The 72,089-nt window shown below is 39.7% G+C and overlaps 5 protein-coding genes across 7 annotated transcripts in view; 3 read left to right on the top strand and 2 right to left on the bottom strand.

Moving 5' to 3' along the window:
• Positions 1–2,521: 2,521 nt before the first annotated feature.
• Positions 2,522–2,896, bottom strand: LOC135470625 (histone H2B, gonadal-like). The gene has a single exon (XM_064749660.1). It carries the CDS (start codon positions 2,894–2,896, stop codon positions 2,522–2,524), a length of 375 nt encoding a protein of 124 aa, XP_064605730.1.
• Positions 2,897–14,759: 11,863 nt separating this feature from the next.
• On the bottom strand, positions 14,760–16,516 carry LOC135470624 (somatostatin receptor type 4-like). The gene is made up of 3 exons (XM_064749659.1): positions 16,398–16,516; positions 15,138–15,855; positions 14,760–15,101 (listed from the first exon to the last, which is right to left on the bottom strand). The coding sequence occupies exons 1-3, from the start codon at positions 16,514–16,516 to the stop codon at positions 14,760–14,762; spliced, it is 1,179 nt and encodes a 392-aa protein (XP_064605729.1).
• An 11,102-nt stretch (positions 16,517–27,618) lies between these two features.
• On the top strand, positions 27,619–41,560 carry LOC135470598 (dolichyl pyrophosphate Man9GlcNAc2 alpha-1,3-glucosyltransferase-like). 3 transcript variants are annotated; one of them, XM_064749633.1, is made up of 14 exons: positions 27,619–27,776; positions 30,785–30,869; positions 31,660–31,749; positions 32,771–32,859; positions 33,192–33,271; positions 33,862–33,926; positions 35,347–35,529; positions 35,990–36,125; positions 36,722–36,807; positions 37,890–37,974; positions 38,628–38,698; positions 39,123–39,191; positions 40,191–40,341; positions 41,027–41,560. In XM_064749633.1, the coding sequence occupies exons 1-14, from the start codon at positions 27,692–27,694 to the stop codon at positions 41,132–41,134; spliced, it is 1,383 nt and encodes a 460-aa protein (XP_064605703.1). In that variant the 5' UTR covers positions 27,619–27,691; the 3' UTR covers positions 41,135–41,560. The 3 variants fall into 3 exon arrangements, with proteins under 3 accessions (XP_064605703.1, XP_064605704.1, XP_064605705.1); XM_064749634.1 differs by lacking the exon at positions 27,619–27,776 and adding an exon at positions 29,176–29,276; XM_064749635.1 differs by lacking the exon at positions 27,619–27,776 and having other exon boundaries at positions 30,829–30,907.
• Positions 41,561–48,948: 7,388 nt separating this feature from the next.
• Positions 48,949–50,748, top strand: LOC135470623 (vitelline envelope sperm lysin receptor-like). The gene is made up of 5 exons (XM_064749658.1): positions 48,949–49,203; positions 49,307–49,461; positions 49,629–49,780; positions 50,403–50,478; positions 50,586–50,748. The coding sequence occupies exons 1-5, from the start codon at positions 48,949–48,951 to the stop codon at positions 50,746–50,748; spliced, it is 801 nt and encodes a 266-aa protein (XP_064605728.1).
• Positions 50,749–58,940: 8,192 nt separating this feature from the next.
• Positions 58,941–72,089, top strand: part of LOC135470174 (uncharacterized) — a 16,743-nt gene continuing 3,594 nt past the window's right edge. The window contains exon 1 of the mRNA XM_064748970.1: positions 58,941–60,163. Within this exon, the coding sequence (XP_064605040.1) occupies positions 59,921–60,163 (243 nt within the window). The 5' untranslated portion in view covers positions 58,941–59,920. The remainder of the gene's footprint in view (positions 60,164–72,089) is intronic.

Here is a 72,089-nt window from a genome sequence, read left to right as displayed (position 1 = left end):
TCTGTGAATGGTGAAATATGTTAGGCATCATTTGTTGGCATGAATTTACTGATCTGTCAGTCTTTTTCCAGACGCACAAACGACACCGCTTTCCTTTCTCAGTCTTCTGTCCTTCCTACACTCTAAATTATTATTATTTTTTTTATGACACTTCTTAGAGACCTCCATGTTATAGTGAATGTGATGAAAATAGTTACACAACATTTGACAGGTCACATGATACGGTTGGATTTTTCTACCTTCAACGGTTGAAAAATTCGAATTATAAACTCCCCATTCTAGAATAACGCCACGGTCAGGACGTGATGTCGGGGAAAAAAAAAACACGTCCAAATATTTATTTCCAAATATCAAACTAATATGGTCGCAGCATAGACAGCGACGCATGTGGTGTAAGGAGCGGCTTTGCAAACCTGGACCTGACCAAGTTTTGTTGAAGTCTCGCAAAAACCTTGTCTGTCTCGCGCTACTTGGCGTCGGTAAAATGCACTAAATCATTAAGTGTCAAACAGTGGTTAAATTTTGCCACGGATCATCTCCATGTTGTATTCAAATCCATTTCACTGCTTCATTACCAGAGGTTAATTGTTCTAAAGTGTTATGTAACCCAAGTCAAGTTTTAGATTTAATACTAGCATCATACAAAATATACAAAACGAAAAACAATTTTGAACAATGAAACTGGTCACAACATGGTCAGAAAAGACCAGACTCCAAAGTTGCCAATGCATTTTTACCAAGTTGACAATTCCAAAAGAAAGAAAAACTTTTTGTACATGGTATTTAATGGCCAGTCATGCACATTAGACGTTAGCGCTTTCTTTCCCTTTAATGCGGATTAGGGATAATACCGGGCCTATGTTCAAATGCACCTTTGACATTGCTCTAAATGTAGCTGGGATAATTCCTGGACGCTCTAATGCGTCAAAGAAAGATTACGACTTAACGCTACTTTGGCAATATTGAAATCTGGTGACCCGGGATCAAACCCAGATGGAGTCCTTTTATACTTCATAAATGATTTTTGTTGCCGACTCGCTTGGTAATCAGCACCAAGACGTTAGAGCACTGACTGGCTGGCCTAGTGTCTGTATAATGTGATTGGGTGGGGCGTCATGTCCGGTGTCTTTGACAAGGTACTTCAGTAGTTGCAATTTAACGGTATGTAACCGCTCTGCCACATGACAATATATGTATACATTCATTTAATATGACGATTTTGGTTAGATTTAGTGAGGAGGGGGAGGAATCACCTTCAAATTCGGTAAACCACAAGCGGGCTTGTCACCGTTTCAAAACCCCGCTCCTCGCATGAATTATACACTTCAAAATCATCAACTTGCGTTGTGTAGAGTACATCTAACAGGATATTTAATAGTCACTTACTGTAATACCATAGAATGGTCCTACACCGTGGAATGATCTTCACCGTCTACAAAGAAATTCTTTGAACCAAATCTACAGTATTACAATTGGCTCGTTATACTTAAGATCCCGCCCCCCCTCCAGATTGCACGGTAGATTTGACCAAAGTTGTTTCTTTAACAAACTGTAGAATTTATAATTTGTACATCTACCGATAATTCAATGTTTCAGTGTGCTTTAACCGAAACCTTTGTTCAGCAAATAAAACCGTCAATATTACTCTGGATACCATGCCACATTTCCGGTGATCTTTGTCGGGACGCGGAGTGAAAAATTTAAGCAGTGAAGAATTACACAGGACTTTAAAATACAATTTGAATAAAAAAAAATATATGGGTTTTATTATTTTGCTTGCCGACAATAAACGCAATACATCGAATGCAAATTCAGAAGAAAATAAAAAGGAAGCTGTAAAGTCCTGTTGCAATGAATTTTTTTCTCCCTTCAAATCTCGGATACAACAAAATGGTCTCGCAAAGAAAACTCCACTGTGTACGACTATATCAAGGTACTTTAGTATTATCTTTATTCTACGAATTTAAAAAAAAAAAACAAAAAAAAAAACAAAAAAACACAAAGATAAGGAGTCCATCATGCATCATGAAGGTTTCAAGTATTATCCCCAAATTTCTATGACGCCATGCATTTATTTTATTGAAGTACTAAATTAAAGATATCTAGAATTGATAAGCCTGACTACTGGAATCTGGGTTGGCTTGAAAAAAGGGAGAGTACTCTCGCACGCCTTTGTACTGCCACTGTTCTGTATGGAAGCATACCTTCTTTAGTATGCTAGTCGTAAAAATGCTCGCAACAATTTACAAAAAACATTGCCCAGGAGAGAAAAAAAATGGAGCCACTGAATCCTAAATTGGCTAGCAGAACCCACACGTCGGAATAGTCATTTTTTTATCTCAAATTAATCCGAGATCTAGTCTTTTGTAGCACTGTGCCCACTGCATCATGCAGACAATTTCGTGCCGTGCACACAAGATATATTTAAAGCAGTGCCATAGAAAGGACCCTTCCAGGAGGTATAGGTTGGCCCTAGAAAGGGCCGTGAAAAAAAAAGTAAAGATTAGCCGTCAGGAGTATTCTACTTGCTGCTTGTGTACTTTGTAACGGCCTTTGTACCTTCGCTGACTGCATGTTTGGCCAGTTCACCAGGCAGGAGAAGACGGACGGCAGTCTGGATTTCACGACTGGTGATGGTGGAACGTTTGTTGTAGTGCGCCAGACGAGAAGCCTCGGCGGCGATTCGCTCAAAGATGTCGTTTACGAAACTGTTCATGATGGACATGGCCTTAGAAGATACGCCAGTGTCCGGGTGAACTTGCTTCAGGACCTTGTAGATGTAGATACCGTAGCTTTCTTTCCGCTTGCTCTTTCTTTTCTTCTCGCCCGTTTTAGGTATGGCTTTTTTCATAAGCTTTTTGGAGCCCTTCGAAGCAGTTGGGGACTTTGGTGGCATGATGGGATTCTTTTGCGCTGCTTTTTAAAGCTCATAAGAACTGACGCTTGTGCTGCTCCCCTATGCCTTATATAGACACAGACATAGCCGCACCACTCGCTTGATATGCAAAATAAGACTCATCAGTGCATTTGGTTGGATAAATAGAGCCACGATAAGGCCCTGGCACATGAGGTTGTATTCCATGTGTGGAAATTTATTCAGCGACCAAGACGGGCACTTATTCTGCACAGGAACACCAGAATTATTGTCATTTAAATAAGCTCTTTCAACAAGTCAGATTACTCAAGAGCTACAGTTTAGAGTGTACGACGAAGTTAATTCGCTTCGTCTTACATGACGGATACATGTGCATCTCTATGTTTAGATTTATACGTCGCTACAAAGTGGCTGAAATCAGCGTAAATATAGCAGCGAAAATGTGTCACACTCGTATCTTGCTGGTGTTTTGTCAGAACACTCAAATTCCTTGTGCCATATGTTATTTCATGTTTTCTTACATGACATCTACGCAAGCAGACTACCTATATATGCACTGTTCCTTTCAAAATTGGCAGTTGGGAATGAATTGTTTAGAGGTTTCCATTAAAGCACAATATTGGCCTTACTCAGTTCACACAGTTCATGTATTAGCAAATTCCTGCTTCTCAAGTGAATTCTTTCGAATTAACGCGTTAACATGACTCTGATATCTGATATCTGATAGCATGGAAGCGTGATTTCACCTTACCGTAATTTTAGCGTATGCTGAACAATAATGAATCCATTACTGAATTCTGCTTTTGTTGTAATGTCCTTGAAACTATGTCTTTAAACTCGATTCTATGCAATTTATAGATTTCAACTGAAACAAATTGTTGTGGCCATTGTTGTTTATCTATCAGAATGTAATGGCATTTTGGGTGAGAGTCACACCTAAATGTTATATTTACTAAGCTTCAAAGGTCATAAACTGTTCACTGACAAAACTGAGCATATTGAACCTTAGATACAGTACTGTGGCTATCTTGCTGATGATATGCTTTAACATGGAAAGTGAAAGCTTACGTCATTGGGCGGGTAAGGTTGCCCTTTATACACGGATCCATGGCTAAACATCACAGAGAAACTGTTCCGCCCAATAACAACGGTTGTTTTAATACAATCCATCCTTTGAGCTGCATTCAAGGTATAATTAGTTATCCATCGCCGCTTACATATGCTGCTAATATTTATACTCCACGCGTAGTACCCCCACAGGAACAAAAATACAACCACATTGTCTCATTATGGATTTTGTCTGCCCCTAAACCCGCCAAATGTTGCCAGCCCTATTATGTAGGCTCTTGTCCATAGGCTTAACAGTGAAGGCGGAGAGTACAGAACTGCATCTAAGTGAACCTGAGACTAAGGTTTTTTTCTCGTTGCTGAACATCGCCTCTAGTCAGCTTATATCTGAACAGAAGCTCGTATACATAATATGTATCTAATATAGATATTGAAGCCATAATATGTATTCAATATAGAAAGCAAAGCCAGAGCAGCAACAACACAATTATTGTTGGCAAATGGTCACACCTTACTCTTGAAATACGGGCTGTTGTCAGTTTACCTCACTTAGGGTTTTATACTGTGACTTGAAGAAGCAATGTAAACTAAACATCCCAGATCATATACACTCAAAAAACTAATTTGTTTTAATGTTTAGTGAAGCTATAATGTCATTATAAAATAATATTGTGTCAAACTCAGTGTAATATCCTGTTAGCCAAATATGTTCTTTATGTTGAATTAATAGAATATGTGTGCTATATTTAACAGAATAATCTGCTGCAAAACAAAGTACATTCTAGCATTACTCAGACAACAGACATTCTGATAAATTTTTTGAGAGTCTGCTATTTGAATCCAGTTGTGTGTTGTAACGCCTTACTCATGTACAAGTGAATTTGCCACTTACATGACGGGAGTATGTTTACTTGTGGACATAACACCACCGCCCTTCATCATTTACGTCAATCCTGACAAAACGACGAGCGATATCGATTTTGACTTTAATCCCACATGATCCCAGCATACGAGGATAAGCGGTTTTACAGCCGGATTCCGGATCAAATGTTCAATGCAAATCTGAAATTATATTCTTCGAGCGGATGTCATGTCATCTGAGCGGAGACACCGTTCAATGTATGCAACCTCAGTGCACGTAGGCTTCATCCATGGGCGTCCTATGTCTTCTCATGTCACTCAGAATAGACCCCGTCTATATCTATGTCTCTGAACAATGGTTTAGCAAGTTTCAATGTTAATAAATAGACCTCCAGGCAGCTCTTGTTTCTACCTGCATGTAGCCCGGGTAAGATTTGCAATGGATTAAACTTTTCTGGCTTGGCATGTAGGGGTTTCGTGGTATTGGTACTGCGTGTACTCAAGGTGACAAAAACATCAAGCATAAGATTAGGAATAACAATCTAATTATTACAGACAAAAGTTCTTCTTTCCAGATTGGAATGTCACAGCATCCTTTACAAACCAAACTCCTGTGTGCCATATGTTTTACTTATGCATACCATATCTGTGACTTGTATTTCCACACAAAGAAATCTTTGTAGCGGATATGTTTTAATAATAATTTTTTTTTACATATTTAGTAAGATAAATATCAGGTGACTCACACCCGGAAACTTCCATAATTGCTGACGTCAATGTTATAGGTCAGTGACCAGCACTAGAATTAATACCTGGGAATTATTTGGAAACAGTCTGCCTCATTCACCCCCCCCCCCCAAAAGAAATATAATAATAATAATCCCTGTAAATAAACTGATATTCATCTTTATAGGTATCTTTCCACAGTAGTGAGGGTCTAATATTGGAAGACAAATTCCCGTTTAAAAGAAACAGCTAAACATTGCCTGGGTTTGGTGGTGTCATTTGGTGTGCTAAGCTACAAACCGACAAGATGAAAAATATCAGACCTTAAAGGCGAATCCCTTTGATGTGTTCACCCTTTCTTCTCGTTTAATCGGTCATGGTAACCTCAGCTTATGAAAAAGACATATAAGTCTGAGAAGTTGGTGTTAATAACAAACGAATATTCGCAGGTCTCTGCCAGACCGGGAAGGTTCCTAAGTTTACAGCGTTTAAAATGCTACCCAGCATCCAGCTGTGGAGTATTCTGAACGTTGGTGTTGGGACAGCTTAGAGGAGGTGTTTGGGAAAGGGTGATAAAGGATGAAAAGTGTACGGAATTCCAAAGAGCTGATAACATAAAACACTTCCAATACAATAACGTGAGGTCAAATATCATAAAAAAAAGGAACTGCGCGTGAAATTTAAACAGTCAGTTAAGCAATTCTCGGTATGTAGCTAAAAGATGAAAAGACACGAGTTTTCAAAACAATTATGTCGGAATCATGTAGTATACACCAACAATTTTCAGAAAAAATCCACAGATATTAGCGTGTTACGAAATATTCGTTTTTGAGACGAAATATCAGGGGGTAGAGCCCTATACCCAGGATACAGGGTGGTATAACTAATTTGTTACAATGAAGAGCATTACGGACAACTTTTCATGAATGAACACCAGTCTTGTAACCAACGCATGTTGTGCGGCCGAAAGCGACGTCACGGCCCAAAGCTGGTACCACGTTTAACAAAACAGACACGTGTAGAACGGATGGGTAGACAACCAAGCGGACGAACGGCGTGATATTTAGCTTTCCTGTGGTCTATATGTTTCCAAAGATTTTGTGCTATTTCTGAAACTAGTCACACACTCATTTATATATCTGATTTGGCTTTAATGCAGTGCTCAATTAAGAATGTTCTTCTGATTTATATGACGGCTGCCCGGTTTATTAATTCGAGAATAATTGGAGAAGGTCACTGCTCCCTCAGAAATTTGACTAAAGCTTATGACTGAAACCCCAGGGCGAATTACCCGGAGTTGGACGCGAGGACGCAATGGCTGTGGTTTTACAGGGCGGATCCACATCATTCTTTCAAAGAGAATCAATGTCTCCCTCCGTGTAAATTTTTCTTCAGTGTGATTGTATAGAAAACAGTCATGCCTTGGTCGATATATGATAGGTGAACTACACACTGCTTCGCGGGCTTAGTAACTCTATAAAGCCTGAAATGTTTACGAGGCCATGGAATACCACATATTAGCAAAACCAGAGCACGATGAGAAAGGGAAAAGGGAAAACAACTGTTGGTGAGACTTCAGCGGATACACGATGTCGCGTGAATCGCACCCCACACTCATATGGCTAAAAGGGAAAACAATGGTTCGCGTGACTTTAGTGGAAACACGATGTCGCGTCACTAGTACCCCACGCTCATACGACTAAAAGGGAAAACAAGGGTTCGTGCGATTTAGCGGAAACACTGTGTGGCGTCACTCGTACCTCCCACTCATATGGCTAAAAGGGAAAACAAAGGTTTGTGTGTCTTCAGTGGAAACACTTTGTCGCGTCACTCGTACCTCACACTCATAACACTAAAAGGGAAAACAAGGGTTCGTGTGACTTCAGCGGAAACACGATGTCGCGTCACTAGTACCTCACACTCATAACACTAAAAGGGAAAACAAGGGTTTGTGTGACTTCAGCGGAAACACGATGTCGCGTCACTCGTACCTCACACTCATATGGTTAAAAGGGAAAACAAGGGTTCGTGTGACTTCAGCGGAAACACTTTGTCGCGTCACTCGTACCTCACATTCATAACACTAAAAGGGAAAACAAGGGTTTGTGTGACTTCATCGGAAACACGATGTCGCGTCACTCGTACCTCACACTCATATAGCTAAAAGGGAAAACAAGGGTTTGTGTGACTTCAGCGGAAACACTTTGTCGCGTCACTCGTACCTCACACTCATAACACTAAAAGGGAAAACAAGGGTTTGTGTGACTTCATCGGAAACACGATGTCGAGTCACTCGTACCTCACACTCATATCGTTAAAAGGGGAAACAAGGGTTTGTGTGACTTCAGCGGAAACACTTTGTCGCGTCACTCGCACCTCACACTCATATGGCTAAAAGGGAAAACAAGGGTTTGTGTGACTTCACCGGAAACACTTTGTCGCGTCACTCACGCTTATATGGCTTAAAGGGGAAACAATAGCTTGCTTGAAAATGAAAACTGCCGTGTTCTCGGGTTATGAAAATAACTTGCACTTGTGCTTTCGGTTATCTTTTCGATTATTTTTGTTTACTTTGAAATGGGATATCTCAATGATGCAACATCACAAAAACAAACTGCTACATTTCGCTTACTTTGAAGTGCGATATCTCGGTTATGCAACATCATAAAAAGAAAAAGGTAAGTGTTTGCACTGTATGTGGGATTTACCTAACTATATTCATTATGGTCTTGTGTTGTGCCTTCTTTTAATGATCACTAAATAGTGCGCCTTTGTCCAGCAAAGGCGCACACGGTGCAGACGGTGGCAAATTACCTGAGTGATCACAACTGATTGTTTTGTTCTTGATGAACTGTACAGGTATATTACACGTGTTCTGGAAATCAGTTCAGCAAATGATTTCTGTATCTTGCTGCCAGGAACGTTAGTCCTCCGCTTCGTGATCTCTTTTGCTTGATCTCATATGTGAAAGTTATTTATTTATTTGTTTATTTATTTATTTATTTTATCAATATTTTAGGCTGTACCCAAGAATATTTCACTTATACGATTGTGACCAGCCTTATGATGAAAGGAAACCGGGCAGAGCCCGAGGGATACGCACGACCAACCGCAGGTTGATGGTAGATCTTCCCACGTGCGAAGAGGATGTCAGCAGGAGTTGGACCATATGTGAAAGAGTTCAGAATCCTACTGTTTCGACAGCCAATGATATTGCGGCTCGCATACTTCCTCCAGGCAAATTTTCAGCTCGTTCCTGACGCGACGGGGAGTGCTTTTTGAAAGAAATGTATGTAGATTCCTTCTTTGACGAAATATTATAAAACCACAATTATGATATGTTTTTATCGTACCTGTGATAGTAAAAAGACCTCATTCAGCCCGTGTTGTGAGTTTCCATTCTAATTTCAACACGCCTAATTTTCATCACTTTGTTTAAATACCCCACCCTGCTCCAAAAAAAAAAATCCTTTTTAGCAAGGCTATGCGCAGGGAATATTTTTTTCCCACTACCATTCCTTACACTATACTGGGAATTGAATGTCTTTCATACATACATGCTTACCACTAACACAATGCTGATTCTTGTGTCAATGACACCAGTGTCTTTGTAAAATGGAACCTGACTGAACCGTGAATCATTCCTATTTATGAAGGAAAGCTCTTGATCAACAATTTGACGCTTTGAAGAGTTAATATGGATAAGTAATTCCACGTATAACGGAAGCGAACTTTATTATATGAAAATGGATCTTGTGACATCAGTAAATCATCACCTCCTTCCTTTTTGAAGATTCCATTTCAAGACAAATGTTTTTCCGATGTGTTATTAGGAATAAATAGGGCACATCCAAGGCCATTTTCTCGTTTAAAGACAAAGCACAGCGGAAGGGTTTTCAATTCAAAAAATTTATTTTTCAGGATCTTTCAAGAGAAACGCCTAAATTTAATGGAATGAAGTAAAGCTTTTCCCTTGGCAGATTGAAAGAACCTCATTCCCATTATTTACATTGCAATCCTTTGATTAGCACCTGTAATTAACACCCATGAGGCGTGGGTATACAGTACAAAGAGTAATCAGTAATGAGTTCAGCTGTTCTGTGTTTAGGTGGCCTATCACTGCTGTAAAGAAATTGTCCAGCGCTTTGTTCAACATCAAACATCCAATCAGTTATTCATCATTCTGGTTTTCACAGTGAAAAACAATTCACAAAGGGGTCTCCAAAGGAGAGACGAGCGTTCCCGATTTGCCGTGTCCATTTTATCTGGAATAGTTCGTGTGCTGTCGCGCATACTTGTCTTTTAGTATTCTCTTCTTCTATTCATACCCCTTTGAGTAGAGAGTGGATCTGAAGCGAGTACGGGCCGGTTAGATTTTCTATTATGTTTCCACAGTGCAGACATTCAGAATAAAACCTCTGAGGTGGCGAAAGGCCGCTGGAGTGCTCCGAACTTCATCATATAAACAAAACCTCAATTTGCGTTGAGAAAAATCTGCTAAATTTATATATCATTTTAGAGACGCTTTCTGCTTCTTTTGTAATGATACTTTTCTGTCTTTTTTTAAATCATAGCAGGCGCCTGACTTCCTGTGATAGTTTGAAGTTCCAAGATGATGCCATATCATTTTCGATTCATCATCAACAGCGGTGTAATTAACGCTTGTCTAATGTATCAATGTTAAAACATAAAAAAAAAACATTAAAGCCGTTACCTTCCTTACAGCGATCCTTGATCGAGTTCGGCTTGGCGATCACCACACCTGGTTAAGTATATACATTTCAGTTTGCTCGATACATCGTGTGCCATCAGTTTTGAGAGCGGGCGAGGATAGAGTAGATGTCTGGAGAAATGTCAGGAGACCGTAAGGATATGAAATTTTGGTCAAAATAGTGAGAAGGAATAACGGTGTTACGTGTTGTTTTGTTTAAAAATGATCCCCAGTCCAAAGCTATGACGTACAGCTTCGTAGTTACTTTTGTATGCGGCATCATAAAGCCTGTCTGGAGGTCTGGACCTGAAAAGAAACTGGAAACCTTGATATTTCTTTAATGGTTCAATTTGGCCTAAGAAGATAATAAGAATATGTTTTGGGCTCTTCATGACTCATGGTACAAGTGTGGATAGACATTTTTCGTATTTTTCGTATTTTCGTCATGGTTTTGGACAAATATTCCTGATAGCACCGGGGTATAGGGGAATGCCGTCGGGATTGTTGAGAATTCCCCATGATGCATTGCGAACAGGGCTGGCTTTACGTGGGAACATCGAATAATTGTCCGTCGATGATTATGGAAAGAAGTGGGGTGGGGGGAGGAGTGGTTCATTTCTCGGTTTGAGTGACAGGCGGCCGACCTTTGTGACAGGTTACCTGCGGCACACATACATTAATACACAGTCACCTCCAAAGTCTATGTTGAATGCGCAGGCTTACATTTCTGTTTCTGAAGAAGGGTGGTGCCATTTAAATATTTCTGGAGAGAAAATTATACATTGTAATCCAAATCCGTTGGCAGGCGCCAGAAACTACATGCTTTGAGATATAGTTTGGTGGCAGTCTCAGATTTGTAGCTTTCGTAGTTCTCGAATTACAGACCGTTGAAATTACGTGACTGAAAAAGTTTTTTGACCATATCTCGAAAAGTTACTAAGATAGGCAAAAAAGGCAGATTCGGAATCAGTGTTGCCAAACACACCAGAATAGATAAAAACATTATCAAACTTACAGACTTTGTATGGCGTCATAAGTTCGACCAATGGCGAGCTTCCAAAGTTTTCAATGTACAATTTTTTCAAACTGGGATTACTTTACAAGTAGATCAAATTTCAAAAAATCGGTTCGTTGGTTCGTGAGAAGAAGATTTTTAAGGGTTGTAACTAAAATCCTAGATAGCCGACATGTCACGTGACCAAAGTTACTCAAAAACAGTCAAAATTTGCCTTATAACCTTGTTCCCAAAATCACCAAATTTCAACAACATCTAACAAAAATTTTTTGGCAGCTCTTAAAGCTTTCAAAAAGCTTCCAAGAAAAACGGAAGAAAAAAAAAAAAATCCGAACGATTTCAATGGGTGTCCCAGCACAGAGTGCTTGGCCACCTAAAAATAATGAAACACAAACAATTTCTTTAGAGCAACATCCATTCGGTTATATTGTTCCATTGCATATATTTACAACACTAAATCAAAAGTTGGGACTCGCAATGAATTTTCAAGGAATAAAGCGTCTGTTTGGTTTCTTCCCCCTGAGGCGCACATACCAACTCAATTTTATGTTTAATATCTTACTTTATTTTTTTTTTTTCACCTTGAGAACACGACTCAAGTCTTAGGTGTATAACATGTTCTCATAATCGCACAATGATCACAGGGTTGCCTCAAAAGCTAATCATCTGGTTGGTCTTTTACAGAGCATTCCTCATTTCCGTTGATTCTACTGGTGGACACACTTATATCATCTTACCAGATTGAACAGATGTCAACAAAAACGCAATCAGTCGGTCATAAACACCTTTAAACGCACGTATTTACTTCTTACTAGCATTCTACTTAAGTTGATACTATGTGCTATCTCGTTCCGTGATACTTCCCCTAAGATATGCCTTCAATTGGATGATATGTTACCCCTTCGCGGTTTTATTGAAGTTATTGTGAAAATGCCACTTAATGCTCTTAGTAAGCCTAGGAAAGAGATACGAGCATCAACTAGTCAGATAGTATGTCGATACCTTCATCTGTATACCATTCCAATACTTGCATACATTTATTTACTTTTCTCTGTCCACTGTCATGTGATTGTACACTCTGCAAGGCGTCTTGTAGCTACTGATTAAGAACCGTATTCTTTTATAGCAGCACATTTGGTTCTTTTCCCTTACCCTCATTGCAACTGTAAACATCTATTTCAAGATATACACTTATCTGAAAAGCGTTCTCATCTTATTTGGTCTGAAATCGCATATTATGCACGAAAATAAATGGATTTCCGATAGTATTACTATTCAAAACAATTTAAATAGCTATTAGCGGAAGTAATTTAGTGTATTCAGCCAAACAGAAGAGAGTTCAGATCAAAGTGGAGGTCATCACCTTTTCCAAAACGGGTCTGTGCGAGGACACCTTGTATTACATTCCACTCAATCTTGAAATACACACAAATACACACAATCACCCAGATTTACATCATTATTTGTGAAAATAAAAAAACTATTTTACATAAATCTTCACGGGTGGGGGGGGGGGGGGGGGCAATAACCAGCTTTCTACACGTTTGTATTCTGCATCAGAAAAATCAAACCATACACATTTCATTTTACATCAAAAGGGAACGACATCAAACAGTTCACTTTTTAACAAGATGTTAACACTACATACAACGGTATTGTTGATATTTTGGACATATTTGTTCATACGTAGAAAGTTTTTCACTGCACAATACGATGTATAACAGTTTGACTGGTGTATCCGTCTTTATGACGACATACGTGTGGAGCTCTTTTCATACTAAAACACTGGTTTATTACACGTGTGAATTTCACGGTTATGTTTAATGGTGGCTAACGACATAAAGCCTGCTAGACGGTTGATCTTGGCGTAGGGTGAATGAACAACGTTTTGCGTAGAGCCTATCTGATGACTGTGGTAAAGAAAATCGCACACAACAAGGTCCCTGTGGAATGGGATTAATATCTAGTCAAAAGATTCATTACGCAAAGGTAATTGAGTAGGTGACACAGTGGTTTAGATGTTTGCCTGTCAATCTTTAGGTCTCACGAGACGAGGGCTCTGTGTGAATTTCAAGGTTCCTGTGCTTTTTGGGATCTTGGTGGCAATAAGCGATCAAGGGTGCTCCCTCGTGTAGTTTCGTCGTAGTTTCGTCTGAAATTCACGTGAGACTACTCGCCTTTCGCCAGACTTACATGTGAAAGAAGTTGCCAGTATAACATACTTAATTTCGGTGGATTACCAAGGGCACTGCGGTTTCTTCCATACAAATATACCGGTGGCCATCGTATAAGTCAAATATTCTGAGTACGGCGTTAATCACTAATAAAGCAGCACTGCTTATTTATCTTATTGTTGTTTAACGCCACATTCAAGAATATTTGACTATTACGTTGGTAGTAAGTTTTATAGGTAGAGGAAACGGGGGCGTCAGCCTTTGCGTAACCACCAACCTTTGACAAGTTTACCGGCGAAATTTTCCACATGTGACGCACAGACTTTGGGACCAGTGGAAGACAAGCTCTCTTCAGCGTTATCAGTCCCACGAACGTTTATTTTTGCCCGTGGTCCAGAGACAATGAGAATGGGGTTCCTCCTCTGGGAAGTCCATGGTAAATATATGCTGGTAAAACAGATTCTGGGGATAAGTGTGCCAAAATGTTGAGAGGATGTAATAAGCAACTTTACTCAGTTTGAAAAGAACCACAGGTGCTCATATGAGAAGAAAGCATAAAAATGATTTCAAAATCAGACGAATGGGCATAAAAACTTACTTTTTCAATTTTTTCATTCAAGAGCAAAAGGTACTTGAAAATATTTTTTGTGTGATGGATATTTTGGACCATCTCATAGTATATATCGTTTTTGCATAATAATTTTCTAAATATGGATGTGATGCATGTCTAAAAAATTTATTTATATGGAAATTTGATGCTTAAATTCAAATACATACGTTTAATCTGAATTATGATGATATTCATGAATATATTAAAATATAAATATAATCGAAATCCAAAATGATGTAAAAGACCAATTTCTAGGGATATATATTTATTAAACGTGTTACATCTTCATTTATAAACTTATTACACAAAGACAATACACAACAAGATGTGGACCAAAATACCCAAAATACAAAAATTTTTTTAAAGTGTCTTCTTTCTCTTTAAAGGACTTCATATCATTTTTATGTTTTCTCCACCTTTGGGTTTGTAGTACTTTGCTCTACGGCTTCGCATTGGGCATGACTTCTTGATTTTATTGATATGAATAACATTCAAAAAATGCTTCGTGTCAGATACTTAATATTCGCCCTGTATTTGCAGGATGGTATATTTGAAGAAACAGACAATCTTTGATCTGTGAGTTGTGATTTGATTTCATAATACCACATGTGGCAGTCGTCAATCAAATGTCTGAAGCTGTAAAACAAAAAGGCTAAAACAAGACTTTACAATAGGGAATATTACCATGGCAATCAAATGGCTGGCTGACCTGCCGTTTCTTAAGAAACTCTTGATATACTAGATGAGGCATGTGTATCGACTGTGTAAACCTCCGATGTCTTGCTGAGATTCTTCTTTGGAAAGCTCTTGCAGAAGCAGCAGAAGAGTTTTCGATACGTTGCTGAGAAAGTTTTGCTTAAGGCCATGTATACGATGAAGTTGACAGAGGAATTGACAACTTCGCACAGAAGGGCTATCCCACTGAGCATCATAAACAGGTTGTGGTAGGTGTTCATGAACTGAAAGTGCACGTTGAGGGTGGATCCGAGGAGTATGGCGCAGCCGGGGATAAGACAGACCAGAAAGATTAAGGAGATGACGAGCAACATCCGGGTAACCCGCTGTGGATCGTCACCGGAAGTCGATTTCGTTGATGCGCCTTCGCTCATCTTCAGGCGCAGCTCGGATGTTCTTTTGATAGTGACGACAATTGTAGTGTTCAGGACGAGGATGACGACGGCGGGAATGTAGCGGAATGTGATGGTTAGGAAAGAGCGAGAGTAAGCTAACATAAAGCCGTGGTTGGCAATGTAGAGAGCCGAGCGAGCCAAGTACGGCTTAGTCGCATTCAGATTAGAGTCGTACACTTCGGCAACCTCGTAATACAAAGAGGTAGGAAGTATTACCAGGATACAACTAACGTAAATTCCCGCGACAGCCCAGAGCATTCGATGACGTGTACACCAGGATTTGGCTTTCAGAGGGAACACAACGGCGATAAACCGGTTTAGCGTGATCAAGATGGTGAGGAGGGTACTGACTCGGCTGAAGACCAGATTAAGGTAAAACATCGAGTTGAAGAGACGCGCGTTGTACCATTCGGCAGCCAGGTAGTCGAATTTGGCGATGATACTTCTGGCTCGACGGATCATCGTGGTGACTAGGAAGAGGGAGTCTGAGACGGCCAATGACGCAAGACAGACGTCGACGGCGCCGCGCATGTTGTGGTGAAGGAGTACCGCGAGACTCATCAGGTTACCCGTTACCCCCCAGACGGTGAGAAGAGGACAGAGGATGCAGTCGATGACGAAGAGAACGTCATCTCTCGTCTCGGCGCTCACCACATTCTTTGGGTTGTTCCAGGGTAAGAAGTTCCTGTTGGATTATATGACACAATTATATATGTGCATGTTTGGAGAATGAATCTGGGCGTCTAATTGTCAGCCAAAATGAACATTTCGTTTCAGTAATCGCAAGGCCAGTTTGCTTCACAACTTACAACATAAATCATAAGACATAAGAACTAACAAAGCATTTAAAGTCAGAAATTAGGACGGATTGTAAAGAGTTTTTTTTATTGATGTCGGAAATAGTTTTCAACGATTGCGTAAAGACGCATACATCCAGTGCTGTTAATAGGTGAATTAAATCAGCCGAGACAAACCTTGAGATTAATGTTTATTTTGTTGAGCAGGGCAGGGTAGATGGTTCGTGGTGCAACTATGTAGTTTGGACATGAAAGTTGCAAACAGGAATTTTTTTTCAGTTCTCAAATTTTCAAAACAATTTTTACCAATGATACTCTGTTGCCTTGAATATTGCCAAAATCAGTACGTCTGAGCGCAGAAGATGCAGGATGAGACATGTGGCTCCGAATACATGTTAAGCTATCGTAATTCGGTTATGGTTTCGAGTACCTGTTCACACGCCTTTCCCTATCAGTGGATACAATCATTGAGAAGGTGGATGTTCCTTCAGTCAAGAAAAAGATGGTTTCCGTGTCGTTTCCCAGACTCAGCCCAGAAACGTTGGACATAACTACCTCCATCTGCAAGAAAATATTCAAGAGTGATCAGGATAAATATGATATTGATTCGGTCATAAAAGAGGTACACTTCTTCTTACAAAGTCTTTTATTCTGTGCCAATGGCTATTTTTTTTTAACTGTGTGGGAGACTGAGAATCACATCAAAAACGGAAATTTACTGTTTCTCTGAGCTTCGTTGTTAGATTATTAGGGGTCCGCGGACGAATTCACCGAATTCGGAACATACTGTATTCATGTGCACCAGGCCACCGTCGTGGCCTTGTGTATTTCATAAATACTGCACTTAACACGAAATACATAAGTGAATAAATGTAAGTTTAAACAGAGTCACCTGAGTAATAATTATGTTACTATCTCCTAAAGTCTACGTGATATGAAATTCCTCGTGAAGCCATGTCAGAGGACATAATCGTGCGAAAAGGTGTGGTCAAAAAGATCCGTGCAGATCGGTACTTAGACCTGCTACGGGTGGAACGGCCTCAAAAGTGCCTAACAGTGTTGCTTAACCAACATACCATGCAGAAGACGCCAGAAATGACACCCCATCTATTAATTGGCCCACATATTGTTGAAAGAGGAAGTGTTACTTAACCAAAGTAGGTCTAGTTATGCAGTCAACTCCAGACATGGCAATCCACCAATAGTGTTGTTGAACCAAAACAGACCGAGTTATACAGTCAACTCCAGCCATGGCAATCAAACACTAAAATTGTTAATTGTCACCTTTTGCAAATAGCTAGAAACTGCAATTCACCTCTCGGTTAACATGATCGCTTTAAAGTATGAAAGTCGATAGCGGCCTTGCGTGCTTTTGTATTTCCTACTGATTATTTAGACCAGAAATTAATGCGAAAGCCCGAAACAACGAAAGGACGATGCAAAACAGCGGCAAACTACAAAAGAACAAAACAAAAGTACGAAAGGCCGAAACAAAAGTGCGAAAGTGCGAAGTCAAACAACGAGGTTTTGACGAGATTTTAAATCGTTGTGGGCATGATGAGCGAGAAGGCAAAAGATCTATAGAGCGAGACTATGAAACCTCGCACTTTCGTACTTTTCCTTTCCTGTTTGGCACACAAGCCGGGTAGCAAAAGTAGGAAAGAGACGAAGTTTGGTGGGATCTCATCCTTTCTTTCTCGTGGTTTGTCTCTTTCGTATGTTTTATATGAATGAAAACTTGGACGAAACAAAACCCAACAAAAACAAAAACAAAAAAATAATAAATGGACGAAACAAAAAAGGGCGAGGTAGCAAAAACTCGTTTTGCTTCCCACTTTCGCACTATTGTTTCGTCATTTCGTACTTTTGTTTTGTCATTTTGTAGTTTTGCCAGAAACTTTTGCCTAGTCCTTTCGTTGTTTCGTCCTTTGGCATTTTTTTTCTGGATAAAACAATCAGCAGAATGAAAGAAATAACGCATGGCCGCTATCGGCTTCCATACTAAAGTTTGGAATAAAAATAGTTTGGAGCACAGATCGACCAAAGTTTCTTTCTTAGGGGATTAGCACGCCAGCGCGGCGCATTGACCCAGGAGCCTCTCACCAATGCGGTCGCTGTGAGTCCAGCTCATGGTGGCTTCCTCTTCGGCCGGACGTGGGAAGCTCTTGTAGTAACCCGCGGATGGTCGTGGGTTTCCCCCGGACTCCGCTTTCCACCCACCATAATGTTGGCCGCTGTCGTATAAGTGAAACATTCTCGAGTATGGCGTAAAACACGAAGGAAATAAATACGTGTACCAACTTATACTGTTTGTTTAAAAGGCAGCTATGCGGTTTTGTCACGTATCCGGTGATGGCCGATGGTTTAACCTGTCTGGTCTTGGTATCTTCCAATCATAAACCTGGCCGCTGTCACACAGGGCAAATATTCGGTCTACGCACGGCGTAAAATTGCATTAAACACAACTAAAATAAGATTATTTTTTTAATTTATTTATTTTTTAATTTATTTGATTAGTGTTTTACGTCGTGGCCTACTCAAGAATATTTCACTCATATACGACGGCGGCCAGCAGTATGGTGAGATAGTCCCCTGGGGAAGCGGGTGACCACCCGCAGGCTGCTGCAGACAACTAAACTGAAAGGTAATAGTAAAGGTGTTTTGACAAATAAGTGCTTTTATTCTCTCGTACGATGGCACAAAACAACAACAAAAATAAGAAGAAAGAACAAACACCAAGGAAAAGAACACATCGATTTAGCTATATATCAGGTCTTACCTGTTGGGTTGGTGTATCAGTGTTGATATCTTCCTTTCTCAGCAACGGTGAGTCTTTTCAAGAAGTGAAATTTGTACCTGAACTCTCTCAGATACTTGTTTACCGGTTTTGTGTTTACCAAAGCACCCGAGGAAAGGACACATTTTCCTCCTTTTATAAGGAAGTGTTGTTTCTCATCTGGATCCGTTTTAATGGATGCCTGGCAACCAATGAATTCAAGCCAGTGGATTGGCTTGGACACATTTATCGATGTCTTGGTGCGCATTTAATGAAGACACCATTATCTGGATCACACGCGCAGCTAATGTAGTATTGAAGCTCTCAGACAGCCTTATCTGTATCCTTTGAAGATCAGCGACAACTTCTGCATTGTTTCGGACACATACCAAAGTTCTATCACCTGTAAGTAACCGAAAAGGCTTCATCGCGATGAAACAGACCGGATTTTGCGTATGAGATAAATCGAGAATATACTATATTGGAATAATTCTTCCAGCCATGGATTCACGTCAATATATCTGATCGTTAACTTCGTTAAAAGAGAGATAATTGAATTAAGGTACTTAAGACTTTGCTGTCAAAAGAAATATTAATTAACTTTTGACTCGGTGCATATCCGTTCATATTCCTAAAGTAATGTGAAAGTAATGGCGCCATCGTATCAAAGGTTGCTGATCATTACGCGCGCCCTCTTTATACCCACATGGCTTACCATCTTGTTTAGAAATCAGTATTAGAGTTGTGGTTATCAGCAAGGCAAACACACAGATTACGCAATAGAGCAGGACCATGTTTCATAAGTTTTATCACAATTTCTTGTATGCAGTAGTGCACGTACGCACAACGTGTCATAAGTTAGATAAATGTGTCCAGCTCCTGACAATTGGCGTTTTTATTAGCTTTTGGGTAGGTGAGGCCTAAATATGCAATTTCGCTGTAAATGTGTTCAGCTAGTAACAATTACTGTGTGTGTTAGCTTATGGTTAGGTGAGGCCTAAATATGCGGCATCGCTGTAAATGTGTCCAGCTGGTGACAATTACTGTGTGTATTAGCTGGTAGCTAGGTGAGGTCTAAATATCCTGCATCCAGCTAGTGGCAATGGCCGTGAGCATTAGCTGGTAGCTAGGTGAGGTCTAAATATCCTGCATCCAGCTAGTGGCAATGGCCGTGAACATTAGCTGGTAGCTAGGTGAGGTCTAAATATCCTGCATCCAGCTAGTGGCAATAGCCGTGAGCATTAGCTGGTAGCTAGGTGAGGCCTAAGTATATAAATGAGACTATAAATGTGACCAGCTGGTGACAGTTGGCACGTGCAGTTACTTGTGGCTAGGTGAGGCCTAAATATCCGGCATCGCGGTAAATGTGTCCCGTGAGCATTAGCCTGTGGCGAGATGAGGTCTAAATATCGGCATCACTGTGAATTTTCACAATCTTGTGGCTATATAAAGTCTAGATACCAAGTGACTTTAGGATGTCGTTCCCGCAAGTCGGCAGCAAGAAGCTACACCTACAAATGCTAAGTGTCTTTCGAGTTGTATTCACAATGTGTTGTAATTTCTCGGTTGGTAGAAACTCCATTGGTGCAAAAATGGATTTTCCACTTCGAAGCCACTGAAACAAGCTGATCGTGGGAAGTTTTTTTTCTATGGTTTCCTCCCATTTACTTGTATTTGTATATTTATTTTGAGGGCAAAAAACCATCAGAATCTAGGTCATGTAATACCGTTTAAGGAAAACACTGTTCGAATATAAATTAAAAAAATTAATTGAAGCATATATCGTTTGTTTGAGCTCTTTAGCGTGACAAAAATATTTCACTTCACATTTAAAATCTTATGTGTACATACAGATATGCCATTTATTGCCCAGCTATAAATCATAACACGCTTTAAATAAAACTGTGAGAAAAAAATGATGCAATCAAGAGCCATTTTTCGAGAGCTAGCGACAGCGTGTAAATGTGTATATATATATATATAGACCTGCGCACTACAGAGCAATGAGTCCTATAAATTGTATAGACTTACATTATACAATTTTTTTACATAGAGATTGCGTATTAGCACCTTTGTGAACAATGGTACAGAATATTAATTACTACATGTACCTTCTGTAAATCCCACACTTTTGTTATCTGAACGCTTATTGCATAAAGAGGTTTATATGTTGAAGGAAGGTAGATTAAAACATTACTTCACCTCTATGTAGACATCTGTAAAATCGTCGTTGTTAACACATGCCGCGGTGTGATGTACGTACCAGGCGTTGGGGTTCAATTACGATTGATGTCACAGGGCTATGTACTATTTTATAGACAAAAAGGGAAGGGATATTCTAGTTGTTGTTGATATTTTCAGAAAACACACTTAATATCGCACAGGCGTTTCTCATGTACGTGATTCTTATTGAGTTGGATTTTAAAATTTGTATTTAATCAGTTTAAATACAACTGAATATTAATATTTCTTATATCGCTTTTCTTCATCAGTTGCCTAAGTGTTCTTGATAAACTGTTTACCTTATTTATAGATATTGGATATCAATTAATAGCTTATATGGAATATTCAGCACTTTTTAAAAAAATGTATATAGAATTATAACTTGGTTATCCTGGTGTCTAGATTTTTTTCTGATTGCAATGGATGTTGACATAGTGTTCCGGTGAGACCGCACTATGAATGGATATTGGTGTCTTCAGCATAGTGTTCCGGTGAGGCCGCACTATGAATGGATATTGGTGTCTTCAGCATAGTGTCCAGATGAGACATCACAATGAATGGATATTGGTGTCTTCGGGTTAGTTTTCCGGTGAGACAGCACTATGAATGGGTATTGGTGTCTTCAGGATAGTGTTCCGATGAGACAGCACTATGAATGGATATTGGTGTCTTCAGCATAGTGTTCCGGTGAGGCCGCACTATGAATGGATATTGGTGTCTTCAGCATAGTGTCCAAATGAGACATCACAATGAATGGATATTGGTGACTTCGGGTTAGTGTTCCGGTGAGGCCGCACTATGAATGGATATTGGTGTCTTCAGGATAGTGTTCCGATGAGACAGCACTATGAATGGATATTGGTGTCTTCAGCATAGTGTCCAGGTTAGACATCACAATGAATGGATATTGGTGTCTTCAGGATAGTGTTCCCGTGAGACAGCACTATGAATGGATATTGGTGTCTTCAGGATAGTGTTCCGGTGAGACAACACTATGACTTTGTAATCATTCCATTAGTATTCAACGCGATGCATAGCCTAACAAGCATGCATAATGTCTTTTTATCATGATTGCCGTGTTATTTATTCAGTAGCTAACCATGAAATAGTTTTGGTGGTTCTAAAGCTTTTCCATCACCCATACATTATAGGTAATACATTTAATACCCAACCAATGGCTGAAAGATCATTCTCTCTGGCCGTACGTGGAAAGGTTAGCCAGCATCCTGCGCATGTTCGTGTGATCCCCCCAGGCTTTGTCCGAATAGATCAATCTAAGATAAACTCAAAGTCATTGGCATGGCAGCAAAACCGCCATGAGTTGGGTATCTTGCGTTCTTCTTTCTATTCATCTCTGTCAAATTTTCGTGCCTGTAACCACGTACATTTCAATTTGGAAAAGCGCAATGTTTGCTTAGTATCTACATGGCACACCAGATGATTGACTGATGAATGCTCAGATGAATGGTAAAAGAATGATTGATTATTTTCTCTTTGCTATGTTTATAACTGTTGTAGAATTTTTAAAACACTTTTTTTCTGGAAAACTCCTTTGGAAATTCATTTATGGTGGCTGATTTCTTTCTGTCTTATTTTATCGTCAACCTTTTGTATCGTTCATAATGTTTGTATTTTCCTTCCATCCATGTAAAGTTTCCGGATCCTACAAGGAATAAACGACTATACCCATATATAAGACATGTACAGGATTTACCTCATCCAGCCCTTTGTTCTTCTTTCGCTGTATTTACCGAAGAATGGGAGGTATGAAATTCCACCTCTTAAATCGCCAGCTTTAACGGTATCCATTAGCTTTGAAGAGCCGCTAATAATTGTATTCTGGGACGTTTCATATTTAAGTGGCGCCATGTGCCTAGAAAGCAGTACCTACATATAACGGTTGCTATGATGGTTTGACGTCATGTGACTGGGCCTAAGTATATCAAAGAAACGCGTGCAGCCGTGTTGAAAGTTTGACTTCGGTCCAGGCTTAAAGCGGATTGAAAGCTCACGTGTATGCCAGGCGCGTTTTACATGATAACGGGAAATGCGTCACTGAAGCTTAAAAGCACACAAAATACTAAATTGAAGAATATATCAGACGGAAGACCATTAAACACTTTCCGTGAAAACTGATTCACGACGCAGATGTAGGCCTACTCTTATTTTTCATGTATCTGTTATCCAAAACAACAGCAAAACTGGGTCGTCCTTTAGAAAAACATAGACCATGATTGTCTTCGCTGATTTGTTTTTACATTTTATGCTGTATAAGTCTTTTCTTATAATATGTAAGGCAACGACGATATATCTAATATACTGACAATAGTAGTATTTTGGTCGCCTATAGCAAAGTACGAGTGCACAAACTTTTAGCTTAACCTTCTCGGTTCTACGTTCTCTGCGTGATTTTCAGTGTTTAATTGTGTTTAAGATTGTAAACGCATGCACGAAAATTAAAGACACTGCTGCGCGACTACCGGAATTATATAACACTTATTTAGTTATTTAATGGACTGGCGTTTAAATTTGTACTCAGGAATATTTCACTTATAAGACTACTGCATTATGGTGGGAGGAAACCGGGCTCTAAAACCCACGACCATCCGCAGGTTGCCGACAGAACTTCTTACACTCGACCGGAGAGGAAGTTAGCATGAGCTAGACATGAACTCACAGCGATCACATTGGACTGACGAAATTAAAGGCTTATCTAATGTACATGTAGGTCTACATACAAATGTACAGATGTACAGATGATATAATGTGCATACAAAATGGAGCTTTTGTCAAAATACTTCATCAATATCTAAATTAAAAAATAAGACAAAAAGAATTCCAAATTCCATACTGGGTGTCTTTAAAAAGATTTCCACTACCTTTATCAATAGGTGTTTGACTATAATAGCAAGCTGGTGATATAGTTGACAAAAAGCTTTTTTTTATAACGCACCAGATCAGATGTATAACTGATCTCAGTTTATGTGAATCATATCAAAGCATATGTGGCTCCTAATCATGAATATATTAAAGGATAAATATATGATTTTTTTCTGACAATAGACTTGAAAGCCTCAAAGCCTGTAAATTTATCACAAATTTGCAGATTTGCGAAATGATTCGAGGTGAATATGTAAAAAGATTTCCACTACCTTTATACATGTAGAAGATTCCGGAGAATAGAACCAATTAATATGAACAACTTTCGGCACTGACTTGTTTATTCCTCGTTATTTACATTTTCCTGATAAAATGTTGATTAACAAAAATGACTTTCCACTTTCTTAAAACGGAAATTTCATATAAAAATTATATATATATAATTATGAAAATTCATAACTTGAATGGTGTTAAATCTGTAACATTTTTGATGTCAACATTTTCTAAATTTATAAAACTTTAACAAAATGCGTATGAGTGGTGTCTGTGTACTTTGGCCGTGAGAAAAAAATGACTTGATGTTGTTGTAGTTTTACAGCACCTTGCTAACGTAGCTACAGAATTAGTTTTAAATCTGCAGTCAGAAGAGAGCTGTTCATTACAGAAAAATACTCTGTAGCACAAACTATTCCATGCTGCAAACTTAAATGTAAAAATACACGTTTTATGACAGTGTACATGTATGAATGTCAGCTTAACGCTCAGATTCCGTGCTATGTAAGAGGCCTGTGTCCCATTAATCAAAGGGCTATACAAGTAAGCTTGAAGCAGAAAAAAGTGTAGCTCCTGACAATCTGTAGGATTTGTGAAAATGTTAAAGGTGAAATGTACTCTTCTCTCAATATCAGTATGTAAGTTAGGCTGAAAAGAATATAACATTAAAATACCCGGTAAACACCCTCAGTAAATTGGTAGTTTCTCGCGAGCCATCTTACATGTTCGTGTATAGTGCAGTGCATTGAGAAATATCGGGACACGTATACTAACACGATGCATTTACATCGGCTAATCTACAATTGTATATGTGATTTGACTAATTTTAGTCTACACACGCAAATAGAAAGTAATCAACTAATGTAATTACTCCACTGTTAGAAATTATTATTTTTTTTATCTGAAAAACATATTTCCGCCTGCATATGCACATGGACGTCATGAGGATAAGAATTAGCGGAGCAGATTTCGATGACACAGGGGAAAAGATAAGCTATCGATTTTAAAGATAGTGTTATGTAAAAACATTAATTCCAAGTATGTAATATGAAATTTAGATATTCCATATAAACCTCTTAATTGACTTGATCGATATACAAAAGACATTAAGCTCTATATAACGGTAGATATTCTTGAAATTCTGTAGTTTTCAGTGATTCTGTGTGATACATTTCAATATATACAATCAGGTACTTAAATCCCCCCAAAGTTAAATGTGTATATAGCCACACTCTAAAAATTAATCTGTTAATTTTAACAGAAAGTCTGATATCTGAGTGATGCTAGAATTTAACATGTTGAAAATTTTGCAAAAAAAAACAATGTCTAAACGGGAGAAAGTAAAAACCTTCAGTCCTTGACACTTGGCTTGTACTAGTGAAATAAAAGGTCGTGTATGCTATCCGCCACATCAGTACTTGTGCTCACGTGAACGCCAAGCAAGTTCCGATGGATCTTACCGTGCGAAAGGCACTTGATGACCGTCAAGTCATCAAGTGCTTGCATCCACTCTCTTGACGAAGGCAATACAGTAGTACAGTCAGTTTGGAATATGTACTGCTGTGCAATTACAAAAAATTCAGGCGTCAGCTGTATGTGGATACTTGAAAACTCTAAACGTCTCACTGAAGAACTATACGCTCAAACACACTTACCGTATCTTCTTGAGATTTCTCCACTCTCTATACCTCTATTCCTCACATGGAATTGATAGAGAGAATTTCATAATCAATTGTTTCGGTGTTTAACAAAGCCAGTCACCCTTATATTAACGTCAAAAGCAACAAAGCCTTCTTCCGTTCCACTACATACATGAGTTACCATTCATGGGATGTTTCCATGGCCATTGAGTTGTTTGAATTACTCATTAGCAACATCTGTGTGAAATTCGAGAAAACATATATCAACTGTGTATAGATAGGTAGTCCGATGTGTACAAAATGTGCCACCTTTCTGGTCGACCTATATAATGCTCTCATATGAATTCAACTATATGCAGAAACCAAATATAAGAAGGCGTAATCCTCACCAGGCCCGATCATCCCCATCCACTAAACGGTATATTGATGATCTGCTAGCTTTAAACAATCCATACACAGCAAAGGCTGTGAAAGATATTTACCCACCTTCCCTGGATTTAAAGGAAATCACAGGCTCTCCAGATGCTACATCTTCTCTGGTTCTACATTTGTACAAAGGCCAAAACGGTTTCCTCTCTTGTAGAATTTACGAGAGGGATAGTTTCAGTTTTGGCATTTAAAGTTATCCTTACTTGGACAGCAATATCCCAAAGGGTTCTACATATGGCGTGTACATATCTCGCCTTGTATCATTTGTTAGAGTCTGACAATTTCAATGAACGTCACAATTTATAACAGCAAAAACTAGTGTGTCAAGGCTATTCCATCAAACGCCTTCACTCCAAGTTTTTTTTTTAAGTTTTACAATAAGTATAAATCTCTTGTAAGTAAATATGGACACAGCGTCCAAAATCTCCGGCACTCTCCTTCGGGATTGTGCCTAATTCCGCTTAACTCGGGCCTAGGGGCAGTATCGTGTTGAATTAGATCGCCACGTTGGATATATGGATAGTTGCAATCAAAGCGCAACTGAGATACATATTTTGTTATGGACAACTGATATTCTTGCATGGTACACAATTGGAATACTGATTTCACTCAGTCGCCTAGGACATGCGCCTTTCCAACATCAGTGAAACCTGTTGACTGCTTCTCTTTGCATGATTCCACCCTGTTTTCATACTTTTTATACTTTCTTAGTTCTTTGTGCTTTGTGTTATATATGTACGTATCTTTAGGGATTGGGCTTGCGATTATTGACCTAGAACGTCCTTATTGGTTGACGGCTGGATGATGGCTGGTAAACAAATGTCTTTGTGTTTCATAGTATGTACATGTGTATGGCATCAAACACACCGTGAATGACTGGGTAAACTTTGGTCAGGTTCGGTAAAAGTTCTACACTGTCTAATTTAAATTATTTGCTGGCGACTGGACTATACTGACCGATCATATAATTCCGCATATTTATACGCCGGTACACGTGCCGTTTCCTAGATTGTTGGCCCTATATTTTCAAAATATGAATTTGGGTTTCCAGTTCTACTGAGTATCTAACGTTTGATTATTTTAGCTGCTTTTATCAATGTCCCTTTACTTTGTTTGATTTTGGATACTCTCATTATCGCAACGAAAACCATTGACTGTCTCTTGGTTAAAACATGTTCTCGCCACGATATGGTTGTAACGTTGCCACTGCTGCGAATGAATCATTCGTTCATTCATTCTGGTCTATGGAATCCAAATTATCATCTAATTATTCCATGACAATGCAGTTGTGAAGAACTGTCTGTTAGGCCTATTTGTTCCCACTGATCAAAATGGTACGGTAGATAAATTTTTGACGTCATCGCATCGGTCACGTTACAGAGAGTTAGGGCCCCTGATATGTCTCTTGTCATTGAAGGTAGAGAGTAGTGGCCGGTGTATCTCACAAACGTGGATTCCACTCCGGCAATTCCTGGATGATTCCTGTGAAAGTAACAAGTGACAATGGCTGACTCTACAGTTTCTTTCATCCTCATCACACTCTCAGCAATCCTCCTTCGCTGGTGCATTTCTCTAAATCCGTATTCAGGTATGGCTGATTTGCTGTGTTCCTTTATGGAGATTCCAGTTTTCGTCACCAGAAAATCCTTGGCCTATGAGATTCTCAAATAAATATGCTCAGCACCACTCAACACAAAAGGCTAGAACCTCCGTTCCATTTCACCCCCTCAACAAAATCCCAAGAAGTTAAGGGAGGTGAGAGAAGGAAAATAACTAAACGATGGGTAATACTATAGGGCCTACATGTAGGCCTTGCAAAGTTCCTTTTTTAAAAATCTTCTGGCACCCAAAGTTGCTCCAAAATTAAGAAGCTGAAACTGGCCCAGTGACATAGCATTAAGCTCCTACCAAGGTCTGAAACTGTTTCAGTGGCTTAGTGGTTAGATTTAGAGCATCCTGCATCAAAGTCGTTAGTTGCGGAATATAACTCAATGCATTGATCAGCCAAGAGTGTTTTGGTGAGCTACGGGAAATAACTTCTTGTCATATGTTGGATCGATAGTAAACCACGTTTACCTCTTCTTCATATGCGCATTAAATATTCCCTAGTGTAAATCAGTGTCTGCCAAGTACTCTCCATAATCAACTAACCTGTTCTGAGTCTCACTGAACCAAAAACGATCCATGACAACCGCACAAATTCTCAAAATAAATACATTTTCAGGCACTACACCCTGATAGTCATACATACAAGTCACCCGATTGATATGAGTGCCGGAAAAAAAAGGTCGTTCAAGGGAGATAATACCTATGGAAATAGTTATAGTAACACTAGGCAAGTCTATAGTCGTCAATTTGTCTAGTTCACTCCCCCTGTCATCAGATGCCGCTGATTGCTTTAGTCTTGTTTGCCCTTGCAAGTGACAAAGATAGTGACAGACGGCTTACGGCCACAGTGGGTGTAGCGTATGAAAATGTATTTATGTGAAATTTCTGCAGTTGTCATGGATCCGTTTTGGTTCGACTAGGTTCAAAACAGGTTAGTTGATTATTCGGACAACTTGGTTAACATCAGTTAAGGGAAGATTTGATGTGTGTGTGAAGATGTGATAAATGTGGCTTACCATTGATCTGATATATAAGAAGCAGTTTCTCCCTGTAACTCGCCCAACACTTTGTGTTGCTAGATGCAGAGAGTTACATTCCGAACCTACAAAGTCGTTAGACATAAGACCTGGTCGGATCGTGCAAAAAATTTTTAATAATGGTACTTGGGTGGCATGCAGAACAGAAATTAGAGCAAGGAAACTGGACCTATTAACCCTGTTAGTATAATGTGACTGGGTGGGGTGGCAGCAGCACCCTTGCAGCATGGACTTGACTGCTACAAGAAGACAGTGCATATACACAAACACTGAATGACTCGTCGTCGTCACATGACTGAAAGATTGCTAAGTACGACGTAAAACCCGAAGCAGACATATATACATGTATTCGAGACCTGAGAGTGGCCTGTTGTCCAGTGATAATAGAGGCGCTTGCGTTTCAATGCCTCAAACACAGGAGGAGGTGGGATAAAACCTGTCAGGTAAAGGGAATTTGTAGACTGCTCTGCCCTCACTGTTGGTGTGTCCTTTGTGACACTAAGTTGTTCACGATGCTTGCGTGGCCATTTGCACTGTCTAATGTTCCATCAGCATGGTTGGGACATGTGAATATCACATCTGGCAGAGTAAGTCATTAACCAGTTAACTTGTCATTTGCCAAAGGTCATTGGTTTAAACCGTAAACTGACAACCATTGTATAACTGAAAAAAATCTTGAGTATGGCGTTCAGCAACAGTGATATACTAGATAACAGAAATGTCTGCCCTGTACTGGTACCTGTACATATGAATTGTGTATGTGAGGAAAACCTGATATAGACTTTAGATTTTGTTATGTTGAAAGTATTTTCACCTCCACGCCTTAACATGTAGCATGTAGGCACAAGAAAAATTGCATACATCTGGATTTCCCTGTCTGAAATAGATATGGTGACTGGGCTTGATACAAGGGTGCATCACTCAGATGTAGAAGTAATGCTTAATGTGGACTTAATACTGCGTAAACATTAAGAATCACTTTTTGCGGTGTCTTTTCTTTTTCTCTTAATACACAGCTATCCTTGCTTATCTAGTATAAATACAGTGCTGTAGCCCTCTTATACTGATAATCTGATGTACAGAGAGCTACAGACTAAGAGATAGGGAAATGGGGCAGTCAAAATCCCCGTCAGGCAGTATGGTGGTCTTCAGTTGGAGTGAGGACTACATCGTATGGAGTTTGTGTTAGCAGAATAAGTTAGTGATGATGGATACCTAGACCTTGAAAGGTAGCCAAAGATGCAGCTTTTTTGTATTCACGCCTAGTTATTGGTTGATAAGCCCTTTATTCTTTTCTGAAATCTTTTGCATAGGGGCCATGTCTAAACAGCTATGTTACTTGCCCAATTTCAGTAGCTATCACTCTAGCTCTGGGTCAGTCAGCTTACCAGTAGGAGAGTTGAGATCAATCAAAGTTCCCCTAGTGTTTTCTGCCATACATAATCACTGAAAAATACTAAAACATGGCGTTTTTTTTGTTTTCTTTTTTTGTTGTTATAGTATTCCATTGATTGGTCAACCACTGATGTAGTTTAACTAACTATACCCTTAACAACCAACTTACTGCCTAAGAACCACATCATGTGTAGAATCTTAAGTCAAGAGTAATCAGTTAACCATACAGAATAGCTGCAGCATTTGGCTACCTGCAAATATTTATTCATTAGAGAGTTATGTTGATCAGATATTTTCTAGACCTTCAATCTTTATGCCAAAACATTGGTCAGAAGGAAAAAATCACCATCTGTCTTATTTTGAAATTACTGAAAAAAATCGAAGCGCGTGAGAGAGTTTTGATTGTTTTCACCCAGCTTTAAGAAAATCATTCATTTTACAAAGCTGCAGATCAAGGGTAGACAACTCGTTGGGCTCATACCGTATGTACAGTTATTTCCCTTCATTCAGATAAGTTATCTTTCAGACTGTCTCATTGAATGCGCTTTTATTGCAGGTGCTGGAAAGGCTCCAATGTTTGGTGACTATGAAGCTCAAAGGCACTGGATGGAAATAACATATAATCTACCTGTGAAGGACTGGTACGAACAAAAATGATTTTTGAGGCTCATCTTTAGCTGTACGTGTAGTTGTGTGGAAATTATATATTGACAACTGTGGGCTATTGATTTATTTATTTCTTTGAGTGGTGTTTTACACCGTACTCAAGAATATTTCCCTTAGAGGAAGGCTGCCAGCATTATATCTGAAGGAGGAAGGGTGGGAAAAAACATCTGTGGGTTGCTGGTAGACCTTCCCATGTATGATTGGAGAGGAAGCCAGCATGAGCTGGTGATGTAGACTATTGAGGTGCTCCAGTCAAATACCTAGCAGCTTTCAAACAAGTAGAATGTGCCTATGTATTGTATAACCAATGCAATTAATATGATCAAGTGAGAGCATAAAAGCCGTCAACATGTCAGGATCCAGTTTTTCAGAATTGTATTAAAAGTTGTCTGAATCTTAAAATCTTCACAAGGGCTAGATCAGTTTTAAGGTGAATGAATAATTAGTGCTTATTTTTGAGACAGGAAATGAGACATACTTCTGTGAAAAAACAGGAGAAAACAACATCCAAAACTACCTGGAGGCTCTGCTTTATTTATTGTTTTTTTTTTTTTGTTTTTTTTTGTGAACAGAAAAAAAAGGGTGCAGTCATGCTTTTTACCTTGTTTTAGCTCTCTAGTCTTAATGCAACATTGGAATGTATTGCAGTTGGCATATATCAGACTCTTAGTGTCATTATAGTACATATTCTAATATTCTGAAATCTATCAATTTTCCACATTCCTATTATGTTTTCATATACATTGCATCTTATTACATTGGCAGGTATGAGAACACCACTCAGAATGATCTGTTGTACTGGGGTTTGGATTACCCCCCTTTGACAGCCTATCACAGCTACCTCTGTGGTATGGTGTAAGTTACCATACTTGTTTTTCTATGGTAGATGTGAATATAGGTATGAACAAACTGCGATGGGATGGATTGGTTCAGGTGCGAAAACACGTCGTGCCCAGAATAATAAATATCATCGTTTTGACACTGCCTTATTTGTAGTTCAGTAGAAGTTGAAGTGCAACATATTGGTTTACCGGTGTCTGTATTTTGTGACTGTGTAATGTGTTCTGCCTATTGTACATATTTAAAATGTTATTTTAGTGAATCAGCTTTGGAGATGTTTTAGCATTGTCATTAAATGATCAAAATGACGTGGATTTCAGACAGAGTCAAGCAGAATGAAATGATGAAATTGTTCTCACAGTTTCTAAAATTTCCATTCGCTAAATGAATGAATGGGAAAGAGAATGGATGCTGATTGGCTAACAGTGTAAATAGGATTTCCTGGGTTAAACCCTACAGCTTGAATAAATATACCATACCGGTACCTAAAATTCAGCTTGGGCTAGACGTAGTCTGGACTTGCCAGTCTCAGACCAGCCAATCAGAAATAATTCTGTATCCCTTTTAGTTATTTTTCCACACTAATCAGTGCTTAATTCTTTCACCGCGTAACTTTTTCACCACTTAACTCTTTCACCGCATATCAGGCTTGCATTGGCTCCTCTTCTTTCATTATTTATCCCTTCCAAATAGACTCCAGTGTGGAAACCACTGGTTGCTTGTACTGGTAAGTTCCCACATCAGTTGTTTAGCTCTATCTGAAATGTAATATATATTTCATTTCCCACATCGCTTTTGCTGGCTCATGTGTAAAACAGCTTGCTCTTGTAACAGACAACAAACCCTTGACCAGTGAGGTCGGGTGTTTGAATATAGCTCTGACTTGGTCACTTGCAGCTTTTCCTAACAAAGTTTTTCAAGTTCTGGGTAAATCCTTCAACCTCAGAGCTGAATGCATTTGTATAAATGAAATATCCTTGGGTATGTCTTAAAACCTCAATCAAATAAATCAGTGAAATCAATCGCTCTGTTCCAGATCTAACTGGCTTAATCCGGAGTGGGTGGCATTGAACAGGTCTCGTGGATATGAAAGCTATCAGCACAAGCTTTTCATGAGATACTCAGGTGAAGAGGTGTACAATGTTGGTCACCACTACATGTATGAGAGCGAATTTTAAAATGCTGAATGGTTTTCTACAGGATTTCATCTGCCGAGTTCCATTCATCCGTAGCCCTTATCGCCATTGTGTTAATGAAACAGTTGTGAGTACAGTGAAAAATACCAGTGTTAAAGGCATGAAAATAATATCAGAATAGTATGAAGATGGAGTGAAGATAAGTGAAGGTGTATATTTCTCCTAAATGACTGAATGCGTGTTAATCGGGGGTTCTTTCTCCGCCTAATAAATTATGCACTCTGACACTGTCATACAAGCCACATTTCATTCATTTTACAGTGTTACTGGCAGACATTTTGATATATTTCCCTGCTCTTCTAATGTTCTTCACGGCTAACAAGACGGCCAGTGGGAATGCAGTAAGTTTAACATAAATGTATGTTTGTAATTTTCTATAAACATTTGCTCTGTTTACATGGGAAGTTCTGACAGTAACGTGCAGATGGTCATGGGTTTCCCCCCCAGGTTCTGCCTGATTTCCTTAATGCTGGTTGCCGTTGTAGCAGTGAAATATCCTAGATTACGGCGTAAAATACAAATAAAATAAATAAATGAAATAACATTTGGATCTCGTGACTCTCTGGGTTGTATTTTGTATTTGGATGCTACTAGTGTACTGTAATATAGATAAAAACAGTACATGATCTTTTGACGTCTACCCAACGGCTTAATAACTTACTTTTACCAAAGTTCTTGAAAACAGAGCACTCTCTTAGAGAGTTCGGTGCTTTTCATGATATGTACATGTAAATGTTTCATGTTAACAGCACATTTTATAAAGATCTGCTTGGCTTACATGTAGCAGTTTAAAATTGGACAGTGTTATGTAGTATGATCACCAAATCTGATGGCATTAACTGTTATTCTAACTGTTATTCATTCTGTCATGATGGGTATATCTGCAATGGTGTGTTTATTTTCTTCAGTGTGTCTCCTGTTGCTTTTCCAGGCCTTCGCTGTGCTGTGTGCTCTCATCTACCCTGGACTAGCGCTGATAGACTATGGACATTTCCAGTATCTTTTATCTTAGAAAAACAAACCATCAAGGGAAAACTGTTGAATTTGCCGATCTTACTGAATTCAGTATTGTCCATTGCTTTTTATTTATGTGCTTTGATCTGTGTTAATTGTCTGACTCACATTTTACAAACTCTAGTAGAGTAAATCACCTATAATTTCATGATATTTTTCACCTACTATTATAAATCACCCTTCTGTATGGACTGTTTTACAAAAAGCTGATTAATACGTGGTGAAAAATCTAGAATTTCATGCAGTAATACGGCTTCCAGGCGGTGTCTGCACATAGTTTTTAGTGTCTGCTTCAGAACAAATCTGTTTTCAAACTCCTCCAATGACTGACCATTTGAATCTGTCGATTCTATGCCCTGTTGAAAGACGCAAGGTTTTCTTACATGAGTGAAAAGTGTCCTAGTCCGTGTTAGACAATGAACTCACTGTTCGAACCAAATTCCTTTGTATATGAGTGCAAATTTTCGTTTGTCGTAATTGAGTTGTGTCTTCATTTAATAATAACTTACACGGAGGCTGTGTTCTGACTACTATGTTTCTGATTTCCAACAAATAAAGGGTACTTCAGCCATGCCTGGCATCAAGATTGCTCACAAGTGAACCATAAATATTCTCCATACTCAAACCCCATCTCTATCAAAAAAATTTTTAATAGAAAATTTAGCCCGTATTTACCTTCCTGTGTGATTCAGTCACAGTAAGTTTTCAACAACAACATGTACCAGCTTACGGGCGTTTCCATTTTTCAGTCCGGGTTATGTTAAGTGTCTATGTATATCAGATTATTGAGCTCTTTCAGCAGAGATAGTAGGTGAAAGACAACGTGCCTCTGCATATAAAGTTTCAGACAGTGTAATAGTCATTATTAAAGCAGTACAGTGCCTTTGGTATGTAAAAAACAATTTTAGCCAAAACAATAGACTTTCAGCTTGGAAGCCTAATAATCTAAGTGAGAACAATAGGCTTCCTGCTTTCAGTGTAGAAGTTTAATTATACTTTCAGAATGAAAACTGAAAGCCTATTGCTATTGGTTATATTTTTTCTCCTCTGAAAACTGCTCTTTTGCCATTTTGCAAGTGTGAAGCAGATTTGTCTCAGACTGCTTGGAATCTATATAACTGCATGCAGCTCTAGGTTATACGTTGATGCCCCTTGATGTTTAAACTGTTCAGAATCAGTGTGAAATTACATATGTACATGTATTAAAAATATCTAAGTGCAGTTCATATATCCACATGTAAAACATTTGTTGTCATGGTAGTGAAGTGCTTACTTAGCGAAGTGCGTATCATGTGACTGGGGCCTGTATTTCAGCTAGTTTTGGTGTAGGTGTTATCTTTTCAGCCTACTTTCACACCTATACAATAATCCGATACTTAAAGTTTCCCTTAACCCCAGCCAGATATAACAGTGTAAGCCTGGGCCTGACTGTATGGGCAGTGATGTCTCTGTCCAAGGGTCATGACCTCCTGGGCTCTATCGCCTTTTGTTTGGCTCTCAACTACAAACAGATGGAGCTCTACCATGCCATGCCATTCTTCTGTTATCTGCTGGGCTCCACGCTGCGTAACAAGGACGAAATTAGGTAAATTTTGTTATTTATCTTTAAGGCTTTTAGTTTAATTTGTACCCTATTGGTACCAGGTGTCACCTTAAAATGGCGGTTTACATCTCATCTGTCAGGGTTTTCAGTGATCCAGAAACTTTAGTGGTTGAACACTGCTTCTTTGAGTGTTGAACTCAAAATAACATTTTTCTGAAAGATTGCGACTGAATTATTTACTTGCACCATGGAGTAAAGAAATTCTACCTATTTATACCTCCATTCATGTAATCTTGCACTTTATACAAAAACACCTATCATATAAATAAATCTTTCACTTTATGTACAGATTTTGAAATCTGTATATATTTAAACATGAAGCTTGGGTTTCATTTGTGATCATTGCATGAAAAATGTAATTTATACTCATTATGTGCGACGTACATTTATAAATGAAACTGTATATTTAAAAGGGCTCTTAGCTTATTATTGTGTTTTGCAGAATTTTTAAACTGGCTAAAATTGGAGTTGTGGTCCTTGGTACATTTGCCATTTGCTGGTTGCCATTTCTGAATAATAAGGAATCTGCTCTACAAGTGCTACAGAGGTTATTTCCCTTTGGCAGAGGGCTGTATGAGGTGAGAGGCATGGGATATCTGCTTTGTGTTGTATTATTCTCTGCATGCAGGACCTTGCTGTCTGTCTACTTGTCTGTATTAAACACTTTAACCTGTAGCAAACATGTACATGCACAATTTAAAGATTGCACTGCACTGGCCAAGGTGTTTATAGAGAAACAACATTCTCTTTCAGAGTCTAAGGCTTCAGAATTGGCAATTTTGATATTTTTCTGGCTTAGTGCTCAGCAGGAGAGGAGGATCATGGGCCCCATGCCCGATGTCTTTGACATGGCATTTTAGCGAGACAATAAATATGCCAGAAATGGCACAGGCCTGTTCTAGGAATATGTTATGATATGGCTAAAATAATGCTGCATGTGGCATTTAACTCCAAGCAAACAAATGTGTATCATTTGTATGCATGCAACTGAGTGACAGTAGAGACTAGATACAGGTAGACAGAATTCCCTTCATTCAATGTAATAGTTCAACAAAAAACAGTTTTCATCCTTGATGAGGGAACAAGAAGTGTTTGAAAACTAAATGAATACATTGTTTCATACCTAACATATCATTCATGGAATTTATCCTCTAGTTTTTGCTTTTCTTTACAGGATAAAGTGGCAAACGTATGGTGTAGTGTTACAGTATTAGTGAAATTAAAACAGATTTTGACTGTGGATTCCTTAATAAAATTATGGTAAGTATTTCATCGTAAAAATCAAATGGTTTTGTAATTAAGGAAATAGAAGGTGAAGACAGGCCATATTTATAGCAAATACTTTTACATAACTATTGTAGTCATTAAAACTGTAGTACGTGTAAACACCCATCCCATATGCAGGTACTGGTCCAGATAACTTATTTCGTAGAGTGTCCACTTTGGTGGTGGTAGATCCAGGGTCAGTCCTGGATTGGGTCACACCAAAGACCTTAAAAGAGGAAGTTGTAACTTGCTTGGCGTTCAGCATGAAGGGGATAGTGCTACGACTGGTTCACCCGTATCAGTATAATCGCTCGGGCGAAGCAGCTTACTTACCAAAGGTAAGTCATCTCAGTGAAGCAGTACCAGATAAATGAGCGGTGGAAATCCGTCCTGCATCAAGGAGGCACAAAACATGCACTTAGGAATCGTCTAAATACGAATGTTGGGCAGTTGTACAGACTTGGTTTGTCCTTTTGTTAGTCAGTGAGCCCCTTACAAGATGCTTATTGTCGAAAGCTGCTTCATCAATGAGCCGACGTCTTTTTGCCATGTGATAGCAACCTCAGCTTTAAAATTCTCCAATTGGTGGTGCATTGTGGGCCAATGATCGTGGGAAGGTCTGCTAGCAACCTGCAGATGGTTGTGGGTTTCCCCCGCGCTCTGTCCTGTCTCCATCCACCATAATGCTGGCCGCCGTCGTATAAGTGAAATATTCTTGAGTAGGGCATAAAACACCAATCAAATAAATAAATAAATAAATATTCCGAGCTGGGGTCCTCTGTGGCTCAGGTGGTTAGCGAGCTAGCGCAGCATAATGACCCATGAGCCTCTCACAAATGCGGTCGCTGTGAGTTCAAGTCCAGCTCATGCTGGCTTCCTCTTTGGCCGTACATGGAAAGGTCTGGCAACAACCTGTGGATGGTCATGGGTTTCAACCGGGTGCTGCCCAGTTCCCTCCCACCATAATGCTGGAACCTGTCATATAAGTGTAATATTCTTGAGTATGACGTAAAACACCAATCAAATAAATAAATAAATAAATAAACATACTCACAGCTGTATTGTGTTTGTTTCAGTTTCTGCAGTACACTTGTGGGATTAATACCATCATCTATCAACCTGCTATTTATCCCCTCAATTCAGCGATTTAAATTAGCCTTGGTAAGTGTCATGCTAGTTTGGCAGGTGCACTGTTTTTCAGAATTCAGTTTTTAAATATTTCCTGCACGTGGTAGACAAAATGAAGAAAATGTAAGTATTATATTATATTATTATACTAATATAGCTTTATTAGGCAGACTAGGTGGGAGGCGAAATCTTTATCTCAGTCTATTAATTTTTCATTTCCCTATTGCTGGTGGCTAAGAAGATTGTATTCATCGCCTTATTTCATAGGTGTTTAAGGCTTTTCATTGAAACTATGTATCTGATACCTATATTGCCACAGAGTCAGATAGAGTTTTAATGATGATTTTTGAATTTTTGATCAAGTTGGCAAATTAAGGTTATGAATTTTAGTCCAGTTATACTGTAATAAAAACCATGGTATTTCACCATTAATGTTCTTCGTTTAGATATAACAATTTGCGTATATACTTTAATTTAGGTTTGAGATATTCTGCAGTAAGATGAATTCTATCATGTGGAATGTTACGTATGTTCCTATTAACCCATGGGATCCGATGGGTGATTTCAAGACATCTATTGAACAGAGACACTTTCAGAATTCTTGTTTCAAGGAATTGTCTCTTCATTTAATTAATGTCGTGAAATGCTACAAAATGTTATAAACCAGTACCTTCTCTCTTTTTCAGATCAATTCAGCTTTGGTGTTTTTCCTGTTTTCTTTTCAAGTTCATGAGAAGTCCATATTGATAGCTGCATTGTGAGTGACATTACATTAGCTATGCTATTTAATTTTTGTGTATGGACTTGCTACTTTTCTTAAACCTCTGTTTTTATACTTTTTACTACATTTTATTCTATGAAAAGTAGATGGCCACTTTCCAGGGAAGGTTTGTACTCAACCAAACCTAACTAAATACCCGAACCATCATATGCCTTTGTGTGGAAATTCACATAACCTTTATCATTGATCAAAATCATTCAATCTGTAGAAGTTTATTCAGAATTTTGGAAGAACATCTGGAAAGGTCTGTCGTCAACCTACAGATGCTCATGGGTTTCCCCTGGGCTCTGCCCAGGTTCGTCTCACCATAATGCTGGCAGCCGTCATATAAGTGAGTACAGCGTGAAACATGAATCAAATAAATAAATAACTTATACTATGCCTTTTTTTGCCTGTTCAGGCCAGTGTGTTTGTCATTACCAGAACATCCTCTCGCAAGTATCTGGTTTCTTCTCATTTCTGTCAGTAGGTAAGTTTCTTTTTTTTCAAATCCATTTGTCTTTTTTTATCTTGACTTTGGACATGTTTTTCTTATCAGCTGTTAGTTAGAAATTACCTGTACTACATTTAGTACCAATGTCTTCTTGATTAGAGCATGTACTTTACCCTCAGGTTTCCTCCTTACACTCAGGTTTCCTCCTGACACTCAAGTTTCCTCCTTACACTCAGGTTTTCTGCAGACACTCAGGTTTCCTCCTTACACTCAGGTTTCCTCCTGACACTCAGGTTTCTATCCTTGAAATTTCCTGCCATTGTTTAAGTGAAAAATTCTCGAGTTTGGCATAAAGCAAGAATAAAATAAGTAAATTGTTCTTCATTGGGTGGGGCCAATGTAAGCATTTGTGGCCGAAGGTTTATTTTCTTGCCATTATTGTCTGAAATCCCCAATGTATGTATGGACAGCTTCATCGCGTAACGCTTAGTGTCAGTGTACACTGAGTTATTATAATTAGTTAGGTGTGTCATATGGTGCAGAAGGAAAGCGGGGAGGGAGGGAGGGAGGGAGGAGTGTGTATTGACCCTTTTTGCCCTCCATATATACCTTCCGGATGACTCAGATGATCGTTTTCTTCTTAATATGTGAGATGTACAATTAACGCCTTTATCGTGTTCAGATACCTTAATTTAACAAATTCAGTGACTTGTTTAAGAAGGATGGCTTAATATTATATAAGCATGAGAACGTACTTCCTATAGAACTGGTTACTACGGTGGTCGTTATTACAATGCAATACAGACAAGAGATTTTGTGAAACGTCTCATTATTCGGAGAAAGAAATCAAATGTTATAAAACTGTTCAGCACTGTTTTTGAAGCTACTAAAACGAAAATAATTGCAAAATAATGTTCAACCTGAAAAATGTGGTAGTTACATCTTCGGTGTCCGTACCATATCCGCAGTGGCATTCTCTGATAAGATCAGACGGTCGTATCAATAACTGTTCATTGTCCCCTTTCTTATCCACAGTATGTTCCCGCTTTTGGTAAAAGATCAGTTGGTCGTTCCTTACTTCGGTTCCATGCTGCTCTTTACCATTGTGACCTTTCTCTGCCTGAAACCTTTTGAAACGGAAACCTTCCGTAAAAACAAGTCTCTGGAATGGAGCATGTTCTTGTGTGTAAGTCGTCTTTGTTTGAATGTGACAGAATCAAAACTCTGAAGAGATCTTTAATCGCGGGAGTTCTGGCAATGTTATCTCAGTTAATATCACTTTTAATCGTAATATCACAAACTAGCCTATTTCATGATTTCAGGGACCAGTTGCTGAAAATTATATTAAGTTTGGGCTGTTGTTCCACGCAGGTTTATTTATTTTATTTGAAGGTTGATTTACACCGCACTAGAATATTTCACTTATTCGACGGCGGACATCCTTATGGTTAGGGGAAACCGGGCTGAGAACGAGGGAAGCCCACGGCCATCCGCAGCTTGTTGGGAGACCTTCCTGCATACGGTCGAACAGGAAGCCAACATGAGCTGGACTTGAACTCACAGTGACCGTATTGGTGAGAGGCTCCTGAGTCATTGCATCACGCTAGTCACCTTGGAAACGGATGTCCTCCAGGTTTTCGTGGAAAGTAATTCGAAAGTCTAATTCTAGGGTTACATATAGTGTAGCGTCTAGTACAAAGTGTTCTATTTAAATATGTTTCATCTTGTCTCGTGCAAATTGTCATTATATGGTTAATTATATGCAGAGTAACTACATGAAAAATGTTTTTGCTCTGTGATAACTTACCACCGCATGGTAATGTTTGACTTATGCATGAAACTAAGCTTCTCATTTATTGTTGTTGTTGTAGTTTGTGTTGTCGGTGTCCGGTGCGCAGATTCAGAACGTTCTCAGTCTGATAGTCCGGCCTCCTCCCACTCTGCCCGACCTGTTTCCGGTCCTTATATCCGTCTACTGATGCGCTCACTTCGTCTTGTTCCTACTCTACTTCCACTGGGCTCAGTTAACAGTTACAGACTTCACACCCGAGGCACAGAATGTTAGAGCCAACTTAAAACTGTCGGCCAAAAAGCGGAAGTGAAAACCTCTTCTGGACAGCTGCGGATTCGCAGTGATATTCACATCTTTTACTCTTCAATTGCGGATTCACTGTGATATTCACATTGTCTACGCGTCAGTTGCGGATTTATCGTGGTATTCATATAGCTAGGTGGCTGTAACATTTGAAGGAACGGGGGAAACGACCAGAATACAATGTGGTTTGGTTAGCAATAAAAAGTTTGACAATAAAAAAAAATAAATTTTTGGATTCGCCTTTGTTATTGGTGTACATCAATTAACCATGTTTCTCTGGCATGAATGGCGTTAAAAGGCATCATAAATTTATTTGATTGGTTTATGTATTTATTTGATTGGTTTGATAATATCCTGTACAAGTTATAGATAAATCTGTTTTATTCCTTCGTGGCTGAACTCAGGAATACTTAAGGTTTATTAGGGGCATAATGTTAAAATTGATTGCGCCAGAAATCATCGTAGCTAATAGATGGCCTGCTTAAGTGCACACTTCATGAATCACAAGAGGTTTTGACTGCTTCATTGCTGGTTGTTTGAGATATGTTGAAGGGTAAATGGTTTTTGATAGCCAACAATGTGGTTTAAGTGTCTTAATTATGTGTAATAATTTGAGACACCAACAGATGCCTATTCTCTTTAAGGTTGGGGCTTCATTAAGATTCGCCTAGTGACTTTGAAGAAACTATGGATCGTACTGTTTTCGTTCCTTGATAAGAAATGGTTTTTGTGTCCGCCAAATGAAATGGCATATGTACGACGATAGATGTGGTGTCCGGGTTCCCTATCTTCGTGGGGCCTTGGTGAAATATTCTAGAGAACGGCATAAAACACCAATCAAAGGAATAAATATATAAATGAGCAAAAGTTCAGTAACACAGTGTCATTTATGTGTAAATAACACCAGCTTATACAATCAGCAGCAATGTCTCAATATATTTGCTAACCGAAAGCAAACTCTACATTTCAACATTGCATGAATGGTCAGTAATGCATGTCAAACACGTGGCTTTCCTTCAGAACACACGAGATCTGTTTTGAGTTAACGCGATTAACGCATGAGGTGGGGAATGTCGATCCCGACGGTCAGTCTCTGCGTTAAATGAGGTGTCCTTACCGTCTGGCCCTACACCTCTTTGACAATACTCAGATCGCTGTCCGTCGCTAGGTCAGTGGGACGCGGGATTACCAAAGGGATCCCAGAGTGCTTGTGTGGTAATACGACAAACCTCTGGTATTTTTTGTATACACTGGTCAGCACGGGTCAGTAAGGGCCACATCTAAGCCTTAACTCAGCCAAATCTTCTTCTTCCTCATCCCCCTGTCATTAGGGTTAGGAGCACTAAGTAACTCCGATGTAACAGAAAGCTTCTGTGTAAATGGCAGGATGAGTTTTAGCAGAGAGCCCTTTTTCTGCCCAGGTCAGTGGTGTTTAGTCGAACATCTATATGTACCATGAATGTTCACTTTTTGTATTAGTCCGCTTATATACCGCAGGATAGGTTTAATCTGTCAATCTGTCAGTCTCCCTTCATAACGTATTACACTGAATTGAAAAAAAACGACTTCACCCTCATGAGTTACCGACCATATTTGAGACTCGGGTCCATTCGTCCATTTTCCACAAATAATTGACATTCTTTGCCCTTTTCTTTTTAGTCGCCTTCGTGTTGTCTTTGGACTGAAAGTTTTCCGAACATTTTTCAAAACTCTTCATTATACTGAATTGTTTCATGTTGCATAGCTTCATACTAACAAGTGAAATCAAGGCCGAGTGTTGGACCATTTTCTCCATCAAATTTCAATAAAAAATTATCACTTTTGTCCTTTTTTTAAATTTACGGACTTCAGCGTATACCGCGGTGCTGTGATGTTGGCTAACCGTGTCCATTTTCAAAACATTACGAATGATAATAAAAAAGTTTAAGACAGTTATCCGGCCATTCAAATGTGTTCACTTCTAATGCAATTCCAAGAAGGTATATTTCTGATTTATTTTGACATTTTTCACTAAGCACAGGTTTCTTAACTAACCATAAATCTGAGCAACAGCCCGTAAGAGATCTTAAAACGGCCGAACACCACTTCAAGATACCAGTAGCTGTTCAGCCCATGCAATCCACACAACTTTCAATGCTCTCTATATATTTTCATCATATAGTTTTTTGTAAATAAACACATAGAACATACGAATGCTTATCTTAATGGAAGCTATTTTCGAATAAAGTTACGACAACTGATTTACAGCCGTTTTGAATGCGAGCCTTGAGCAGTTTCCTTTGGAGGCGAAATGGTACTCTATCGTGTGATAATCTCATCTGGTGAAGAACCGTTGACTCGTGTATTTGGCCATAAACGAAGTGGTAAAACAGTGAGGTGTTAATGAACATACGTATTTATACGATCGATTAAGACATTCTAGATTTCAAAACATTGCGTTATGTGCAAATCCACGTTTTTGGAGCTTATAGGATTTTATTTTGTATAAGCTACCCGCAACAAAAAATACTTTGAAATAACTAATATACCGTTAGTGTTGGCATAAAAATCCAGGTATTCTGATGACGAATTCCAGTAAACTTTTGAGAGTATAGGGTAATGTAACACGTTAATCTGGTCTTGAAGATATACTGCATCATAACGCATTCAGTTAAAACTTTTTTCATTTTATGACCCCTACAGGCCTACATGTAACACTCTTACTGGTATAGGTGCACTGAACACCGTGTCCGTGGTGCGTAGCGTGCCAGCACGGCGCAATGACCTAGGAACCTCTCACCAATGCGGCCGCTGTGAGTTGGTGTCCAGCTCATGCTGGCTTTCTCTCCGGTCGTTACTATCAGCTTCAGTCTGTAGTGCTTGGTCGATATAATACATGCGATTACGTTCATCTTATATTTGATACATATATGAATGTATGGGTGCATGTGGTTTTACGTTGTACTTAACAATGCTCCAGTTATATAACGACGAGGAGTTATTAGGTGTGTGTGCATATACAGTGTTTTCTTGTGGCAAGGCGAGTTCATGCCGCCAAAGTGCTGCCATCATTGAAGTATCATGCTGAAGACACCAGATATAACAGTACCTTGTCACATTATACTGACACCGGGCCAGCTATTCCTGTTTCCTTGCTCTAACCTCTCAGTGGTGAGCGCAAAGCCAAACAGCAACATGTACCCTATACAACGTCATGGGTACCTCTATAGACTCACTACATGCAATAAGAAATTATCTTGAGACACTGCGTTAAGGCCACCAACGTAAATGTATACAGAGATACTTTCGTTAAAACACGGTTTTAACGATCAAATAAATGGAATCGAACTGTGATATGGAAAACCCGCCCGCATCGCACACCCTGTTTGTTCGATCCTCCCTGACAATGCCAGCTAAATCCCCAGACAATCCCCGGACAATCCCCGGACTGTCCCGAGAAGCTGTCATCTAGGTAGTGGGGAATGCTTACCTGTAATCTTATTACGTGAACGCCACTTAGATGTAATACTTTGTGCAAATACGAAAGACGACACAAAAGAGTTGCAGTGAAACTCCCGGGGAATAAAGATAATTTTCAAGGCAAATACGAAAGTTATTTTTTCTTGGAATCTGTGCCTGACTCTGTCATCCCACGCGCTCACGTGCCGACCTCCGTATATCACTACCTTGCTGATCGTGCCTGTTTCAAACTATAACACTGTGGTATCATAGGTGTGGGCGGCTTTGAAGTTTTTTCTTAACATCACATATTGCCCCAAAAGTTTTTTTTCTTGTGTATGAAGTGGGAAATGTTATATGAAACGCTGCCATGATGCATTGAGTTGAGTGGAACACATTTCTTTTAAATCGTTGTTCTTTTCAACGATATAATATACATTGATCTTGTTACACCTCTATAAGCCTAACTTGATCACAGCAGAGGATTATTCCAAATTATAATCTTAATATTTCTCTCATGATAACCGGTAACTCACACCAGTAGCCCACTAAGTGCCACATTTTCTGCTGGGATATCACGTGCACTTCACAACAATTTTCTTGATGTTTGACGTTGTGCGTTTTGTTTCATACGAAGAAACAACTTTTCCCCAAATCTACGTACAATCATGCATTTGACGTTGCATGCCTCCACAGTAATGCGACCAACTGTTCAACAGAGTTCTCTTTGGAAAGTGTAGACCTACACCACGAACGAACGAACGAACCACGAAATGATTATGGCTGATCGCTAGTTCACTAGTAACAGTTACATCGTATCAACAATCACAAAACGCATTGCTTGCCTGGGATATTTGCGCTAGATGCGCTAAAAATAACCTGTTAAATTGAACTGAAAGCCTGTTGCCTGAGTGATGCTAGAATGTGCTCTGTCATTGTAATATAACACTGTGCCATATTCAATATATAATTATCATGTCAGTCTAACACAATCTTTATTTGATATTGAGTTAATAGAAATGCGTGTGCTATATTTAACAGAATAGTCTGTCACAACAACAGAATACATTATAACAGCCCTCAAACAACATACCTTCTCGTAAATATAACAGATTAGTTGCTTGAGCGTAGCAAGCTTCAGAAAGACGGCCTACCCGACCGGTGTAAGTACTGCCAGAATGCAGTTGTTGTTGATGTATACAAGGCGTCACCCTGGGTATGTGTGCTCGGTACAGCAGCGTGATAATTGTCTTCAGACGAGCAGAACCTAGTTATAGAGGCTTTCCGCCATGTGTGTCGGGATGCTCTGATTTGTTGACGAAGCCCGATTAACCCTCTTCCTGATTTCCTTCAACCTATAGGGTCCACATAGTGTAACAGTTTAACGTCGTTTTTATCGATTCTTTGTTTGTTTTGTAATTAACATTTATCCCCGGTCGTGGATAGCGTTCCATCTCAATCGAGGAACGGCAAGCGGAGATTTGGGATCCTCCGGGCTGGGCATAAACCCTTCGCTCAGCGGATCATTTAATTGGTGGTGTTTGAGGGAGGATCTCCGATAAGTCTCTCCCCCGCCTCGATGGATCTCAACCGGCGGACTTCACCCTCTAATTGATCCCTCTCGATCTTGCACAAGTGCTGAAGCTAATGTTTTGAGGTTTCATTCATTTCCGCCATCAAAAGTACTGGGGGAAGATTTGCAGTCTATTTGCCCGCCATTTTATATGCCTTCCCTTCCTTTGTGAATTTGACTTGGTTTGAAATCCCTCCTCCGCCCCGCACCCCCATGCGCCACCGCAAGAAATGCAAAAAAAAAAAAAAAAAAAAAAAATTGATGTGTGGAGTTGACTTAACTTTCGCCCGAAGGGATGTAAACAATTCACACGTTATAGCACAATTCGATTTATTTGGATGTTTTTACAAGAATTTGAAGTACAGTTACACCCGAGAATTGTCAATAACCCTAATCAGCAGTAATCAACATACTTTCCTCGCAGTCGTCGGATTGCTTTTTCTAGAAATTACCTGAAACTTTTCGTAATTATTTATGTTCATTGTAGGAAGGCGACAAGGAGGTATATATTGTCTGTCTCTTATTTTTAAACGTTGAAGTTGAAGGTGCATCTGATTTTAAGGAAAATGAATACCAAGAATATCAACAAAAAGCCCCAATGCGCCCCCCTCCCCCCCATCTAGTAAATAAATATGTTATGGATGTGTGTGGTGATGACACGTCAAATTGATATTCCAGAACTCCGTTCTTCTATTTTAACAAATAAAGCAGAACATGTTCATCGTGCCTATATACTGATGGTTATGGAGGTTACTTGTTTTGAAGGCCTCCGTGGCGGAGGTGGTTAGCGTGCCAGCGGGGCACAATAGCCCAGGAGCCTCTCACCAATCCGGTCGCTGTGAGTTCAAGCCCAGCTCATGCTGACTTCCTCTACGGCCATACGTGGAAAGGTTTGCAACTAACCTGCGGATGGTCATGGGTTTCCCTCGGGCTCAGTCCGGTTTACTCCCACCATAATGCAGGCCGCCGTCGTATGTGAAGTGAAATATTCTTGAATACGACGTAAAGCAACAACAATCATCAATCATATAACTGTCTCATGTCCAGCATGGGACTTGCCTATATACATTGTATTTACGCAGTTTGAGCGCCTTGGACGCAGTCAAAGTGCAGCTGAGATACATAACTTTGACTAAATTTATGATTTACGATTAGGATACTAGTTATATTCACACGCCCAGAGCATTGGTTCTTTGATATAGGTGGTTTGAACCTTGTCATCATTGTCTACAGGTTGAAGATTGGCATATACGAATGTCTTTTTACGAAGGTTAGATCCATTTGGTCAAAAATCTGCATATTGGACTGTAACGTTCACGCACAAAACAAAAGTAGCGGGTCGAGTTGCCGAGAAACCAACAGACAGTGACTATACCTAGAAGTTGGTAGACCCTGGATCAAACCCGGCTCGGGTCATACCAAAGACTTTAAAAATAGTATACATGCGGCTGCCTCGCTTGGTGCTCAGCACAGAGTGGTTAGAACAAGGAAAAAGGACTGGTTGGCCAAGTGTCAGCATAATGTGACTGGGTGACGTGTCAGGTCTGGTGTCTCCGGCATGATATTTCAATGGACGTAGCACTCTGAAGGCATGGGCTCGCCCTGCCACAAAAAGATACGGCATATTTACACACACATAATGACTCCTCGTCGTTTTATGACTGAAAAATTTTTAAGTACGACGTAAGATCAGAAGTATCCATTTATTCATTTATTCAGAAGTAACCAATCCGCATTCAGTGGAACTTTCATGTCGCCTCAGCTGTATCATACCAATAGGAGAGCATATCCTTCATGTAACACGTCTTACCAGATTCAAACTATGTGTTAGGTATATAATTCCCAACCATTGGTTAATAGCAAATACTTGGACAGCTAGCAAGGGTTATTCAAAATAATCATTTGCACGTCTACACACATGTTGCACTGTTGTATGCACATGCAAATCTTGAAACCACGGACTGTGGCTTGACAGTATAGCTGACGTCAGTTAAGAGCAGCTATAAAAGAGGACATATTTTTGCAGTGGGCATAGTATTTCGGTTTGATTTCGTTACGTTTGTTAGGGGAAAGGTCTCAGTTGTTCCTCTTTGGACTTCCTATTAGTGTTTAAGTTCATCTTTAGGCTTAGGTTAATTTACTGCTAGAATCATGCTGAATTTAGTACTATACCTCGGTTTGGTAAGTTTATTTTGTCGTCAAATTTAACTGTTAATGGATCTGTTGCATGCACCTATCAAAGACCGTCTCGTTTCTTCAAGAAGGTATCGGTTATATAAAGTTACCAAAGATTTGTTAATTTGACAAAAGCTCATAAGCATATCTCCACCTTACAAAGCTATAATTTTTCGCAACGTGTTATTGCTCATATTTTAGACCTTTTTGTGAAAGATTTCTATTCCCTAATACTTAAATATATTTGAAAGATTATTTTCTTTTTCTAATAATCATAAATAATTAAACGGATTGCGCACAATATTTTAAGGTAATTTAAAAGTATTTACCTTTTTACTCCAGGTTACCTTTGTGGTGGCAGACGAACCTATTGTTCATCGTAAGTATCTGATCGCTCCACATATATACGGTATATCTTTACACTTTGTATTGTATGATTCTGAACTTGTAAGGACACGGTCGCTGCGCGTAGTAGTGACATCAATTCATTTGGAAGACCCCGAAGTTCCACAATGGACAAGTGGGTTGGCGCCCAACAAGAGAAGCTATCCAGTCTGAAAGTTGTATATGGTATTTTTTTAGTGTTCTCGAAATGCCCAGCGAGTGACATGGACACCCCGACCCTCCATCTGACAGCGGACGTGCCCGCCTACGCCTTGGCCAGGTGCAGGAATGGTGACAAACCTTTAACGGCCGTAGACGCCGTCAACTGGGCGGTGGATGGCTCCTTCAGTCAGTCCTACGTCGGCACCAGCTGCCAATTTTACGTAAGCTTAAGTTTTACGTCAACATCAAACTTATCGAAATAATCAAAGATTACCTTTTATTTATTTTTTTTTTATGCTTCACTTAAATTTTTTCCTTTTTTAGAAAAAGGAAGGTATTCGTACCTACACAGTGGACGTTGAAGTTGGCTGGGGAGAACGCGACGCACAGATTATACAAGAGCGTAAAATCCACACCATCTCGTGTGCCTACGACGCCCACGGCAAGGCAGTTTCTAAGACGGAAACCATTGCAGAGTGGTAAAGCTCCTTTCTGATCATTCAAAATCCTTGCACTTGTCCATTTTTGTTTTTTGAAGGTGTAAAAAAAACAATTTATAACCATAAGTTAAATTTGGATATTTCAACGAAAAATTTCATGTGCTGATAGCATTTCTTCACATGCAGGTCCGTATTTTTACTTTCAGGTTCTTGAATCCATGGGAGCAGCAAACTCTACTTGGTGGGAACTCTACGGCTGCCTTCACTTTGAAGGTCATGGATGTACTAGGCAATGAGGTCACAGGAGACCACATATCCATTGGCAGGAAAATACAACTTGTTGCTTGGGATATAACCGGTATAGCTTGCATTTCCCTGGTTTCAGTTTCGTGAATGGTCTATAACTGCAGGAAAGATTTGTCTATCTAGCCTACATAATGCATCTTCATTGCTCTAGCACTAAATTCAGAGCTTACAACTGGGACAAGGCTACAGAGGGGCAAATTCATGCGACTATATAGGTACTCTATACTCAAAATTGGATTTTTGCAGTGCTGTGATTTTGACAATACCACCACCCATTGGTTTATTCACCTATACATTCCATTTATACACATTTCCCACCAAACTCTTATCCATTTGTCTAGAGTCGCGCGAGAATATTTCACCCATGCGAATTATGGTGGGAGAACTTTAGTCCACGGTCAATACCTATCCGGTGGACCTTACCAGTGTATAGATTCTTAGACTTCTCAGCAGTAACGACTGAGTGAAGGTCTGACCTGTTGCAGAGCACACAGCAAGCTGGTTGTATTGGCGTGGCACCGCGAGAAAGTAGATGCATTTTAGAGTTTACTATACAAAAATTGTAAAGTATGCATGCACTACAGTTATATTCTGTTATTGAACTTGGTGATGGCTTCGTGAGTCTATCCCTAAAACACGAACCAGGATTAATGCTTAGAAATTGTTTTCCGCAGGCCGGTTGAATTCATTCCGTGCCCTCAGCTGCGCTGCAGTGAATTCCCAAAGCCGATATTACATACTCAGGGCTGGGTAAGCTTTATCTACTTTTAACTCCTATCGTTATCGGAACCATGGTTTACAAGGCTGTTTAGCGTTTCCCCTACAATGCCTGCTTCATGTATTTATATTTTTTCCAGCTGCGGAGATGGTTTGATCTTCCCGAAGACGATCGGATTTGAAACTCGAGGCAATTGTGTGTACAGCCCGTGGTTTGAAGCCTTCAAACTCTCCGGAGGAGACTCTACAATACGGTTTGAGTGTACATTCACCGCATGTGGCCAGAACTGCGACGGGGTATGATCTTGTCTGCTTTCAGTGAATGCAATGAAAGTAAACTGGTCTAAATTTTAAAGTGTAAAACCTCATTTTAATTGAAAGTAGGATTTTCGATTTGATCTAGTAATTTTTACTTCATACTAAGTGAAAGCAAATTCATTTTATCCCATTAGGATTCCTGCGTTGTGGAATTTGCGAAACCCTCTGGTCCAAAGCGGTCCATACCAGGTAAATAATAATAATAAAATCTGACTGTCCAAGCCATGGTACTTCCCCATGGATTAAAATTGTCGAAGCCACTGTTTGGCGGCCATATTGGATGTTGTGCAAAATTTTGTTTTGGTGTGGGGAGGGGATTTTAATAATCAAGCATAGGTGTGTTGATTGACAGTTACAACATTGTGTCGCAAACTGTATAAAAGCTGAACCTGGGGCACCTCCGTTGCCGAGATGCTCGGCGTGCCAGCACGGCGCATTGGCACAGGAACCTCTCGCCAATGCGGTCGCAGCGAGTTTAGTTTAAGTCCAGAGAAAGCTTCCTCTCCGGCCATACATGGGAAAGTCTTTTAGCAACCACTGAATGGTCATGGGTTTTCCTCGGCTCCGCCCGGTTTTCTCCCACAGTACTGGTCGCCGTCGTATAAGCCAAATAATCTTGTACGTAGATCAGACATTTCATGGAGACTGCTTGAAACTGTATACAATTATAAAACTTTTTTTTTTAAATTTATTTTTGGCTTTGTAGAAAATAGGATACTACAGAATACCATAGGTGTATAAACCAATTTTTAAACATACCATTTTGTTTTCGCCAGGTGATCTCCAGCCATTTGGGATTGTATCGAGGCAATATACATTCAACTGACCGGACTTATTTTTTTTCCTTGATTGGGTTTATTAGATTTGTTATTGGATTTGTTAGTCTTTCCTTTTGCTGTAATAATACAGTTGATTAAATAATTCTTTTACCGCTTTAATACTTCTGGGTGTTAATTTTTTTTTCTTCATCAGTTCACTTGTGCTGGTGTAGTTAAGTGTTTTCATAATTATATACATTACTCTGTCAAAAGACTGCGTGGAAATTTCTCACATACGAAAGTGTGAACCAGTAAGAGATAGGATTCCCTACATGTATATGGTCTTGGATGTCGTTTTACTCGAGAATTGTATACAGTCAGGGGAACATACGGGCCGAAACTTAGCTTTTGGCTTTAACTAAATTTTGATTGGCCGTGCAAGTAAGGACATGAGCTGTGTCTGCATACTGGGGTTGAGACGCTGATGGTAGTTTCACAAAAACGTGGTGCCCCCAAAAATAAGAATCGTCCCTTAAATCCCCTTCTGACGTGACTATTGTATTGTTTAACGTATCAATGCGTTCCTGATAAGTAATCCGTAACCAGCTGATTGTATTCTGATTTAATAAAATCAGTTTAGTTATCTGCGTGGAAATGCCAAGATAGAAAGCAGTGTTGGTCCACCGTTTTTTTTTTTTTTTTTTTTTTTTAAGGTAGCTTGCACGTAACTGCTGAACATATCCTCAATTTTACCGCCGCCTTATGTCGTATAAATTCACCTAGACTGTTAAACTGAGAAAATAGTGCAATTAGCTTAATGAGAAAGCACTGAAGATCATACTTCATACCTACACAAGATTAACCTCTACTGGTGTTAACTGGAGTGGTCTCCCATTGTACATATCGGCTAATTCATTGGTACAGCAGATACAATAAACCCAATCAACTAAGTTTTACTTATGCGACGGCAGTCAGGCTTGTGTGCAAGAATGGCGACCTCCACCGGCCATCACCTTTCTTAACAGTGAGATCCCCAAGCTTTTAGGTCACATTCGAACCAGCCGAAGCTCCACTGTAGAGCATTATGACTGAAAACAGTCGAGAGTTGAGCTGAACTAAGGACAAAATTTGAATTCCACTTTCACCGATTTCTCTAGTGGGAGTTGGTCTATGCGTGATTTAGACCATATTTGTCACTCTTACAAACCATTGTCACCATTTTTTTTTCTTTTTAAAATCTCTCGTCCCATATATGATGTTTATAACTGAAGATGGGTTTTAATACTGGGTTCGTCAGAGGTCACATGGTCTTTCATGCGTGCGTCTTCATGTGACAGATGTCGGTTATCATAACATACTGTTAAGTTATTCGGGACACTGACATAACGTGTAAAAGTAATACGGCTGCTACAGAGCCAAGCAATAACACGGCACGAGTCCCTACAGAATGCCTGGTAAGAAGACGTGTCCACACTTAATCACAGTAATTCTTCCTAGAAATACCCTCATATGTAACCGCTGACTCTATGAATCGTGTTATAACTAATTACACAATTAGCATGTGTCTGAAAGATAATAAGAGTACATTCATTTAAAAATCATACTATCTGAACTTTTCAAAAAGTTTCAAATTTTATTCATCTAAACATTTCCCTTGATTATTAATCAATTTACTCGTACAAAAACGATCAAGTGGTGCTTTTTGTTCACGATAGCATATTAACTCCTATGTAGATCATTTTAATGTATATTTGTTGTTCTGAATAGGTTAGTAAGACAAGCTTATTGGATGGCCCTGCACCCTGTGTTTATGTGTATAGTGAAGATATAGACGTCACAAGGTTTCACATCAAACGTACCGAATTCGAACAGGGAAGTGTTCCACTTATACGATCAAGCCAATCAGATTGTCTGATCCAGTAGATTTAAAAATTCCCCAAAACTGGAGAAAGGAGTTGGTTAAAACCAAAGAGGAGATTCAAAACCAAAAATAACTGACCTCACGGTATTTGAAAAGGACAGACATATTATTAATAAGTCGAGCGATGATTGAACAGTCTAGGAAAAATACTTTTTCCGAAATTCTATACGCCAAATAAGGAAACAATCCTAGTTTGTCAGCATCAAATTTAAGGAACTTCTAAAGGTAGACTTTCATGTCATGCCGCTTCATGGATGACGAAAAATGTTGTATAGAGATGTCAGCTGACAAATTTATACGGAATAATGTGGTAGGAATGTATGCATTACGCTCTTTACCCATTTTACGATGTATACCACGGTTTAAAATATATATATATATATATAGTCGTGGGTTTCCCCCGGGCTCTGCCCGGTTTCGACCCACCATAATGCTGGCCGCCGTCGTATTAGTGAGATATTCTTGAGTACGGCGTATATATATATATATATATATATATATATATATATATATATATATATATATATATATATATATTAAACCGTGGTATGCATCGTAAGATGGATACAGAGCGTATATGAAAATAAAAAAAATAATAACTAAATGCATGGATTTAACCAATAAACATTCACCCATAGTGGAAAACAGAGTAACCATTTGCATTATTTTTGCACTTTTTGTACTGACAGAATCAGCCGTTACCAAGACTGAGTCAGTCATATATATAAAGATATGCCAGCTTTGTCGTTTTGCAAAAATCCTACTTCTATAGGTTGTTTATAATGTCCTCTGACTATATCATGCTGGGCTGACTCAGATAAGGTTTCGTTACATGCCCACCTGCATACAATTCTACACCTACACGTGCATGGACACAAACTAAAATTCCCCGCGTATTTCCGCGTAAGGGAACACTAAGCAGAAGGGCGTGTCTCAAACCCTGGCTGTTCGTGTTCAGAAGATCCCCTTAACACCCTTCATTATCTCTCCACTGTTGGTCATCAATCCATCTGATTAGATTATCTGATAACGGTAATTTATATGATGAAAAAAACGTATCGTCTTATCACAGACGATATCTCGGTATGCTGTTTACACTTGTCCTTTGGGTGGAGACATTGGCGAGCGTTACCTGAATTCCCAATATGATTGTTTACATATGTTTACACGTATGATATTCCCTTGATGAAGTATAATCTGACAACAAGATAATAGTCATGGATTTCCCCTGTATGAGATCTGTGCGCTCCCACCATAAGATTTCCCCTGTATGAGTTCTGTGCGCTCCCACCATAAGATTTCCCCTGTATGAGATCTGTGCGCTCCCACCATAAGATTTCCCCTGTATGAGTTCTGTGCGCTCCCACCATAAGATTTCCCCTGTATGAGATCTGAGCGCTCCCACCATAAGATTTCCCCTGTATGAGTTCTGTGTGCTCCCACCATAATTAATGCTGACCGTCGTCGTATAAGTGAAATATTCTCGAGTACAGTGTAAAACATCGATCAAATACAACGACATGATGAGAACAGGTAACATTAGCTCGTTGGGGAAGCAAAACGTTTTGATGTTTTTATACAAATATGAAATTATTCTGAACAGCTAATGAATTCTCTTGTAGTTTTCCCCTTTTATTGTTCATTCAATTACTTTCACAAACCAATTTCTCAGGTCACATTCTTAGACCGGTGGTCGAGCGATTTTGCGCCAAGACGCGGGTTCATTCCCGGGTAGAGTCATGCTTATATCTTTATACTGGTAGTGTTATGGACCAATAGACTGGATTGATGTCAGAGATATATCGATATATATCTAGTGGCTTTATGGGCGGAGCGCCACTGCATATCTGTATGTTCTCCGAGAATCCAAGTGACAGCAGGTATAAAGATCATGATATTTGAACCTGACACTGCGTATATTGTATCATAACAATCCCATATGCTCAAATGGCAGGGCATTGCAGGGCAATGTCACGTGACACCCTGTATACCATGCATGCTCACATGACGTACTGCGCATAGCACCTATATGCAGATGTTCAAATGGCTGGTGCATGGACACATTCCATCACTGACGTGGCCGAGTGAATAACCTGCTAGCGCAGCAGAATTGCTCTCATCATAGCGTTTGTTTGGAGTTCAAGTCCAGCTCATGAGGGCTACCTCAGCAGCATGGCGGTCTTCCAACAACCTGCGGTTGGTTTTGGGGTTTCCCCGGGCTCTTCCCGGTTTCCTCCTATCATAAGCCTGGTCACCAGGTATATACACCGGTATTCACTATAAAAAACACCGGCAGGTGCATTTGTGAATAGGACGTGGGCTGTAATGGTATACAACTATACAACAGGTTTCAAACAGACAATGTCATATCCTCGTATGACACACAGTACTGAAATCCCATAGGCCGATCCAAATGGAACAAACATTATAGATTAGGTCAGGGAAATTAACTTTGAAGGGACTTAGTTATTTCTGCTCAACAGAGGAAATATACATGGAGGTAAAAGAAAGTCATGATCACAAGGGGTGCACAAACTTTCTATAGAAGGAAGAAAGAGATGGCTCTGAGCTTTCTGTAGAGTACAAAACGAAAGATTAACTCGTACATCACGAAGTCATTAGGGTGCGTCCTCGCCCACCATTTGTTCTTAAGTGCCCTATTATTATAAACCAACAGGCGCGTTGTAATGAATTGTAAAATCGCAAATAAAGAATTATGTTGCAAATAGTACACTCTACAGCAGAGAGTGATAGGCCCAGCAGATTTTTTTAGTTCGATGCTGACGTCATGTATTGAAGTGCTGTGTTTGTTAGAAGGAAGTCGATAGACCCGAAACTTCACGATTTTAAGGAGGTATATCCCCTTCGAGAGAGAAAACTCTTCCCGCCTGTGCGCTATTTGCACGTAATAGTACTTGTATACAACTCTACGTTTGCTCCATGTACTGACATCAAGTCCACACAGAGTTCATACCGTTCATGTTGCCAAGAGACATCTGCGTTTCTAGTTTAAACTAAGATGATCAATTGAAAACCCTTCCTTAGCTTAGTAAGATTTCAGTCCATATACATAAGTCCAGTCTCAGCCCACTTTATGTTTTCAATCCGATCACACAACTCGTGATGTCACAAGCTGTATAAGCCTACAGGCCTATACCACGTTAACAGTTGTTCGTTTATGCAGGGAGTGTCCAAAATGGTATGACGAAAATAGGCATGGTAAGAAACCTATTTTAAGATAAAACAATATAGGTGCATTCTGTTAGGTTTAGTTTTCATGAGGGAATTCTAAAATCCGTGTCAGTGACCCTTGAAATGTTGAAAACGACAGTTAAATTTATTTATTTATATATATGTTTCATTCAGTTTTATTTAAAAAGAATTCTATTTAACAACGGCAGTCGGTTTTATGGCGTGTGGAAGAAACTGGGGTGTCCCGAGAAAATCATCAGTCTTCGGCAAACAACGGGTGAACTCTCAACGTGTGTGAGTTCAACGTGTATGCAAAATTATCGTGAACGAAAAGCAGTCTGAAATGAACTTCACGTGAGACTACCTGCACTGCCTTAAAGGACCCATGAAAAGCTTGGTTTTTATTTCTTAATATGAGGTGTATAAGCTACAAGACCGATCATAAGCTTTCTTCTATGGGCATAAAACTAGCTTTAAAGTATGGTTTCACAAAGCCAGGGCGATCAGTCCGGAGATTTAGTAGCCTGTTGTGATGACGTCAACGATGACAGCTCAAAGCAACTTTGCTGGGGTGGAGAGCCCAAATTTGGGTTTCTCGCGGATTCGATGTCCGATGATGGGAATGAACCACTATTCCTCGTATCGATATTTAAGTTATAGTCAAGATATAACATACACATGCTATCTTCCTCTCAGGCCGTATTGGGATACGTCATGGGTTTCCCTTGGGAATACCCGGTTTCCTTCCACCATAGTACTGACCCTGCGCCAGTGAAATGTTCTGGAGTACTGCATAAAACACCAATTTACTAAATACATAAATAAATAAATAAATATGTAACTGTGTCGGAATTACATGCATAGACTGGCGTGCTATAGGGAGACAGCCTTGTGATATGACCAAAATTATGCAAACAGTGACAACTTACACGTTCTATTAACATGATTTACGAGCAGAATTAGGCACAAAATGATGTTACATTCACTTTATTAGACACTAATGGATTAAAACAACGCAAAGCGGATGAAAATAAAACAATGCAATCACATGAAGAGCTGTTTGTATGGCTGATCTGTGTTATGCGGGCGATTTATTGATGTGGTTCCCGGATCAAGGTTACTAGGTCAATTCTACTGATTACGGGTGGTTAACCATAAATCATATATATATACATAGAACTAATAATGTCTCATCATAGTTATTAGTGCTTACTCATATAGTCATCCTCTTTATGCTGTATGACGCGTGCCAGCCATCGTTTTATGTCATATGGACGCATACGTATAGATCACAGCTTACATCTACATTGGTCATTAAGGCTGTTTTATTCCCTTTAGGCTATATATGAGCTAAGATGGCTATTAAATATTGCAAATTCTGTATGTGTTGGGAATTAGTTATTATAGATCTAATTACGATGACCAATAATATTGTCTGTGATTACCTTCATTTATATATTCATGTCACGCGTGATGGCAATAGGGTCTATCCTATGTATCATGTAGACAGAATATATACATTCTAAAGCTACACAAAACGTACATTTAGTTTAATCCCCATCAAGTCACGTTAGTCATAGAAGAAATGTGTTCAGATTCTATTATTGGCAAGTAGAATTTACTTTAGCAAGATTAATGGTTTTTTTACTACTGTTCCAACTAAGAGGCTGGCTAAAATATGTACCCGCACGAGCAAGCAGCGAATCCTAACAAACGAACACACTTACACACAGCCCCTGCCTGAGCATACTTCTGGCTTTCGCAATTTTACAGTAATTTATTTTACTTTCTTCTCAAGGAGAGTAACGCATAGCAGTGTATACACATACTTAAGTTTAGGAGGTGTTCTAATGTTGGTATTGTTTACATCAGAGGTTTGTTTGGGTTAATTAGGATTAGAGATAACACCTGAACCACTTAGCGTCTATGCTAAAATGTCCCCATGTTTGTGAGATAAAAGTAGAATGTATAAGATAGCGAAGGTAAATATTTAGTATCTAGGTTATTGCAGGTAAAATAGGTCGCCTCGTGTGAGTAATGTACAAGCCAAAGCATTTGTTTATCGTTCAGACGTGGACAGGTGTTAAAGTCGAAGTCCTCGGCGAACAAAAAGGGTTATCAAAAATCCAAGCCATCAGGCACAGGCTCACATATATTGTTTTTTCCGTCAGGCGCTAGACGAGGTAACCCCCCTCTCCGAGTCTAAAATGGACTCGCCAGTCCGGACCAATCAGAAGGCCGGTAACAAGTCCGACTCACCTGTGTGTTCGGAGAGTAATGACAAAGTTAAAAGCATAAAATCGACGAGTGAGTCATGACTTTTCAGAAGTAACCCCCGAAGTCTTTAGGAAGAAGTCGAGTGGAGAAAGCTTTTAAATTTCCTTTGTACGGCACAGTACATGAACGCTGCAATCGTGTGATATTCTAGGCCCTATATGTACAAACGATTCGTCAGGCCTAGCGGTGTACTTTTCATATCTACTGAACTGGGAACTTCGTCAATAGTCAATGGAAACCTGAAAACGCCAAGCATTTGTAAGCCGCTACTCCTATTCCACGTGGAAAGGGATATCACAAAACATTTTCGACATACCAGCGGTTACCAGAGGCTGTAGCTGTTTGTGCATGTGGTGTTCATAGCCTGCAGACCGGCAGGCCACATGTGAAGTGAGAGAGAGAGAAAGTTAGCTATACCAGCAGCCCGACGAACACAGCTGCAGGCAGGCGAGAATGCTTTGAGCTACTTAACCTGCCGCTTCAACTTTAAACTGCTCTTATATCTTGGACACGAGCTAAGCTGAGAGAACAGGGGCGAGGCTGTGTACAGGCCCAAGTGCTGACATAGACTGACATCAGTCAGGGACAGACGGACATCGTCCGGCAGAAACTGACCAGACTTACACACCATAACACCCCAGCTATTTCTGCTCCTCCACCGCAATCTTCTGAGCTTGCCAGTTTTTCATTGAGGACGTGCCTGTGGGGTTGTCTCGTTAAAAAAAAAACTGGGATAGTTCAGTTGAACTCCGGGAAAGGCAGTCATTCAGGAAAACTCTCTCTGCCTTACCACATCGCTGAACTGTTGAGAAAAATTACGACCTTGTGTAAGGAAGGATTTTTAAGGAGTGGAGCGTTAATTATAGTGCAACTTATAATTTCTCACGGATAAGACCTACATCTGTGTATTTCTTAATACAAAACGCAGCGGAAATCAGGTTTTCAGCTTTACAAAATCCAAGTTTGTGCGGTTAATTTTCTTTTTTACAGAAGTTCGTCTTTTCATGTTATGGGCACACAAACCTCTCCAAGACTGACGGACAAATACATGATGGCCCAGGACAGTTACACGGCTGGTATCGAACTCTCAAATGCCTGTAGAGAGTTTTATCGGTGTAGGTTACAGAATGCCGAGAGCATTAAGAAACGTCTAGGAGTGGACGGGAACCAAGAAAGGTATCAGAAGACAGACAACAGTAGGGCCAAGAGATCCTCGCTTGATTGTGCCATGGACAGGCTTAGGAAAGAAATGGTAAGAGACTACATCCTTAACTCTTATAGACATCATCTACCATTTGTACTTTTTGTGGTTACTTATTTACAATTTTTAACAATGTTCACACACAAAAGGAAGAGTTTGCAATTAACATTTTATATGTACTTTGTCGCTACGTGCACGGTAATAGGTCGATCAGTATTTATTAATTAAGCCGGCCACGTAGTTCGTCAGAAATATACAACGGAATACACGTGTTCCCCAGTACATGAAGCCATGCTATCAAAACTTAGTAGATTTATTCTGCGAATATATGCGAGAGCCCTGTCAAACTTGGCTAGTGTTCCCTGGAAAGTTACAATCTCTTATGTGCCGCTGCGGCGTATATAAGTGAACCACGTTGCAAGTCATGACTTACTTGGTTGCGAACATCACTAAGTGCTGAGTTTTAAATGTATCCATACAGGAACCCGCTATAGAAGGCCCTGGACGTTTTGTATATATAGGCCGATGTCTTCACTGGGATGAGTCAGTGTACACCGAACTTCGGACTTGTCTAAATCTTCCAAAAATCGAAACATTGGGAAGTTGCGCTGATATGTGGTGTCAGGTTTCATTGTTGTTGTAATAGGCTTGCTCGTGTATTGTATGTATAGCTTGAAGATATGGGGAAAGTAAATGAACGACTATTGTCACATCTTTGGCTTAAATTTCGCCGTCTTTGACTACAAATGTGGCTACGTAAAACAGCTTAAGCATATATACAGTCTAAACGTGATGTAATTGCAGTTACACACTCCCGGACTCCAACTTTTCAAATTGTTTATTTAAAGGTTAAATCGGATTTCATGGCTGTAACCTCAGGTATACTCAGTGGGAATCAAATCAGCTAGGTATATTATTCATATATTCATATTCGAAACAAGGCTTGAAGAACACATTTGAGTTTATAGTCGATTTTACTTTGATAACGAAAAATGAAATAAATTTTACTAGGTGATATCTCGGTGCACATTTCACGCTTTTAGTTCAAACTAGTTTTAACATAGCCTTGAGAAGTCCAATGGTGTGGATGGGATTAAAATATAAGCGCCTATCCTGTGTGTACAGCCCACAACGAGTCGCGGATTTATGTGTACAGATACGCATGCCCATCTTTCGATATATATTTGTTAGGGGGAAATAGTTATGGCCAGAGAGTGTTTGTTTTGCCTATGATAAAGGGGCACATACACTGATAAGCTACCCAGGCTCGTCGGAACGACGGGCTTACCAATCCCTCTTCGAGGACACCAGATAATATTTAGGTACACAGCTTGCCAATGTTAAGGACAGCCGTTTCGATTTTTGGAAAGGAATGCCAGTAAAAATGTCATCATATATTATTCGGTTTGCCGATTCGATGCTTTCAATTCATAGCAGACAGCCAGGTCCCAACCCAGCGATTTCCACTGCATGGGTTAAAAGTTAAACTTCAGATGTAGAATTGTTGGAATTACTTAGCGCCATCAAAGTGGGTTTATATTGTGAACTTCACGTAGTGGAAATTATAGTTCTTTTCGGAATGTAAGGGAGGACTACATTTAATAGAATACCGTGTCGCTTTACAGATAGCAGACAACTTCCGCGTGCAAGTACACCATTTTTGGATCTCAGTTGTCAGAGATTTGAGCGCATTTTCAAATTAGGCAATTTGAACCTTCGCGCTCAAAAGCTGCACCGTACATTGCCATCATGCGAGGGACCCGTTTATAAAGCAGTTATCGAGCATGAGGCCCCTTTTAGGACCGTTATCGTGCCTGGGACCTCTGTTAGGACATCCATCGTACGTTGGTCCCCTTTTAGAACATTTATCGTGCCCCTTTTAGGACATTTATCGTGCTCCGTTTTAGGAGGCTTATCCTGGGTATAGTCACGTTTTACCTGGTGGAGCAATGCTGTTACATTGCCATCAGTTACATTGCCATCAGTTACATTGTGTTGAATGTGGCGGACTTATTGAATACGTAGAACATAATGACAAAAGGGAACGCGGAATTCACTCAAATTTAGGACAATAATAGAGCATTTTACAGATGAAATCTGTTTCTTCGATAAATACTGTTAAACCTGAAAACATTCAAACCGAACTCAGGATAAAGATTATGTATGCTATTCAAATGTTCGGGAAGGTGATGCTTGCAAAGGACGATGGTAGAGCCTTATGTGGTAAATTAAATTTGACGAGGCTGGTGAGGTTTGTAGACCTCTGGTTACAGGATGACTTGGGATCAGCTGAGGTTTGGAAAATAGGATAAAGATAAATGTGTGATCTGTCTGATGAGTTTGTGGAGATTGCCATCAGCTGAATAAGGTTTATGAAGTCTGAAGTGATCGATGTGGTTGCAGAAACTTGGTGATGTTTGATAATGTCAAATGAGGCCTGATCACAGAGTAATTCTGTGCTCGGGAATCTGCTCACAATCGCTATACGTGCAGTAGCTCCACACACGACCCCGCGGTGTAGACATCACAAACTGCTGAGGAGACAACTTGTATCAGCGTTTGATGTCAAGTGAACGTTGCAGTAAATGCAGGCTAAAGGACATGTCTGCTAATAAGATGAGGGATGTACCCAACTCTATTCCCCAGGACTTTGGCGGGTTGACCTGTATTTGTCAGTGGGCCAGGCGGTCGCTATAAGGACACCGTATCTTAATCCCCGTGGGGTGGAGAGATTATCTATCTATTAATCTGACAATCTTCAGTAAAGCTAATCTGTCCGGGACGCTTGGCTACACTCGGCTTGGATCAGCTTTTCAGATATCGGTTGATGCTAAAAGCTGCATTGTTCAAGTAAGTCGAGTGGGATGAATCTGACGCCTGTGTATAGATGTTCTGTCTATACTGGACACATTAGAATAATGCCCGTGGCAAATCTGTTTTAAATTAACACCTCGGCTATGACCATGCACACCTGTTCTAATGACAGGCGATGAATGGTGATTTCTAATCTGCTTATACCCGAGAAGATTTTATTATCGATATCATCTTTAAGAAGAAGACCTGTTTAAATGTACACTTTGGTCAAACGACAAACCTCCTTGAAAACTATCACATTCCATTTTGATATCCCACAACCTGACACTGTACATAGTGCTTAGTAGAACAAAACAGACAACGTTACAACGGCAACTTTGGATTCAAGGCCACTGCAGACAATCTACTATGTTCCAGGACACATTTTTACCGTTTGCATTAAGTGATATCCCTCATTACTTTCCATTATAGTGCAATTATTTTACTTATATCCGCATTGCTCAGTGTGAGTGATAGCCAAAAAAAAAAAGTTTAGCGCGTATTCCTATTTTGTGTACAGCCTATACTGTTTAACTGTTCGAAGTGATCACACAGTGAATTATTATAGATACGATATCGTTATTACAATAATCCCTTCAACGAACCGTTTACTATATCTTCAGGCTTTGAGGTGAGTTCATGTTTCTATTCCTGTTTTGTGACAAATCATAGAGGGTTTTTTCCCCAAGTAAAGTGAGATTATTGGTGTCATTTCCAATATTAGTCTTTAACCAGGAAGTTGTGGCTTACATCAGTTTGTCAGTTTGGCATTTTATGTCAGTGAGCCCAATCATTAGTATGTGTATATTTAGTATACAATCTCTATATGTGAATAGTTTTATATTGGTCGCTGATGTTGCCTTGTATCTATGCGACCGATGTACACGGGTATATAACGAGCCCCAGTCACGTGACATGTTTCCCATGGCTCGCAGTCAATATATATTAAATATTTGTATATATGACACGCTTGGACAGGAATAGCTTCTATATATCTATCTATCTATATATATATATATATATATATATATATATATATATATATATATATATATATATATATATATATATATATATATATATGCTTCTAAGGCAAATGCCATAATGAAAAGTGCTTTTGGGGAGTTAATCTAATTGTCTGTTGGCAGACGTTCAATAATTGTTCTGATCCCTTTGGCTGGCTGGACCTACTTATTGGCTTGTATTACTTCAGTGACAATGTCTTATTTTTATTAAGTGGTGTTATTTTGTTAACAGTACATATTCTTTGCATTCCTTCCTTACAGCACACCATTTAATCAGCTTATACTGGTAACATTTCTTAATTTTATTGTTAGTATATATCTAGCTCTTTAAGCAGTTTTCTTATTGTCTGTTGGAACTATAACATTTAGGTGTAACTATTTCGAGTGAATGAGTGAACGGGTTTAACGTCGTACTTAGCAATTTTACTGTCATATGACGGCGAAGGAGTGCTTATAGAGTGCATGTACCGTGGCTCCTTGGTGCAGGACGGATTTCCACTGCTCTTTTATCTAGTGCTGCATCACTGAGACGACTTACCGAAGGCAAGTAAGCCGCCCCACCGGAGTCATTACACTGATATGGGTGAACAAGTCATTGCACTATCGCCTTAATGCTGAACACCAAGCAAGGAAGCTACAACTTCCTCTTTTAAGTTCTTAAGTGTGACCCGACCCAGGATTGACCCTGGATCTCCTGCTCCCCGAAGCGGAAGATCTTTCAGCTTAGTAACTATTCCGAAGGTGCATTTTGGCAGGGCTGATGCAAAATGATATGCGCATAACGCACTTTGCTGTCAGCATATGGGAACAGGGTGAGACTGGGCGAAGTGACGACGTCACAACAAAGAGAGAAACACACAGGACTTTCTAAAACACTTTCCACACTTTCTACTCTAATCCGAGGTCACCAACGCATTAAATCCACATCTAGATGCTATTTTTTGGTGGGTAATAAAACGATGATGTAAAATTATGAAGGGCTTTTGGGCGTGTTTCAGTTTATTGTTGACAGTACACCTGGGTGAGGGGAGGCAGGGGTGTGGTTTTAATAGAAGCGGCGGGGAAGGTGACTACAGGTTTCTCCGAATCGGACAACAGTCCCGATTTCGTCGTTGTGTTTGTATATAGGAATCTTGAATTGTATTCAGTTGGCCCGCTGTAATATTTCTGTTGTAGTGGTGTAGGCATATGCTTGATTCTTCTTACCTCTTCATCACGTTTATTTGACGGATTAGTGGTGTTCTGCTTAATTCACGTCACCACCCTATCCTCGTTCCCTGCGTACGTTAAGAGAATGGCTTACCTGCAATTAGGTCACACCACACCTAATCTGGTCAACACGCACCTTGTTAGCAAACACGCACCTCATCAAAGGCTAATGTAACGCTGACAAATATTTAATAGTAAGCAGTGTTTCCTTAGCCAACAAAACAACATAATCATACAATGAAACATAGAAAGAGGAAAATAAGAACTGGGACAACATGGCGTCGCCCTTTTGTTACTCCTGTTATTATGGCAAATTGTAGTGATTGTTTTCTGGAGTATATCGACCAAGATAGAATTACGGGAATGTCGATACTTTGAACGACCCCAAGTAGTGTGGGATGGTTCTGTTACGGCACTGTGTACGTGGTTTGATTTGGGATCTTTTTGTTCACTTTGATCACTTTGATGTCCACAAGTTCCAGATTGATCGTTTCAGAGTTAGTAATATTTGATTGCATTTGTCTGTAACTCATTATGCTTACCGTAAAATACTGGCGAATTGTTACCGATATCTTTATCTTGTAAGTTTTAAATGCTTGACAAGTTGCAGGATTTCCGTTAACGAAAATTTGATTTGTGCGTTAGGGAAAACTTTCCCTTTCATTTTTCCCCTTTCATTATTTTGTCTCACTTATCAAGCAGGAGAGTACTTACAAGCCATAATTAAAAGTACCAAAATATGGTGTCGAATTATACTGATTTAATTAATAGTCTAAATTGCTCAGATAAGCATCTGAATTTAGTTTGGTTCCTTGTTTGCTTCGTCTCAAAATTTGATGATTGACAAGTTAGAGTCTGAATCAGGGTTTGTTGACCAGTGGTGTTAGGATGGGAGCTTATCAGTGTCCAAGTGGAGATGATATTCGGATTGAGGAGCTGGTCATGCGTTGGGGAAGCCGGAAGTATCCTGATGACACACTGCCCTAGTCTCTGGCCGGCCAGTCGAACTGTCAAGTTTAACAGGTAGCTGACACCACAATAGCCTAAGTACGGTCTGCCGGAGACTTCTCACGAAGTAGACAACTGAAGCCACCTCAGCGTATTGTCGTCTGTATTCTCACAAATACTGGTCAGTGGCTTCAAAAGAAAGGCTGTGATTGAGATCCAAGACATGTGAATTTTGAGAGAGCCGCCTACCCAGGCCACGAGTGGCCGCTAACTCCGGCAAGTCACCCCCAACTTTCGCTCAGACCCGACCGTTGTCAATATGATAACAGGGTGGAAAAGCCTTCTGGATGTCCCAGAGCAGGGCAGAATGTAGACCCCATGTTCGAGGTTAATATGGGTGTTTTGGTGTCCAATTGTTATTTGCTGAAACACGTCTTATTACTGTGTCAGATTGTCTTTATGTCCGCAAAATACGGCCATAGTGACCATTTTGAAATTTTTAAGATTATATTGAAAAGTTTCCGGACTTTGACACGTCATCCCAGTCCAAGGACAGGCCTATACCTCAGGAATATTTGCGTCGAAGCAGAACATCTAATACTTTGTAATGCAGCAATAATTGGCTTAGAAGGCTGGTGTAGTTTAAAACCACTCATTTTGACGAGAAAATATCACATTCGAAATACTCATTTGAAAGCAGGAATTGTGTAAATCATTTCGCAGATCTAGAATCTGTGCCATAGTTAGAAAGTGTAATTTCAATAAATACTTTTGATAAAACAACGGCCAAATATAAATGATATATTCGGTAACAGATTGGTGTAAGGTTGTTACTATGTCCCATTAAAGATCGACCTTATCTGACCAGCCCTTCAGTCGGGAAGGAGGGAGACCTGCTCAGCTAACGAAGTAGTCATGTAGGCATTTTTCGAATTCACTGCCCAACTGACCTTTGCTGGTAACTTAGTAGCCCATATCGTCTGGGTAGCCAGCATCCCTGCGATCTTGTCAGTGATAGTGTCTAACGTGTGTTTTGGTGGCTGAAGGAAATGTTTGAGGCAGCTGTTGGAAGGCTGTGGGCTTGCATTATCATCCACCACACCCCAGACTGCCGTGGAGCTCCTCCATCATCGCGTTCAGCAAGTGTTCCTTCCAGATAACCTCACGTCTTCTGAAGGTTCGGAAAAGCCGTGTTTCAAGGGACATGGCTAGGCAGATGAAGAGGAAAATTAAGCGAATATGTTCGCTCACACGGCACTTTCTTCCGACTGATTGAAGAATGACACTGCTTCAACACCAACATATATTACATTTAGAGCACAGTTTGAAAACTGCAAATCAAATGGGACTTTTTTCAACAAATTGATCTGACGCCTTGTTGCATGACCAAATGCATATCTTCTGGGGTTTGTACGACTCTTTGTCTACAAGCAGAAGTCGTGGATCTTACTTTGTGATGTAAATGTGGATGAGTCTGACTGATCAAGGAATGCAGATGCAAATGCACCCAAAAGATTTAATGCAAAATGTAGGTAGTCAACTATATATATGTCTGCAGCAGAACTCGCACAGTTTAAAACTTATTCACTGCATGCCCAAGGTAATTTGTTTTATGCTGCTTCTAGGACGCTATGAAAATAAACAACTGCAGTTTAAAGTAGCGAGGAATAAAACTGAAAGGTTATTGTGGAAAGAGATAGATGAGTCTGTCTGGTTTAAACCCATTGGAACGAAGCAATCGGGGACTTGAAGAATTCATTCTACATGAAGCTGGCGCAAAGTGTGGTTTGGACACAGTGTAGATGAAAGTATCTTTGAGTTTAGAACAACAAGTACTTTTAACTCATTTTAGACCAGCAGTCATTCAGGGTAGCCAAATGTAGGTGTTATCCCTAGCTGACCGACGGGATGTGTGCACTAGGGCCCGATGACGTGTCCGGGGAGCTCAGACCGGGTTAGGTCCGATCAAAAGGTCTTTCGGAAATGGCAAGTGACAAACACTCAAACTGACTTTATGGTTTGGCAAGTCCCGTCCTAACGGCACACACCGAGTACAGGCGGTCCGACCACTTTGGACGAGTGTAGCCGGGCCACCGGCGGACGGATATACCACACGCGCGATGCGCCGGAAGAAAGGACTTGTCTGGAGGGCCTACTTGTTGGAATGAACTCAGGCTGTGAAGCTATGTTGATTAAGTCTTGACTAAGGGATTTAAACAAGTGTAAAATGCGGAATTTGACATCCTGCTACTGATGTTATGTTTACATTGGGGCATGCCCCTTGTGGGGAGAGTGCCAATATTGTGTTGACCCCCCCAATACACACACTTCAACCCCATACAGGTATATACACAGCATAACCCAATCCGTATGTTGTATAGGGGTCTGACATAAACTGGTGTATACGCACTTACTGTTCTCTTCGGAAGAGAGTTCACGATAGTTATTGGACATTTCCAAGCCTACATATAATACACACAGATCTCTGATCATCTTCTTGTACATATATATATAATGATGGGGCACCAAAGAAAATGACCAAACGGTAAAAAATGACCAAATCAAAAAATAAAAGAAGTCGAGTAAGGGAAGAAGTTAAGAAACAAGAAATTAAAACAGCCCTTTGGTATATATTTTATTGCGTTTTATGAAAAATTTTTCAGTAAAGCCTTAAAATGTCGTGAACATGTTTTAAATATACATACTCTACCTTTTGTGAGAGTCAACCCGTAGTCTAATAAACACGACTAAAACCACCAATCTTATGTTATCATGGACATTTTTTGTTAAATATATGATTGAGAGATAAGGAGTTTTTCCATAGATAATGCTGATTAGAAGAAATATGCAAGAAATCCCGAACGATTTTAAGAAAGGATCATTTGAAAAGGTATCCGAAACTCTTCCCTCTCGCTGTCATTTCTTTATAGCAGATGATCCTAGGTTGTAAAGCTGTTTGTTCTTGGCGCAGACAACCGAAAACACGCGATGAATGACAAGAAGTGGTAAACATGAATAGAAGTCCAGCAACTTATGAAAACGTCAACATGAGCTGTGTATGAATATGAATTACTCTGAAGCGTTTACGCAGGTGTCAGTCGCGTTACAACATCTGCAGTGTCGGGACTGAGGTAGTAAAGGGTGGGGGTGGGGTGGGGGGGGGGGGGTGAGGGTGGTGGATGGGAGAAAGACTAACGAATGAGAGTAGCTGAGATCTTGTCATGTACAAATATGTCCAGGATGTAAGGGTGCCGTGCCTAAGATGAAGGTGCGTCCTTGCCAGACGGAGTACTGTTCCTTTATGAGAATACATATGCATGTGTGCGGTGGAAACTTTCGTTTTCTTATACTGATGCAAATAACATAGTTCAGTTTTAAACATTTCAAGATACGGCACATATGGTGTAGATAATGAAAGACACAAGCAAAATGTAAATAAATAACATTTAATGTTGTCCGAACTCAGCACTGCAAAATATTTTTGGTGTCGTATGTTGAACGCACACATGGTGTTCACTGCGGCTTATGCCCCCGTTATTCATGCCGTTAAAAATGGCTAATTCATATCAAAAGCTATTTCAGTCTATAGGTATCTTGCATATACCGTCCAGAATACTATTTTTATAACACCTCTTTATAAACCTTTTGTAAAGTTTGCAAGCTAGTTAATGGTTTGAAAGAATACACATTACGCTCAGTTTGTATGGACATAGCTCATTTGATTACGGTATTTCTGTTCTATTCAAAGCTACTAGTCCTATTTCAATATGCAGGTCACCCGCCAAATGGGACTGGCGTCTTGGGATGACATCCCACACATAGCTATCAAAAGTACGTGGGCTTAAAGTCGTACACTTATGTATGCAGATGTCTATATGTTCTGTAAGCGTACAACAAGCAGAATACTGGTCTATTTTCGGTTAAAGCGGTACCTTTCACACCAATCGTCCCATTAGGCAAAATAAACACTACTTCTATTTAGTTCTGCCCGCATTGGTTCTGAAAGAGCGGCCGACACCGCCCAGACCCATGTGTGCAATCTTGCCGCACTATAAACAAGGCATTTAAAGTGGACCACCAGGATGTATTGAAGATAACACGATATGCGTCAGCCTGTTATAAACCCACTATAAAAGAGGCATATCACTGGTGATTTTTATTCCCTAACAATATGTATATAAACTGTGGAACACAACATTACCCTCGCTCAGCTTCTTCAAAGGCCATAAGTTATACAAGGCTATATGCTTAAGCTGATATTCGTGTCATGATCCGTTAATAAATATCATATATATCTGAGTTCTATTTATAAATGGCTGATTAAATAAACTGAAGCCTAATGGAAATACTAGCTGAGTTATATTAGAATATATCTCTATGTGTGCTGAAGTGTGGGCATATAAACAACTATTACGCCAACAGATGATGACTTAACAGGTATGTGATAAAACTCCATGCAATTTTATTTTTCTCTTTGTAGTGCTTAGCATATAGCGTTCACGTAATACATTAACTGGTAGAAGATTGCTAAGATATGTATCTTGGCGCCTACCATATGATACTAACCTATACGGAATGTGGATTATGTGAATCAAGGTTTTTTTCTGACGGAATGTAGGCCAACATTACTTGTTGATATCGAATATATTTCTGTTGATGACTGCAGCCTGTTAACTATATATGCAGTGCCACAAAACATAGACCTGTAGATACTTTCTCATGAGAATCTTGGTGTGGAAATGCGTGCTGGGAGTTAAACGACAGGGCAAACCTGGAGGAATGCTGGAGTCGTAACAAGAAAGTGCACGATGTTCCCAACATATTTACTGGCTCTTCCTGCCTATTTTACTCTTGGGTAATCAAGTGAATCTTTGTCCAGGTTATAGGACTGCAGGCTCTAAACGTAAACAGTAAAGTCCCTAGTATTTCCAATATTGTGAGTTGACTATTGAATATCCATGGGAATTTTTCAAATATATAAATTACCTGATGGGTCATATTGGACCTTTATGATGAAGTCAAAGTATAAATGTACAGCATAAATTAAACTTGGCTCGTCTGACATTTGTTGTAACTGTACAGAGGTCGCTTAAGGGTATAGCGTATAGGCTCAGTAGGGGTCGGTCGCTTATGTGTAATAATGTTGTCAGAGCGTTGCACCAGAGAGCCTCGCTGTATACAAAATTCCGTGTTCTCATCAGATCCCCAAGATGTCCTCACCAAACATCACGTTCTTGAAAACATCAAATGAAAACCAACAAAAACCATCTGTTGTAACAGCGTGTCCCGAAATCTTGATTTCACGACTGGTAATAACACCATGACCAAATGAATCTTTCGAAAAAGCCAACTGGTGGCCAGTTACCACTGTAAACCACCTACAAAATGGCTGCTTGAACGATTACCGTGGTATTAAAGAGAAGCCAAACTGGCGTGGGTACAACAGAAGTTTACTAAGCTGATAAAGGTGCTATGAGATTGAGATGGATGGAGAAGTGACTGGAAACATCAGCATCTCTGAATTCTACTGAACGGATTGCAGCAATAGAGATGAAACTCTCCCCTCGAAGGGGCCTCCGTGGCTCAGTTGGTTAGCGCGCTAGCGCAGCGTAATGATCCAGGAGTCTCTCGCCAACGCGGTCGGTGTGAGTTCAAGTCCAGCTCATGCTAGCTTCCTCCGGCCGTAAGTGGGAGGGTCTGTCAGCAACCTGCGGATGGTCGTGGGTTTCCCCGGGCTCTGCCCGGTTTCCACCCACCATAATGCTGTCCTCCGTCGTATAAGTGAAATATTCTTGAGTACGGCGTAAAACACCAATCAAATAAATAAATAAATAAATCGAAGCATCAAGGGTATGGTGTGGCTTTAGGCTGTGAGTTGGGTCCATAGAAATGCTGGTTGTGTCACCGTCCAGTCAGGTCAGCGCAAGGCGTTCAGGTTAGGC

This window comes from Liolophura sinensis, chromosome 7, assembly GCF_032854445.1.
Source record: "Liolophura sinensis isolate JHLJ2023 chromosome 7, CUHK_Ljap_v2, whole genome shotgun sequence".
In the NCBI taxonomy this organism is placed as follows: Eukaryota; Metazoa; Mollusca; class Polyplacophora; order Chitonida; family Chitonidae; genus Liolophura; species Liolophura sinensis.
Note: the sequence above shows the minus strand (reverse complement) of the source record. Positions and strands in the feature narration are given on the sequence as shown.

Excerpts from the sequence above, each read along its gene's own strand:
- LOC135470625 (XM_064749660.1), bottom strand. The coding sequence starts at position 2,896 with ATGCCACCAAAGTCCCCAACTGCTTCGAAGGGCTCCAAAAAGCTTATG.
- LOC135470598 (XM_064749633.1), top strand. The coding sequence starts at position 27,692 with ATGGCTGACTCTACAGTTTCTTTCATCCTCATCACACTCTCAGCAATC. Across the intron at positions 32,860-33,191 it reads GCTTTTCATGAGATACTCAG|TGTTACTGGCAGACATTTTG; the intron begins GTGAAGAGGTGT and ends TTCATTTTACAG. Across the intron at positions 39,192-40,190 it reads CTTCTCATTTCTGTCAGTAG|TATGTTCCCGCTTTTGGTAA; the intron begins GTAAGTTTCTTT and ends TCTTATCCACAG.
- LOC135470624 (XM_064749659.1), bottom strand. The coding sequence starts at position 16,516 with ATGTCCAACGTTTCTGGGCTGAGTCTGGGAAACGACACGGAAACCATC. Across the intron at positions 15,856-16,397 it reads AGGGAAAGGCGTGTGAACAG|GAACTTCTTACCCTGGAACA; the intron begins GTACTCGAAACC and ends ATAATCCAACAG. Across the intron at positions 15,102-15,137 it reads GCCTGAAGATGAGCGAAGGC|CGGGTTACCCGGATGTTGCT; the intron begins GCATCAACGAAA and ends GACGATCCACAG.
- LOC135470623 (XM_064749658.1), top strand. The coding sequence starts at position 48,949 with ATGGACAAGTGGGTTGGCGCCCAACAAGAGAAGCTATCCAGTCTGAAA. Across the intron at positions 49,462-49,628 it reads ACGGAAACCATTGCAGAGTG|GTTCTTGAATCCATGGGAGC; the intron begins GTAAAGCTCCTT and ends TTTTACTTTCAG. Across the intron at positions 49,781-50,402 it reads TGTTGCTTGGGATATAACCG|GCCGGTTGAATTCATTCCGT; the intron begins GTATAGCTTGCA and ends TGTTTTCCGCAG.